General features: G+C 52.1%; 1 protein-coding gene across 4 annotated transcripts; it reads left to right on the top strand.

Moving 5' to 3' along the window:
* Positions 1–13,844: 13,844 nt before the first annotated feature.
* On the top strand, positions 13,845–67,159 carry araf (A-Raf proto-oncogene, serine/threonine kinase). 4 transcript variants are annotated; one of them, XM_063035034.1, is made up of 18 exons: positions 13,845–13,899; positions 22,439–22,521; positions 35,930–36,169; positions 36,586–36,689; positions 39,586–39,688; positions 41,754–41,899; positions 42,373–42,459; positions 43,782–43,920; positions 51,283–51,310; positions 51,510–51,676; positions 53,479–53,596; positions 54,061–54,145; positions 60,094–60,270; positions 60,801–60,847; positions 62,008–62,126; positions 63,995–64,126; positions 65,656–65,790; positions 66,352–67,159. In XM_063035034.1, the coding sequence occupies exons 3-18, from the start codon at positions 35,984–35,986 to the stop codon at positions 66,490–66,492; spliced, it is 1,914 nt and encodes a 637-aa protein (XP_062891104.1). In that variant the 5' UTR covers positions 13,845–13,899; positions 22,439–22,521; positions 35,930–35,983; the 3' UTR covers positions 66,493–67,159. The 4 variants fall into 4 exon arrangements, with proteins under 4 accessions (XP_062891104.1, XP_062891105.1, XP_062891106.1 ...); XM_063035035.1 differs by having other exon boundaries at positions 13,850–13,899; positions 35,933–36,169; XM_063035036.1 differs by having other exon boundaries at positions 13,852–13,899; positions 35,906–36,169.
* The last annotated feature ends 4,244 nt before the right edge of the window (positions 67,160–71,403 follow it).

Here is a 71,403-nt window from a genome sequence, read left to right as displayed (position 1 = left end):
CCTGAAATGTTGACTGTCACCGACTTCATTAAAACCTGTGTGGATGAGGGTGTGCCTACAAAGACTTACTGTACATTCCCAAACCAAAAGCCTTGGATGAACTGAGAGGTACGTCGTCTGGTGAAGGCTAGATCTGTGGCATTCAAGTCTGGTGACCCAGGCCTGTACCAGAAAACCAGGTATGACTTGCGGATGGCTAATTCAAGACCAAAGAGACAATTCCGAGTGAGGTTGAAGGCCACATCGGACGCACGACAACTCTGGCGTGGTTTGCAAGACATTACTTCCTACAAATCGAAACCCAATAGCATGAATGGCAGCGATGCTTCACTACCAGATGAACTCAATGCCTTCTATGCACGCTTTGAAAGGGAGAACACATCTACAGCTGTGAAGATCCCTGCTGCTCCTGGTGACCCTGTGATCTCCGTTTCAGAGGCCGATGTTAGACTGTCTTTAAAAAGGTTGAACCCTTGCAAGGCAGAAGGCCCCAATGGAGTACCTGGTAAGGCTCTGAAAACTTGTGCCAGCCAACTGGCAGGAGATTTCAAGGACATTTTCAACCCCTCACTGCTATGGGTGGAAGTCCCCACTTGCTTCAAAAAGGCATCAATTATACCAATGCTTAAGAAGAATAATGTGGGCTGCCTTAATGACTATCACCCGGTAGCACTCACATCGACAGTGATGAAATGCTTTGAGAGGTTGGTCATGACTAGACTAAACTCCTGCCTCAGTAAGGACCTGGACCCACTGCAACTTGTCGATCACCACAATAGGTCAACAGCAGACGCAATCTCAATGGCTCTTCACAAGGCTTTAGACCACCTGGACAATACAAACACCTATGTCAGGATGCTGTTCATCGATTACAGCTCAGCATTTAAAACTATCATTCCTACAATCCTGATTGAGAAGTTGCAGAACCTGGGCCTCTGCAATTGGATCCTCAACTTCCTAACCAGAAGACCACAATCTCTGTGGATTGGTGATAACATCTCCTCCTTGCTGACAATCAACACTGGTTCACCTCAGAGGTGTGTACTTAGCCCATTGCTCTACTCCCTCTGGACCTGTGACTGTGGTTATGTATAGCTCAATTACCATCTATAAATTTGCTGATGATACAATCATTGTTAGTAGAATCTCAGTTGGTTACGAGAGGGCGTACAGGAGCAACTAGTGGAGTGGTGTCGCAGCAACAACCTGGCACTCAATATCGGTAAGACGAAAGAGTTGATTGTGGACTTCAGGAAGGGTGAGATGAAGGAACACATACCAATCCTCGTAGAGGGATCAGAAGTGGGGAGAGTGAGCAGCTTCAAGTTCCTGGGTGTCAAGATCTCTGAGGATCTAACCTGGTCTCAACATATCGATGCAGTTATAAAGAAGGCAAGACAGCAGCTATACTTCATGAGGAGTTTGAAGAGATTTGGTATGTCAACAAAAGCACTCGTAAACTCCTATAGATGTACCATGGAGAGTGTTCTGACATGCTGCATCACTGTCTGGTATGGGGCGGGGGGGTGTGGAGGCTACTGCACAGGATCGAAAGAAACTGCAGAAGGTTGTAAATCTAGTCAGCTCCATCTTGGGTACTAGCCTACAAAGTACCCAGGACATCTTTAAGAAGCGGTGTCCTAGAAAGACAGCATCCAGTATTAAGGACCCCAGCACCCTTTTGTCACTGTTACCATCAGGCAGGAGGTACAGAAGCCTGAAGACACACACTCAGCGATTCAGGAACAGCTTCTTCCCCTTTGCCGTCCCATTCCTAAATAGACATTGCACCCATGAACACTACCTCGCTTTTTTAATATATATTATTTCTGTTTTTGCACAATTTTTAATCTATTCAATATAGGTATACTGTAATTGATTTATTTATTTATTTATCTATATTATGTATTGCATTGAACTGCTGCTGCTAAGTTAACAAATTTCTCAACACATGCCGGTGATAATAAACCTGATTCTCATTTCTATAGATGCTGCCTGACCCGTTGAGTTCCTCCAACATTTTGTGTGTTTTGCTATGGTGACATACGGTGACATACTTTGATAGTAAATTTACTCTGATTTTAATTTGGTTTCTAAACCTTTCCTATTCGTGCAGATGACTCCAAGATTGGGGGGCATAATGGACAGCGAGGAAGGGTATAAAAGTTGACAGCCGGAACTGGACCTGCTGGAAAAATGGGCTGAAAAACGGCAGATGGAATTTAATGGAGCCAAGTGTGAGGTGTTGCAATTTGGGAGAACAAACCAGGGTAGGTCTTACACACACAAGGATATGGGAATTCAGATCCATAATTCCTTGAAAGTGGTGTTGTGAAGAGAGCTTTTGGAACATTGGCCTTCATAAATCAACATGTTGAGTGCAGGAAATGGGATGTTATGTTAAAGTTGTGTAAGACATTAGTGAGGCCTAATTTGGATTATTGTGTGTTGTTTTGGTCATCTACATACAGGAAAGATGCAAATAACATTGAAAAAGTATAGAGAAATTTTACAAGAATGTGACCAGGACTTGAGTTATAAGGAAAGATTGAATAGTTTATTTATTCCCTGGAGCGAAAATGAATGAGGGGAGATTTGATGGAGGTATAGATGGCGGAAGATGGCAGCGCGACGCAGCTCACAGCGGCCACTCCGGTGGTGATGTCTGTTATTTGTCAAGTAGGGTGCCGTGCACAATCCTGATTTGATGGAGACGGACGTGAGAGCACGGAGGAACATCTGGTGAAATTTCTGAAATGCCTGCTTCACTGTTGCTGCTACTGTGTGGTCTAGGATCTCCGGAGGGGAAGGCCCCGAGTCCTCGGCTTTGCTTGTTGCTCGGCGGCCAGGGCGGGGTCGAAGCGCTCGGCAGAGGATGGTGCTCGGAGGGGCTGTGTCGGAGGGGCTGGTCGGAGGCTCGAAGTTTTTGGACGGACTCAGAGTCCACTGCGGTCGGGTGCTTCCAATCGTGCTGCATCGGCAAGTTGGCGGCGCTTGGAGGTTCATGGCAAGGAGAGTTCCTCCCTTTTACCATCTGCATGAGATGATGGGGCTATGGGAACTTTGAGACTTTTTTTTTACCGTGCCCATGGTCTGCTCTTTATCAAATTATGGTATTTCTTTTGCACTGTTGTAACTATATGTTATAATTATGTGGTTTTGTCAGTTTTAGTCTTGGTTTGTCCTGTGTTTTTCTTGTGATATCATTCTGGAGGAACATTGTATCATTTTTAATGCATGCATTTCTAAATGACAATAAACAGAAACTGAACTGAACTGAAAATTATGAGGGGTATAGATAGGATAAATGCAAGCAGCCTCTTTTTTTCCACCGAGGTTGGGGGAGACTGGAGCTTGAGGTCATGGGTTAAGGGTGAAAGGTGAAATGTCTAATCTCCATCATGGGCACCAGCCTCCGTAGTATCTAGGACATCTTCAAGGAGCGATGCCATCATGGGCACACGGCTGATCCGTCGTTAAGGACACCCATCACCCAGGCCATGCTACCATCAGAAGCCTGAAGGCAGACACTCAGCAATTCAGGAACAGCTTCTTCCCCTCTGATATCCAATTTCCAAATGGACTTTGAACCCACGAACAGTATCTCACTCATTTTTTATTTCTGCTTTTGCACTACTTAGTTAATTTAACCTTTAAAAATATAAATATACCCTTACTGTAATCCACATTTTTCTCTATTATTGTGATATTACACTGTACTGCAGTCGCAAAGACAACAAATTTCACAACGTATGTCAGTGATATCAAACCTGATTCTGATCAGGAGGGGCATGAAAGGGAACTTCTTCACTCAAAGGGTGGTGAGAATGTGAATCAAACTGCAAGCAAAAGTGGTGGATCCTGGTTTGATTTTAATTTTTGGATCGGTACATGGACGGGAGGGGTATGGAGAGCCGTGGTCTGGGGTCAGGTTGAAGGGACTAGGTGGGGTAATAATTTGGCATGGACTACATGGTCTGTGTGCTCCAGTTCACTACGACTCAACGACTCTACTTTCTCCAACTCAATGCCTCTTAAATATTGTTATTTAACCACCTCTACCACTTCCTCTGGCAACTCGTTCCACACGCGCGCCACCCTCTCGTAACATAAAACTTTCCCTTTTAAATCCCTCCCCTGTGCCCTTCAATTTTAGACTCCCCAACCTGGAGACGACCTCCAAGCGGACCACAACCTTGTCGCCGGGTTTGGAGGCTTGCTTGCTTCAATGACCTGGGGAGCTAGGTTGGCTGGAGTCAGGGCCTTGTGCTTTACTCTTGGTATGGTCACCCATGCCAAACAGGTCAAAGGGCTAGAAGGCCAGACTAAGAGTGGTCCGCTGGTCCTCCAGGTTCGGGGATCAGCTCAGGGCCAATAACCCTAACTGGTCAAAACAGAATTGTTATGGAAGCAGCAATTTAATATCTGTATGCAATGGTATTCCCAAGACTCCACCTGGGGTTTGCATTACTAAAAGCCAAGATGAAGTACAATAGAGAAGATGGCCAAGAAAGAGATGGAGGACCTTCGTTGCTGCCCTAATAATTAATTTAGTAAGTAGTTAGTAAAAGGGGTTAGTAAATTTGCTGATGGACACAAAGGTTGGGGGTGTTGTGGATAGTGTGGAAGGCTGTCGGAGGTTACAGCGGGACATCGATAGGGTGCAAAACTGGGCTGAGAAGTGGCAGATGGAGTTCAACCCAGATAAGTGTGAGCTGGTTCATTTTGGTAGGTCAAATATGATGGCAGAATCTAGTTTTATGGTAAGACTCTTGGCAGTGTAAAGGATCAGAGGGATCTTGGGGTGAGTCCATAGGACACTCAAAGCTGCTGTGCAGGTTGACTGTGTGGTTAAGAAGGCATACGGTGCACTGGCCTTCATTAACCATGGGATTGAGTTTAAGAGCCGAGAGGTAATAATAAGATTCTGGTCAGGCCCCATTTAGAGTACTGTGTTCAGTTCTGGTCACCTCAATACAGGAAGAATGTGGAAACTATAGAAAGGGTGCAGAGGAGACTTACAAGGAAGTTGCCGAGATTTTCTCCTTGGAGCGGTGGAGCATGAGAGGTGACCTGACAGAGATGTATAAGATGATGAAAGGCATTGATCGTGTGGATAGTCAGAGGCTTTTTCCCAGGGCTGAAATGGCATAGTTTTAAGGTGCTTGGAAGTAGGTGCAGAGGAGATGTCAGGGGTAAGTTTTTTACGCAGAGAGTGGTGAGTGCGTGGAATGGGCTGCCGGTGACTGTAGTGGAGGCAGATACAATAGGGTCTTTTAAGAGATTCCTCGATAGATACATGGAAAGCTTAGAAAAATGGAGGGCTATGGGTAACCCTAGGTAATTTCTAAAGTAAGTACATGTTCAGCACAGCATTGTGGGCTGTATTGTGCTGTAGGTTTTCTATGTTTCTATGGGGAAGAGGACTGTGCAAGTGGTTAGTACTCACCTTGACCCCGAGACGCCTGCCAAATACTTAACATAACTCAACAACGTCACTTCTCGTCCATCTAAAAATAGAAGTCCACCCTCCTAGAACTTTCCTTAAATGACTGAACTGGCAATGCCAGAACCAGTACAGCAAGTGCACCTGATTTCCTGGTACTGCTGGGTGTGGACCCGTCAGGGACCTTGCCTTAGTGTTGGAGACTCCCTGCTCTCAAACCCCCTTTGGATCAGAATCAGGTTTAATATCACCAGCACACCTTGTGAGATTTGTTAACTTTCTGCTGCAGTACAGTGTAGTTAGGTGGTGATCATGGGTTCAATGTCAGAGATCTGATGGCAGGGGGGAAGAAGCTGTTCCTGAATCATTGAGTGTGTGCCTTCAGGCTCCTGTATCTCCTTCCAGATGATAAGAGGGCACGTCTTTGGTGATGGGGGTCCTTGATGACGGACGCTGCCTTTATGAGGCATCGCTCCTTGAAGGTGTCCTGGATACTATGGAGAATAATGTCCATGATGGACCCAACTGAGCTTAAACTCTCTGCAGCCTGCTTCGATCCTGTACAGTAGTTCCCCCCTCTCCCATACCAGACGGTGATGCAGCCAGTTCAAACGCTTTCCACCGTACATCTGTAGAAATTTGCGAGTGTTTTCGGTGACAAACCAAGTTTCCTCAAACTCCGAATCTCTTTGTATCTGCATCGATGTGCATGGCAATGTGCACTCAGTGTCCATTTTATTAGTGTAGGAGCCTTACATCTGTTCTCCACCTGCAATGTCTTCTGCACTACGTGTACCATGGTAACAAATCACATGAGTGGGGGCTGTGGTAAAAAAGAAAGGTATAAGTTACGTCTTAAATCGGTTTCAACTACTACTACTACTACGTCGACTCAGGTCTCGGGGGCCAGCGTCAGGCATGATGACGGACTCTCCACTTCTCCCTCTCCCTCATCAGTGTGTTCAGTTCATCTACATTAGCTGCGCCGCTGTCTTCTAGGAGCGTGTTGACCATAGTCTTGGGAGGGTGCCCAGGGTTCATTCTCCCGTGCTTGGGCTCCCATATGATGACTAGGCTGGCAGGTAGCTCGGGGCGGCGTAGACAGTGCCCCGCTAGTTGCAGTCTTCTCGCCTCGATTTTAGTGGTGAGCATCGGTAGGTTGTTATAGAGCTCGACGTTCGTCATGTGCTGTTGCCAACACACGTCAAGAGCCATCCGGAGCACTCGTGTATAGCAACCATCCAGAGACTTTCGCATCGTGTTGATGAGTCTCCACGTCTCGCATCCATAAGTGAGAATAGACAGAATACATGGCGTTTAACTGCGATGAAGGTACTCTCAAGACCGTACAGAATGATACCATTAAGAAAGTCTTTGACTACAAGTACCTAGGATCAAGAATGATGAGTTCGGAGAAGGACATAAAGATACGGAAGACGCTGGTGTGGAGGGCTATGGGCGACATGAAGGAAATCTGGAAGTCGAATCTGACCAGAGGGCTTAAAAAGAGGATTTTCAGAACAGTCATAGACTCCACTGTCACGTACGGATGCGAGACGTGGACACTCACCAAGACGATGCGAAAGTCTCTAGATGGTTGCTATAGGTTTCAAAGATACATTTAATGGCAGAGAAATGTATGCAATATACATCCTGAAATTCCTTTTCTTCGCAAACATCCACGAAAACAGTGGAGTGCCCCAAAGAATGGACAACAGTTAAATGTTAGAACAAAGCACCCCCCAGCTCCCCCCTCCCACGCATAAGCAGCAGCAAAAACAACGACCCCCACCCTAGCATCAAAAAAGCATCAGCGTCCTCCGCCAAGCACTCAAGCATGCAGCAAAGCATCATTAAAGACATAGGCTTGCAGTACCCCAATGACTACTGGTTCACCTGGTAATTCGACTTACAACAGGCTCTTTCTCTCCCTAATAAGGGAAAAAGAGGTGTCCCCATTTCACATCAAGAGGGGAGACGTAACAAAACAACTCATTGTTTTATAGTGTTAAAGGTCTGTTGCGTCGCTTTTTCCGAGCTCTGTGCCCAGACAGCAACCAGCTCGCTGCTTTTGATCTTCCGTGTACTCCCACAGCACATCGGGCAGCAGCACCGGCCTCGAATCAGCCCGTCTCCAGATCCACAAAAATCCGGCACCCTGAAGGCGCGCTAGGCTTCCAGGCCGTGTCCTCGGCATATCGAAAAGCGGCCGGTCGTGAGGCCCTGAGAGCGGGTCCCATTTCCACAAAGAACCAAAGTCAGCATGTAACTCCACATTGGGGTCTTCAAAGTTTCTTCATGGAAGTTTGCAGCTGGGGGCCAATGGATGTCATATTTTTGTTGAACATTCAATTATGCTTAACATGTTTAAGTTTCATCACTTCAAGTTTGTATGCTTGCTAATTGCTAATAAAGGATCGAATACATATCCTCAACTTTGGAACAATCATTACTGGACTGAGGGCGCATGATACAGGTATAAAAAATCTGTGGGGGATTGCCAGCAGCGACAATTTGGTTTGGCTCAAAATGGCCCCTACAATTAGGTACACCTACTCATTAGCGCATATATCTAATCAGCCAATCATGTGGCAGCGACTCTACAGCGCTAAGCAGTATTGCATCCGTATTGTACTGTCTCAGTACTTTTATATTTGTGTGCTGTAGCACTTGTTTTATTCGCAGTTATTTTGTAAATAACACTATTCTTTGCATTTCTGGTCAGATGCTAAATGCATTTCATTGGCTTTGTTTCTGTACTCGGCGCAATGACAATAAAGTTGAATCTAATCTAATCTAATAAGAGCATGCAGACATGGTCAAGAGGTTCAGTTGTTGTTCAGACCAAACATCAGAATGGGGAAGAAATGTGATCTAAGTGACTTTGACCCTGGAATGATAGGTAGTGCCCGGTGGAGTAATTAGAGTATCTCAGAAACTCAAAATAAATTTATTATCAAAGTACATATATGTCACCATACATAACTCGGAGATTTATTTTCTTGTGGGAATACTTAATGAATCCATAATTGAATAATAACCTTTATAGAATCAATGAAAGATCGTGCCAACATGGGCATTCAACCATTGTGCAAAAGACAACAAACTGTAAATGTAGAAAAATAAATGAGCAATCAATATTGACAACAGGAAATGAAGAGACTTTGAAAGTGAGTCCATAGGTTGTGGGAACAGTTCAGTGACAGGGCAAGTAAAGTTGAGTGAGTCTCTTACCATCTCTTCTTTCAGTTAGTCCTGATGAAGGGTCTCGGCCCAAAACATCGACTGTACCTCTTCCTAGAGACGCTGCCTGGCCTGCTGCTTTCACCAGCAACTTTTATGTGTGTAGCTTGAAATTCCAGCATCTGCAGATTTCTTCATGTTGAAGTTACCCCCTCTAGTTCAAGAGCCTGATGGTTTAGGGGCAATAACTGTTCCTAAACCTCCTGGTGTGGGTCCTAAGGCTCCTGCACCTACTTTCTAATGGCAGAACATCTTTTGTCGTGGGATTTTCACACAGTACAGTCTCCAGAGCAGGGCTTGCGACTTTGAGGGTTGAGGCCTGCGTTGATCAAAGTTGGCCTTGGATACTGCATCCCAGCTGTCTAGATACGCAAGCCGGGGCAGTACGATATGGAGAGCAAGCTGTTGCTCATGTAGCAAGCTCCCCCTCTCCACGCAGCTGATGAACCCAAAGGAATGGCAGACACCAATACAGTTTGGTACCAGAGCGTTACTGGAGTTGCCAGTCAGCATTGAACCAAATGCATGACTGCTTTTTCCCTCAGGGTTTACTCCCGAAGCCTTTTCCATGAGTGGGTATGGACGCAAGGCTGCGGAGGTTTGAGATCAGAGTTTTCCTTCTCCTAGATGAGCTGCCAACCACAGCTGATGAGCCCCATCTGCACCAAGCGACTGGTTTTAAGGTACTAGTAGCCTACCTTTGCCCTTTCTCCTGTCCATTCCACCAGGCTTAGTAGCTAAGCCAAACATGAAGACGAGGAGCTGGACTGTGGTAAACCATGTATATAGGTTGTAACCGGGTTACTTGTCTGGACACGCCCCTCTGCTGACTGCTCCTGTGGCTCCTCCCACAGACCCCTGAATAGAGGTGATGTGTCACTGCTCCTCTCTTAGTCCAGCACAGATACTCAGCATGGATGTTGGTCCATTTACTGTTCATAAAAGCCCTTCAGTATTTACTTTACTTCCAGTCTTTTCGAGTAATTGATCATGGACATGGTTGTCAGAGATGCACACCATTGACAGCATTTAACAGGTAGTGGGAGAATGTTGCCATTACCACCCCGCCCCCGGCTATAAAACCCTCAAGGAATGCCCTTCCCACTCGAGATCAATAAATTATTATTATTAACTGAGAGGCCCATGGACCCCAGGCTGGAAACCACTGTTCTAAAGTTTACAGAGAATAAAAAAGGAGAGGTGCATTGCATCCGGAGTTTCTCCGGTTAGCGGACGATTTCCCTCCACGCCTCTCTGACGTAGTGGGGAACCGCGTACGAGGCAAGTTACAGCAGTGGTTTGCCATTGCCTTCTGCCGGGTGAGTTTCCAAAGAGATCACCCACTCGTAACCCAGCACGGGTTGAAAGCGTGCAGGGGAGCCGGCTGGATTCGAACTCGGGACCTTTCGTCCCGAAGTCCCGCACTGATGCCACTACGCCACCAGCTGGGTCTTACAGAGAATAGGATGAGAAAATAAATTCCAGTGAGCGGCAGTTCTGTGGGTGAAAACTCCTAGTTAATGAGGTCGGGCAGAGAATGGCCAGACTGGTTCAAGCTGACTGGAAGGGCGACGGTAACTCAAACGACGACGCGTTAGAACGGTGGCATGCAGGAGAGCGTCTCCGAATGTACAACGCATCGAAGCTTGTCGTGGGCGGGCTACTGCATCAGAAGACCACGACCGTACGCCCGGTGGCCACTTTATTAGGTGCAGGGCATACCTAATATACCCTGCACTCACTGGCCACGGAGTGTGCGTTGGTTTGCTGACTGCTCCAGAGTGCAAGGTCACCCAGTCCCCTTTTAACGTGGCGCTTCACGGCGCCAGCAACGGGGGTTCCTTCCCAGCCTCAGTCTGTGAGGGGTTTGCACGCTCTCCCCGGGTCCATATGGATTTTCCTCCAGGTGCTCCGGTTTCCTCCCACATTCCAAAGACGTACCGGTTGGGTTTAGTGAGTTGCAGGCGTGCCCCGGAAGCTGGGTGGCACTGGCAGGCTACCCGCGCCCCTCCACCCCTGCAACACGTCACGTCCTCAGATCATCCCGGTTGGTGAAGCATACGGCACATTTCACCCTATGCTTCCTCCCTCCTGATACTTACCCCTGCAAGCACCTGCCCATTCACCTGCGTCCAGGGCCTTCAAAGTCCTTCCAGCGGGTGCGGCACCTCACCCGCGAATCTGCTGGGGCCGCCCGTTACAGTGCTCCCAATGCGGCCTCCCCCACACCGGTGAGACCCATTGTAAGCTCCCCCAGCATCCTTGGTCCATCTGCCACAAGAAGCCGAACTTCCTGATGGCCAAACGTTTTAATTCCCATTCCCATTCCGTCATGTCAGTCCTCAGGGTGGAGCAGCAACACCTCATATTCCATCCTCATGACATAAATATCGATTTCTCCTTCAGGTGAAAATAATTTTCCTTCCCCCCCACCTCCCTGTTCTTCTATTCCCCACTCTGGATTCATACCTCTTCTCACCTGCCTATCACCTCTCCCTTTCTCCTCTGGTCCACTCTCCTCTCCCATCAGATTCCTTCCTCTCCAGCCCTTTACCTTTCCCACCCACCTGGCTTCACCTCTCACCTTCTAGGTTGTCCCCCTTCCCCTCAACCCCCAGCCCACCCCCACCTTTCTATTCTGGCAATGTCCTATCCAGCCCTGAAGAGGGGTCGCGGCCGAAACGTCCACTGTTGACCCATTTCCCTGGATGCTGCCTGACCTGCTGAGTTCCTTCAACTTTGTGTGTGCGTTGCTCTGGATTTTCAGCATCTGCAGACTTCTTTCGCATTTATAATTTAGTTTACCTATATATGCCAGGATGAGGGGGGTGAACAGGGTCTGGGCTGGGCTGGATGGGGTCCAGGGCGGCGTGATTAGTTTCCTTATACAGTATATTAATATTACTTACATATTTACTTAGGGTTCTCCGGGCCTGTGCAAGCGAGCTAGTTGGAGTGTTTGCTGACATCTTCAACTGCTCCTTGCTTCAGTCTCAGATCCCCTCGTGTTTTAAGAAGGCAACGATAATCCCAGTGCCGAAGAAGAGCAAGGTGGCATGCCTGAATGACAATCGACCTGTGGCTCTGACATCAATTGCAATGAAGTGCTTCGAGAGATTGGTTATGGCATGCATCAACCACAGCCTACCGGTCAACCTTGACACTTTTCAATTCGCCTACCGGAGCAACAGGTCAACGGCAGATGCCATCTCTCTGGCCCTACATCCCTCCTTAGAACACCCGGAGAATAAAGACACATACGTAAGGCTCCCTTTCATTGACTACAGCTCTGCCTTTAATACCATCATTCCAAATAAACTGATTCCTGAGCTCCAGAACCTGGGCCTTAGCACTCAGATCTGCAGCTGGATCTTCAACTTCCTTACAGACAGGACCCGGGCTGTAAAAATAGGGGACAAGCTCTCCTCTACAATCACTCTGAGCACCGGTGCCCCACAAGGCTGCGTACTCAGCCCCCTGCTGTACTCACTGTACACCCATGATTGTGTAGCCAAGTTTCCATCAAACTCAATATATAAGTTTGCTGATGACGCAACAATTGTAGGCCGTATCTCGGGTAATGATGAGTTTGAGTACAGAGAGGAAATTAAGAACCTGGTGGCATGGTGCGAAGACAATAACCTATCCCTCAAAGTCAGCAAGACGAAGGAATTGGTTGTTGACTTCAGAAGGAGTAGCGGACTGCACAACCCAAATTTACATCAGTGGTGCGCAAGTGGAACAGGTCAAAAGCTTAAAGTTCCTCGGGGTCAATATCACAAATGACCTGACTTGGTCCAACCAAGCAGAGTTGGCTGCCAAGAAGGCCGACCAGCACCTTCCTGAGAAAACTAAAGAAATTTGGCCTGTCCCCTAAAACCCTCACTAATTTTTATATATGCACCGTAGAAAGCATTCTTCTAGGGTGCATCACAACCTGGTATGGAAGTTGTCCTGTCCAAGCCAAAAGAAGCTGCAGAAGATCGTGAACACAAACCAATCTTCCGTCCGTGGACTCACTTTACACCGCATGCTGTCGGAGCAGTGCTGCCAGGATAATCAAGGACACGACCCACCCAGCCAACACACTTTTCATCCCTCTTCCCTCCGGGAGAAGGTTCAGGAGCTTGAAGACTCATACCGCCAGATTTGGGAACAGCTTCTTTCCAACTGTGATAAGACTGCTGAACGGATCCTGACCCGGATCTGGGCCGTACCCTCCAAATATCCGGACCTACCTCTCAGTTTTTTTGCACTATCTTACTTTCCATTATTCCATTTTCTATTTATGATTTATAATTTAAATTTTTAATATTTACTAATTTTAAATATTTTTAATATTTAATATTTGTAATCCAGGGAGTGTGAAGCGCAGAATCAAATATCGCTCTGATGATTGTACGTTCTAGTACCAATTGTTTGGTGACAATAAAGTATAAAGTATAAATATATAATTAATCATTGTAACTTGCAGTAATTTCTTATGTCTTGCTCTGCATCGCTTACTCAAAACAACAAATTTCACGACATACGTCAAACCTCATAAGAGGTTCTGCAGACGCTGGAAATCCAGACCAACACACGCACACAAAATGCTGGAGGATTTCACCAGGTCACCTCATTTTGTGTGTGTTGCTCGGTAATAACAAACCAGATTCTGGCTGATACATTGGCCACGGCCGTCTTTCTTTGCAAAGGTATTTTGGGGCCGGTTTGAACCCGCGAGCTGCAGGAGGAATGCACCCCCGTGGGGAGAGGACGGTCTCAGTGCTGCACAGAAGTTGACCTCCAGCACCTGGAGTGGAGGCAGCGGCCTCTCCGCTGAGAGTTGCGTGCACGGCGCTGCAAATGTCAGCCTGAGGTTCCCATTCAAGCCTGGGCAGTTGCCCTCAACCCAAGGCACATCCGCGTCCATTGCGAGGTGAAAGGGGCTTCTGCCCGGGTGATTGACAGGTTCGTCCACCCCCGACTTTCCCTGGAAGTGCGCAGGCGCATTGGCTGAAGCGACACAGCTGCTCCCCGATATCGGGGCGGAAGGGCGAACGTCACCGCCCTCCCGGAGTGACGGCGGCACTGACCAATGGTGATGGAGAATACCGACCGGTGGAGGAGGGGCCGAGGGGGCACTTTGGCCGGCAGCCAATGGGCGGGCGCGGGGGGCGGGAATCTAAGGCAGCCGACAGGAGAGCAAGATGGCGCCAGAGGAGTAGGTGAGCGAAGAGGGAGTGGGGGGAAGAGGAGTTCCAGGCCGGGGAGGGGTTGATGGGGTTGAACGGGGTCCGGGGCGGGGTGAACAAGGTATGGGCCGTGCTGGAGGGAGGCAAATAAGGCTCGGGCCGGAGTGATGGGGGTGAACAAGATCTGGGTCGGGTTGTCGGGGATGACCAGGGTTCGGACTGAGGTGAACAATCTTCGGGCCGTGTTGAAGGGGGTGAACAGGGTCCGGGCCGGGGTGAACTGGGACTGGGCCAGGGTGAATAGGGTTTCGGCCGTGTTGAAGGGGGTGAACAGGGTCCGGGCCGGGGTGAACTGGGACTGGGCCAGGGTGAATAGGGTTTCGGCCGGGTTGAAGGGGGTGAACAGGGTCCCTGTGGGATTGAAAGGAGAGAGCAGTATCTGGGCCAGGATGAAGAAGGTGAACAGCGTCCGGGCCAGGGTGCTGGGGGTGTATAGGGTCCTTTGTGGGGTTGAACAGGGGTCTGGATGGCGGTGAACAGGATCCGTCCAGGTGAAGGGGGTGAACAGGGTCTGGGCCAGGGTAAAGGGAGTGAATGGGGTCTAGGCAGAGGTGAAATTGGGTGAACATGGTCCAGGCCAAGGTGAAAGGGGTGAATCAGGTCTGGGCCGAGGTAAAGGGGGTGAACAGGGTCCGGGGAAAAGAGAAAACTTGGGGATGGGAGTGGGTAGATGGAACAAGGCCTGGAAAGTGAAGAAGGGGAGAGGAGTGGTTAGGACACAAGGCCCTGAAGGGGAAGGGAGCAGGGAGAAGTCTGTGGATAGGGCCCGGGGAGATGGCAGATGATGACGGGGGTGGTGGGGAGGAGAAAGGGCCCAGGAAGACAGGAGACAATGGGAACATGTCCCAGGGAGACAGGAGATGACAAGGGACAAGGCTCGGTGTTGGGGTTGGGAGAAGACAGGATAGGATCCTGGAGAGGGAGGTGGGGGTGGAGAGGACAAGTCCCGAGGAGTGGGAGAGGACAGGGTGTGGGGGTGGATGGGTGGGAGAGACAGGACCGTTGGACAATGGATGGGGTGTAGCTGGGGAACAGGACCCAGAGGGGAGGAAGATCAGAGGAATGGAAGAGAGTTTGGGGAAGGAGGGAGGAAAGAGCAGGGGGGACGGGGTAGGTAACTGATAGAGAGGAAAGGAGCAGGATAGTCAGTCAGCCACTGAGTCTGTCACTGTATAACACTTGGGTACAGTGCATGTCGGGATAGGTCTGTCATCACCTAATACGATCATATCTTATTTGTGGGGATGGATCTATTGCTGTATAACACTGGGGTACAGTACAGATGGGGATGGGTCTGTCACGGTATAACACTGGGGTACGGTACTGGTGGGGACGGACTATCACTGTATAACACTGGGGTAAGGTACAAGTGGAGATGGACTGTCAGTGTATAACACCGGGGTACGGTACTGGTGGGGACGGGTCTGTCACTGTGTAACACTGGGGTATGGTACCGGTGGGGACGGGTCTGTCACTGTATAACACCGGGATACGGTACCAGTGGGGACGATCTGTCACTGTGTAACACCAGGGTACAGTACCGGTGGGAATGGGTCTGTCACTGTATCACACTGGGATACGATACCGGTGGGGACGGGTCTGTCACTGTGTAACACCGGGGTACGGTACCGGTGGGGACGGGTCTGTCACTGTATCACACCGGGATACGGTACCGGTGGGGACGGGTCTGTCACTGTATAACACCGGGATACGGTACCAGTGGGGACGATCTGTCACTGTGTAACACCAGGGTACGGTACCGGTGGGGACGGGTCTGTCACTGTATCACACTGGGATACGATACCGGTGGGGACGGGTCTGTCACTGTGTAACACCGGGGTACGGTACCGGTGGGGACGGGTCTGTCACTGTATAACACCGGGATACGATACCGGTGGGGACGGGTCTGTCACTGTGTAACACCGGGGTACGGTACCGGTGGGGACGGGTCTGTCACTGTATAACACCGGGGTACGGTACCGGTGGGGACGGGTCTGTCACTGTGTAACACCGGGGTACGGTACCGGTGGGGACGGGTCTGTCACTGTGTAACACTGGGATACGGTACCGGTGGGGACGGGTCTGTCACTGTGTAACACCGGGGTACGGTACCGGTGGGGACGAGTCTGTCACTGTATAACACCGGGATACGGTACCGGTGGGGACGAGTCTGTCACTGTATAACACCGGGGTACGGTACCGGTGGGGACGGGTCTGTCACTGTATAACACCGGGATACGATACCGGTGGGGACGGGTCTGTCACTGTGTAACACCGGGGTACGGTACCGGTGGGGATGGGTCTGTCACTGTATAACACCGGGATACATTACCAGTGGGGACAGGTCTGTCACTGTGTAACACTGGGATACGGTACCAGTGGGGATAGGCTTGAGATACAGTGCCGTTGTGGATGGAACTGTTACTGTGTAACACAGTGTTCTGTATGTGGACGGCTTCAAGTTCCTTGGTGTCATTGCCTTTGCTGACCAAGGTAATCGGCTGGTTTCAAGTGTCACAGCAAAAATCTTGCCGAGGAGTTGACTGTGGAAGTCGGGAGAACACACACCAGTCCACGTCGCGTGCTCAGCGGTGGAAAAGGCGAGCAGCGTCAAGTTCTCGACGTCTCAGAAGATCAACCCTGAACTCAGTGTATTGGTGCAGTCAGGAAGGAAAACCGCCAGCGTCATTCAGAGCTTGAGGAGACGCGGTGTTCGGCGGAGCGCCCTCTGGTTGCATCACCGCCTGCTCCAGAGACTCCAATACACTGCATCACAAGAGGCCGCAGAGGGTCGTAGACTCAACCAGGCCTATCACAGGCACAAGCCTTCCCACAATCAAGGGCATCTTCAGCGGATGGTGCCTCGAGAAAGTGGCATCCGTCACCCTGGACCCAGAGCACGCTGTCTTCACATTACCTCCATCGGGGAGCAGATACAGGAGCCTGAAGATCCACACTCAGCGATCCCAGGGGCATGAAAACCTTGTTTGTTTTTGCGCTGCTCATTAATTTTTACAATTTGTAAAACGTTTTGTCTTTGCAAGCCAACAACTTTCACGTCATCATTCAGCGATAATGAACCTAATTCTGATCCAGGCCTCTCTTGACTGACACACACAGATGTGACCATTAAGAAGTCAACGTCAGCACTCTGCTTCGTCAGGCGGAGGTTCAGCAGGAAGCAGGAGGAATCTGATAAACTTGGACAGATGGACGGCGCAGAGCATTCTGTCTAGTTGTGGCACTGCTTGGTCTGGGAACTCCAAAGCAATGGATCAAAAGAGGCTCAGAACAATGATGGGCCTCAGTCAGCTCTCCGCACCATCCAGAGACACCTACTGGAGGCGATTTCTCCAGAGGACAACATTCATCATCAGGGACAACCCCACCAACTCTATTCTCATTGCTGCCGTGGGACTGGAAGGCAGGAAGGGTGTGAATCTGCTGGGGTCATCTGTTGCTGGGATTCCCAACCTTCTTTAAGCCATGGACCAATAATATTAAGCAAGGTGCCCATGGACTCCAGGTTGGGAGCTCCTGGTCTATTGTGTCCAGTGCTTCTGACACGGGTTCCTGTATATCCGTGAGATCCATCGTAAATTGGCGGACTGCTTCGCAAGAGTGGAACTTTCCCAATGGCCAAACATTTTAACTTCAATTCCCACACCCATTCTGACATGTTGGTCCATGGCCTCCTTGTGCCCAGAGGAAGTCACCCTCATGATGAAGGAGTAAACCTTATATTCTATCTGGGTAGCCTCCAACCTGATGGCACGAATGTCAATCTCTCCTTCCAGTTAAAGTATATTTTCCCTTCCCCTCTTCTATTCCCCACTCTGGCCTCTTACCTCTAAGCACCTGCCTAGGACCTTCCCCGGATCCACTCCTCCTTCCCTTTCTCCTAAGATCCACTCTCCTCTCCAATCAGATTCCTTCCTCTCCAGCCCTTCACCTTTCCTACTGATCTGGCACCTTCGAGCTATCCTTCTTCCCCTCTCCCTCACCTTTTTTATCCTGGTGTCTTCACCACTTCCTTTCCAGTCCTGAAGAAGGGTCTCGGCGTGAAATGTCAACTGTTTGTGTATTTCCATGGATGCTGCCAGGCCCGCTGAGTTTTGTGCTGTATAGGAGGTACAGGAGCCTGAAGACCCACACCTCAACGTTCTTCCTCACCAGCCTGAGGTTCCTTATCCCAACGGAAGCACCCTAACACCAGCTGGGGCCACATTTTCCTCATGTTGAACTGAAGTTATGTTCATGTTGTCTATGTTACGTACAGTTGATGTTTGTTTGTATCTGTCATATTTGTATTGCAGCTGTAAAAGCAAATTTTCATGCCATTTATACCCTAGGGGTATATACACCCATGACAACAAACTTGAAGTTGTACTTGAAGCACGGTGCAGGTGGGAGCAGGTTTGTGATCTCATAAAACTGGACTACTATCCTAGAAGTGACGGGTCTCTAACTGTATAATGCTGACGTACGTACCGGTGGGGACAGGTCTGTCACTGTATTACACCAAGGTGCAGTATGTAGCTGTCACTGTGTAGCTTCGTAGTACAGTACCAGTATGGACGGGTCTATCGCTGAAGAACACCGGGGTTACGACATTGATGGGGACGTGTCTGTCACTATGTAACACTGGGGTACCGAAGAAGTGGGGTGAGACTGTCACCGTATAACACCGGGGGACAGTAGAAGTGCAGGCAGGCCTGTCACTGTACAGCACTGTGGTACGGTACTGCTGGGGATGGTCTGTAACTGTTTAACACTGGGCTACACTACTGGTGGGGATGGGGCTGTCGCTCTATAACTGGGGTGCTTAACAGTCTGGATGGGTCTGTCAGTATATAACACCAAAGTCAGTACCAGTGGGAACGGGTATGTCACTGTATAGCACCAGGGTACAGTACGGTGGACGTGTCTGTGACTGTATAACACTGGAGTACAGTACCAGTGCAGATGGGAATGTCACTGTATCACACCAGGGTACAGTACCTGAGGGGATGGGTTTGTCAGTGTGTAAGACTGGGGTACACACAGATCTGTTACTGTATTCAGCTGTGGTACGGTACAGGTGGAAACGGCTCGGTCACTGTATAATACCAGGGTAAGATACCAAGGGGAATGAGTCTGCCACAGTCTAGCACCGGGGTACAGTACCTGTTGGGGTAGCTCTGTCGGTGTATAACATTGTGGTACGGTTCCGGTGGGAATCGGTACATCACTGTATAATGCCGGGTTATGCTACCTGGTGGAACCGGTCTGTCACAGGATAATATTGAGGTGTGTTACCACTGGGGATTTGTCTGTCGCTGTAAAACACCAAGGTACAGTGCCAGTGGGACAGGTCTGCAACTGCCTAACGCTGGGTTATGGTGCTGGTGGGGATGTGTCTATCACTGTATGACACCAGGGTACAGCACTGATGGGAAGGATCTGTGGCAGTATAACACTGGGGACCATACTGATGGGGACAGGTCTGTAATTGTGTAACATTGTGGTACAGTCCCTTTGGCGAAGCATCTATCACTGTATAATACTGGGGTACAGTATAGCTGGGGGCAGGCCTGTCACTGTATAACGCTGGGGTATGATACCAGTGGGTACAGGTCTGTTACAGTATAATACCGGGGTACAGTATAGCTGGGGGCAGGTCTGTCACTGTATAATACCGGGGTACAGTATCTGAGGATAGGTCTATCATCTGTATAACATTGGCGTACATTGGGACGAATCTGTCACTGTATCACACCACTTTTATGGTGCCACACACTAAATGCTGGAGGAGTTCAGGCCTTTCCTCTGCTAATTGACAACTGCATCAGTGCTGCTCCCTGCAACCATGCTGAGCTTGTAAACTTCATCAAAATTGCCTCCAAATTTCACCCTGCCCTCACCAGCATCTCTTCCATTTCGCGTACATCTGACCTCACCCCGTCCTCCCGCCACCCCACCGGGGATAGGCTTCCTCTTGTCCTCACCTACCACCCCATTAGCCTCCGCATCCAGCACATAATTCTCCGTTAGCTTCCGCCATCTCCAACGGGATCCCACCGCAAAGCTCATCTTCCTCTCCCTGCCACTTCCTGCTTTCAGCAGGGATCCCTTGTCCCTGTGGATGTATAACACTGGGTACAGTATCAGTGGGGACAGGTCTGTCACTCTGTGACACCGGGGTGGGGACGGGTCTGTCACTGCATAACTCTGGGGTTCACTCCCAATGGGGACAGGACTGTTGCTCTGTATAACATCGGGGTGCAGTACTATCATTCTGTAATGCCAGGGTACAGTACTGTTAAGGGCGAGTCTGTCACTGTCTTGCACCAGGCTACAAGTACAGTGGAGACTGGTCTGCTCTGCTGTTGTTTTGATATTGTTAACCATCACTTAAGCGTGTTAATCTTTAGAGAGATCTGTTGTGTTTGCTCTCTGGAATGACATTGGCCTGGGGATCTCTGGTTCTCAATCACGTTTGGCTATTACAACTGAACAGTCACCTTCTCCCGGCCGGACTCCTGCTAAGGGAGTTTTGTAAACACAGTCTGCACTCCATTACCACGGAGGAATGCCGTCCAACCAATCCCATCTCATCTAGCTTCTCTGGAGGTTGACCTGCCCCTGATCTCACCTTGGCTCTCGGTTACATTTACCTGGCTGCGTTCAGGAATAAATTGGAGCTATATTTCGTCAGTGCTCTCCAAGGCAGAGTGTGACTGACATGTTTTAATTCATGTCTGAACTCCTGTAGTTGCTGAGTGTTACAGAGGTGACAAGAAACTGTTCACACCTCTGTGCTTTGGGTGAGTGTTCAGTCGCTTAGTTCACACATCCTTTTGGGATATTAATAAAGTATTTTAGACTTTTTGTAACTTTTATTTTGTTTTATTTTAGATTCAGGATTCTCCTCTTTGTCCTTTGCTTAACAGTTATGTCACTTAAACATTAAAAATCCTTAATTTAAAGAGCTGTGTTTGTTCTGGGAGAGTTGACAGAGAAAGAGAAAAAAAGAGAGAGAGAGAGAGAGTATGTGTGTGTGTGTCTGTCTTTCTTTGTAAATAACCTATTTCCTAGAAGTGTGTGATAGGACAATATTGAGACATCTTCACTCTGTGTCTGACCCCGGGAGTCTGTGATAGGACAATATTGAGACATCTTCACTCTGTGTCTGACCCCAGGAGTCTGTGATAGGACAATATTGAGACGTCTTCACTCTGTGTCTGACCCCGGGAGTCTGTGATGGGACGGTGCGGAGGGAGTGTCACTCAGTGTCTGACCCTGGGAGTGTGTGATGGGACAGTGTGGAGGGAGTGTCACTCTGTGTCTGACCCCGGAAGTGTGTGATGGGACGATGTGGAGGGAGTTTCACTCTGTGTCTGACCCCAGGAGTGTGTGATGGGACGATGTGGAGGGAGTTTCACTCTGTGTCTGACCCCGGGAGTGTGTGATGGGATGGTGTGGAAGGAGCTTCACACTGTGTCTGACCCTGGGAGTGTGTGATGGGACGGTGTGGAGGGAGCTTCACACTGTGTCTGACCCTGGGAGTGTGTGATGGGACGGTGTGGAGGGAGCTTCACTCTGTGTCTGACCCCGGGAGTGTGTGATGGGATGGTGTGGAAGGAGCTTCACACTGTGTCTGACCCTGGGAGTGTGTGATGGGACGGTGTGGAGGGAGCTTCACACTGTGTCTGACCCCGGGAGTGTGTGATGGGACGGTGTGGAGGGAGCTTCACTCTGTGTCTGACCCCGGGAGTGTGTGATGGGACGGTGTGGAGGGAGCTTCACACTGTGTCTGACCCCGGGAGTGTGTGATGGGACAGTGTGGAGGGAGCTTCACTCTGTGTCTGACCCCGGAAGTGTGTGATGGGATGGTGTAGAAGGAGCTTCACTCTGTGTCTGACCCCAGGACTCCCTTTCAAGGACTCTTCATCTCACATTCTTGATATATCTTAGTTATTTATTAGCATTATTATTTCTTTTTGTATTTGCACAGTTTGTTGCCTTTTGCACACCGTTGTGGTCTTTCGTTGATTCTATTATGGTTATTGGATTCATTGAGTATACCCAAAAGAGAACGTTGCATATGGTGATATATGTCGATACTGAATTTACTTTAAACTTTGATGGGACGGTGTAGAGAGATCCTAAGTCTCTTTCCAACCCACCCTGTTTTATTGGTGACAGATGACCTACATAGTACCAAAGTTACTCAGCACCCACACACCTCCCTCCCCAGCACCCTCTTCTATGGTTGGGACCTGGTCTATTGCAGTTTTGGTGTCCCTGAGGCTCTGTTGATCGCGGAGTTGTGCTGGTTTCTGAGGCTAAGCCTTGAAGCCTGTGTCTTTTCCTCCACCATAAACTGTCTCAAAACTCATCAGTGGAACACTTCACCTCCTGCTTTGACCCCCTTCGTGGAGCAGAGTAGGAAACCACCTACATTTTACTGCAGGTAAAATGTTGGGAGAGCCAATAACTGACTTAATCATTTTTCTGTTTGCCCTTCTAGTCGAAACATCTGCCTCTGATGTGGTTGTCCTGAACACGTCAAAATGCCCAGGTTTCTGGAGTCAACAATTACAAGCCTCTGAGGTAAGTCATGATGGCCTTGAAACCCTGAATTGGTCCCAAGCTATACCATTATGTGTGTGTCTCTCTCTCCCCCCCCTCCCCCTCCCTTCTCTCCCCCCCCTTCTCTCCCCCCCTCCCTTCTCTCCCCCCCTCCCTTCTCCCTTCTCTCCCCCTCCCTTCTCTCCCCCTCCCTTCTCTCCCCCTCCCTTCTCTCCCCCTCTCCCCCCTCCCTTCTCTCCCCCCTCCTTTCTCTCCCCCCTCCCTTCTCTCCCCCTCTCTCCCCCCTCCCTTCTCTCCCCCTCTCTCCTCCCTCTCTCTCCCTTCCACCTCTTCCCCCCACCCCACTTCCCCTCCTTGTACTTAAGCCTGTCATAGACTACGACAAAATAGAAATGTCATCAGAGACATTTTTAAAATTGTTTTTGGGAGGGGTGCAGGTGTGTAGAGTAAAGGTGAGGCGAGAGGCAAATGTAGCAGAGAGTGGTAGGTTCCCGGAATGGGTGACCGGGGTGGAGACAGGCATTTGAGCAGGCTTTTAAATCAACTCATGAATATGAAGCTGTGGTGCACAGGAGGAAGATATTTAGTACTTTATACTTTATTGTCGCCAAGCAATTGGTACTAGAACATACAATCATCACAGCGATATTTGATTCTGCGCTTCACACTCCCTGGATTACAAATATTAAATATTTAAAATATTAAAACTAGTTAAAATTAGTAAATATTAAAAATTTAAATTATAAATAATAAATAGAAAAATGGGAAGTAAGGTAGTGCAAAAAAACCGGAGAGGCAGGTAGTAGATATTGTCGCCAGGATTGACACAATACCATGCACGCCGGTCCTCCAAGAGGGCCTCAACCTTGTCGTGGTTTGGAGGCTCGTGTGTCTCAATTACCGGAGGCCTATGTCGGCTGGAGTCAGAGCGTTGGAACACCCATTCTAAGTAGGTCAAAGGGTAGAGTCCAGACTAAGAGTGGTCCACTGGTCCTCTAAGTTCGGGAGTTCAGCTCAGGGCTAACAACCCTGACAGATCAAAACAAAATTGTTATGGAAGCAGCAGTGAATAATCCTTCTACATCTGTGTGGTGAAGGACAGACAAGATATGGAGGATCTTCATTGCCGCCCTAAACACCAGCGGCATAACGGGCAGTAAGTAATTAACCTACTAACCAGTACGGTTTTTGGACTGTGGGAGGAAACTGGAGCACCCGGAGGAAACCTGCACGTTCACGGGAAAAACATACAGGCGGCATCAGAATCGAAGTCCGAACGCCAACTCCCCGTGGATCAGTACTTGGTTCTATGATGTGGTGGCCATTACAGAGACTTGGATGGCCCAGGGACAGGAATGGTTACTTCAGATGTTTGGTTTTAGATGTTTCAGAAAGGACAGGGAGGGAAGCAAAAGAGATGGGGGCGTGGCACTGTTGATCAGAGATAGTGTCACAGCTGCAGAAAAGATGGACGTCATGGAGGGATTGTCTGCGGAGTCTCTGTGGGTGGGGGTTAGGAACAGGAAGGGGTCAATAACTTTACTGGATGTTTTTTTAAAGGCCACCCAATAGTAACAGGGATATCGAGGAGCAGATAGGGAAACAGATCCTAGAAAGGTAATAATAACAGAGTTGTTGTGATGGGAGATTTTAATTTCCCAAATATTGATTGGCATCTCCATAGAGCAAGGGGTTTAGATGGGTTGGAGTTTGTTAGGTGTGTTCAGGAAGGTTTCTTGACACAATATGTAGATAAGTCTACAAGAGGAGAGACTATGCTTGATTTGGTATTGGGAAATGAACCTGGTCAGGTGTCAGATCTCTCAGTGGGAGAGCATTTTGGAGATAGTGATCATAATTCTATCTCCTTTACAATAGCATTGGAGAGAGATAGAAACAGACAAGTTAGAAAAGCATTTAATTGGAGTAAGGGGAATTATGAGGCTATCAGGCAGGAAATTGGATGCTTAAACTGGGAACAGATTTCTCAGGGAAAAGTACGGAAGAAATGTGGGAAATGTTCAGGGGATATTTGTGTGGAGTTCTGCATAGGTACATTCCAATGAGACAGGGAAGTTATGGTAGGACACAGGAACCATGATGTACAAAGGCTGTAATAAATCTAGTCAAGAGGAAACGAAAAGCTTACAAAAGGTTCAGAGAGCTAAGTAATGTTAGAGATCTGGAAGATTATAAGGAAGGAGCTTAAGGAGGAAATTAGGAGAGACAGGAGGGGCCATGAGAAGGCCTTGGCAGGCAGGATTAAGGAAAACTCCAAGGCATTCTACAAGTATGTGAAGAGCAAGAGGATAAGACGTGAAAGAATAGGACCTATCAAGTGTGACAGTGGGAAAGAGTGTATAGAACCTGAGGAAATAGCAGAGGTACTTAATAAATACTTCACTTCAGTATTCACTATGGAAAAGGATCTTGGTGATTGTAGTGATGCCTTGCAGCAGACTGAAAAGCTTGAGCATGTAGATATTAAGAAAGAGGATGTGCTGGAGCTTTTGGAAAGCATCAAGTTGGATAAGTCACCAGGACCGGATGAGATGTACCCCAGTCTACTGTGGGAGGTGAGGGAGGAGATTGCTGAGCCTCTAGCGATGATCTTTGCATCGTCAATGGAGACGGGAGAGGTTCCGGGGGATTGGAGGGTTGCGAATGTTGTTCCTTTATTCAAGAAAGGGAGTAGAGATAGCCCAGGAAATTATAGACCAGTGAGTCTTTCTTCAGTAGTTGGTAAGTTGATGGAGAAGATCCTGAGATGCCGGAGTTATGAACATTTGGAGAGGTATAATATGATTAGGAATAGTCAGCATGGCTTTGTCAAGGGCAGGTCGTGCCTTACAAGCCTAATTGAATTTTTGAGGATGTGACTAAACACATTGATGAAGGAAGAGCAGTAGATGTAGTGTATATGGATTTCAGCGAGGCATTTGATAAGGTACCCAATGCAAGGCTTATTGAAAAAGTAAGGAGGCATGGGATCCAAGGGGACATTGCTTTGTGGATCCAGAACTGGCTTGCCCACGGAAGGCAAAGAGTGGTTGTAGATAGGTCATATTCTGTCTGGAGGTTAGTGACCAGTGGTGTGCCTCAGGGACCCTTACTCTTCGTGACTTTTTAAAATTACCTGGATGAGGAAGTGGAGGGATGGGTTAGTAAGTTTGCTGATAACACAAAGGTTGGAGGTGTTGTGGATAGTGTGGAGGGCTGTCAGAGGTTACAGCGGGACATTGATAGGATGCAAAACTGAGCTGAGAAGTGGCAGATGAAGTTCAACCCAGATAAGTGTGAAGTTGTTCATTTTGGTAGGTAAAATATGATGGTAGAATATAGTATTAATGGTAAGACTCTTGGCAGTGTGGAGTATCAGAGAGATCTTGGGGTCTGAGTCCATAGGACGCTCAAAGCAGCTGCGCAGGTTGACTCTGTGGTTAAGAAGGCATATGGTGTATTGACCTTCATTAATCGTGGAATTGAATTTAGGAGCCGAGAGGTAATATTGCAGCTATAGGACCCTGGTCAGACCCAGCTTGGAGTACTGTGCTCAGTTCTGGTTGCCTCAGGAAGAATGTGGAATCCACAGAAAGAGTGCAGAGGAGATTTACAAAGATGTTGCCTGGATTGGGGAGCATGCCTTGTGAAGACAGGTTGAGTGAACTCGGCCTTTTTTCCTTGGAGCGACGGAGGAGGAGAGGTGACCTGATAGAGGTGTATGAGACAATGAGAGGCATTGATCGTGTGGATAGTCAGAGGCTTTTCCCAGGGCTGAAATGGTTGCCACAAGAGGACACAGGTTTAAGGTGCTGGGGAGTAGGTACAGAGGAGATGTCAGGGGCAAGTTTTTTACACAGAGAGTGGTGAGTGCGTGGAATGGGCTGCCGGCAATAGTGATGGAGGTGAATACAGTACAGTCTTTTAAGAGACTTTTGGATAGGTATATGGAGCTTAGAAAAATAGGGGGCTTTGGGTAAGCCTAGTAATTTCTACGGTCGGGACATGATTGGCAGAACTTTGTGGACCGAAGGGCCTGTATTGTGCTGTAGGTTTTCTACGTTACCCCGAGCTATAATAGGGTCATGGTAACCACTACCTTGACACCCCCCCCCAATGAAAATCTGATACGGTACATCCCCTGTACAACCAACTATCTCCGTGCTTTATCCGAATCAGGTTTACGGTCACAGACATAAGTTGTGATTTCTTCTTTCATTTTGTGGCAGCAGTACAGTGCAGGTTCAGCAAATTACTGCAAGTGACAGTAAATAAAATATGACTGGATAACAGCTTTTTTCAGAAGTGTTGCTTCCCCAGAATTTGTTAAATTTATGATAGACCACTTGAAGCTGAACACAAATATAATTTCTGACTACTTACATCATGTAGGAATTTTAAGAAACAATAAATTAACTTTTATGAATATAATGCGTTTAATTGCACAACGGTGCTAACCCTTTGCAATAGTTCAACTAAGTTAAAAGTGTCCTGTTGGTGATTTTCATTTGGACTCAGTGACTGAGCCTCCTTACTTAAGTGTCCAGCAATAATCAGGCAGCATTGATGGATTCCGGTTGCCCTGATACTCCACGACCGCAATGACGTGGTGAAACCTTTCACCATGCTCATCACCGACAGCACCAAGATTGGCAGGGAAGAAGTCTGAATAGGAATGCGGGAAATGAATCTTTAGTGACATGTTGCACTTGATGGTTTTGTATGCTTGAAGCATGTTGTCAATCAGCTGCACATAGTTTGGTGCTCTGTCGTTGCCAAGAAAATTTTCAACAGCATCCTTGAAAGTCTTCCATGCTATTTTCTTCAGTCCTACTAGTTATTCTTCGAATTGCCTGTCATTGATGAACTATTTGATTCGTAGACCAACAAAAATGCCTTCCTTAATCTTGGCATCAGTTATTCTGACTTGAATTTATCAATTGGAGTAACAAATATAAGTGACTTTTAAACCATGACGCTTGATGGGGAAATTTCATGGTGATTTTCATGATCGGCAGCCCAAAGTCCATAAGGTACACACAGAAGTTTTCAGGAAGCAAAATCTTTGTTGTCCAAGTGCATTAAGTAAGTAATTGAAAAGTGGAAAGGGAAGGTAGTGTTCGTGAGTTCATGGACCATTTAGAGATCTGATGAGGGAGGGCCAGAAGCTGTTCCTAATACAGTGTATGGGTCCTCGGGCTACTCTACCTCCTCCCGGGTAGTGGTTATAAAAAGGGGGCATGCCCTGGAGGTGCAGACCCCTCGTAGAAGATGTGGCATCGAGGCACCGTCATTTGAATATGTCATCAGTGTCGGGAAGAGGACCACGACCTTGCCATGGTTTGGAGGTTTGCATGCTTTGCTGGCTGGAGTCGGGGCTTTGTGGGTCACCCATGCCAAACAGGTCGAAGCATAGAGGACAGACTAAGAGTAACCCGCCTGTTGTCCGGATCTGGGCGTTCAGCCGAGGGCTAACAACCCAGACTGGTCAAATGGAACTGTCGCAGAAACAGCAATGGAAACTCTGAATGCGACGGTATTGCTGCGTCTCCGTGTGGGACAGTAGTGAAAACTGAAAGAAAGCCGGCACGATGCGAGAAGCCGTGAACACCGCCGGACAGAGATGGAGGACCTTTACTGCAGCTCTACAACACCAGCGGCATAACAGGCAGTTAAACATAGGACCCACTCCAGTGCCATACTGCCCTGTGTAGGGGTTGAGAAGGAAAGACGGGGCAGGTGACGTGTTGCAACTGCAGTGTGTGGTAGTTGGTGACAATCAGGGGTGGGAGAGGGCGTTGTCAGCTGCAAGTCTACTCCTGGAAGCGGGGTGGGGGCATCACTTCCTGTGGATGGATGGTCTCGTCCAGCAAATCATGGGAGGCCGTTCGGCCTATCGAGTTTCTGGTAGCTCACACCCCCCACTAATTTTCATCCATAATCTTACTATTTCCCCACTGTGAGATAATGCTGCAGTGTAGGTACTCTGTGTATGTTCTACATCATGGGAACAGGCCCTTCGGCCCATCCTGTCTGTGCTGAACACAATGCCGCATTAAAGACCTGCGTGCTTCATTATAAGACATAGGAGCAGAATTAGGCTTTTTGGCCCATTGATTCAGTTCTGCCATTCCTTCAAGGCTGATTTATTATCTCCCACAACTCCATTTTCCTGCCTTCTCCCAGAAACTTCTGACGGGGCAGGTGACATGTGGTAACTGCAGTGCTTGAAAGCCAGTGACAGTCGGGGGGATTGCCAGCTGCCAGTCTGTCCCAGGTCGTGGATCGGGGCAGTGATTCCAGCAGATGAGACTGCTGTGTCCAGTAAGTTACGGGAGGCCATTTGCCCCTTTGAGTATCTGCTAGCTCACATCCCTCACTAACTGTCATCTAGAACCTTACTCTCTCCCCACAAGTTTGTACATTCTCCTCACATAGGTTTCCTCCAGGTGCTCTGGTTTCCTCCCACATTCCACAAACGTGCGGTTAGGGTGAGAGAGTTGTGGATGTACCATGTTGGCACTGGAAGCAAGACGACACTTGTGGACTGCCCAGCCCAATCCTTAATGATTTGATTCAATGCAGACGATACACTGGACTATATACTCTGGTGTATATCTAACAAATAAAGCAAATCTTCAATATTCCAACTGCGGAGCCACTGAAGTTTTATATATCTGCTATGCAGCTTCCTGAATTTGTGCATTGACATACGATGGGATCGCTGTGTTCTGCACTATGCTGCATACAGACCACAGGCATAACTATGTATTGTGTGTGCACATACAGGGCTCACTGTAATTGTGCTGGGTGTACAGACAGGGCTCACAGTAACTGCACTGTGTGTATAGACAGGGCTCACTGTAACTGCACTGTGTACAGACAGGGCTCACTGTAACTGCACTGTGTACAGACAGGGCTCACAGTAACTCAACTGTGTACAGACAGCTCACTGTAACTGCATTGTGCGTATAGACAGGGCTCACTGTAACTGCACTGTGTACAGACAAAGCTCACTGTAACTGCACTGTGTACAGACAGGGCTCACTGTAACTGCACTGTGTGTACAGACAGGGCTCACTGTAACTGCATTGTGTGTATAGACAGGGCTCACTGTAATTGCACTGTGTGTATAGACAGGGCTCACTGTAACTGCACTGTGTACAGACAGGGCTCACTGTAACTGCACTGTGCGTATAGACAGGGCTCACTGTAACTGCACTGTGTACAGACAAAGCTCACTGTAACTGCACTGTGTACAGACAGGGCTCACTGTAACTGCACTGTGTGTACAGACAGGGCTCCCTGTAACTGCTTTGTGTGTATAGACAGGGCTCACTGTAATTGCACTGTGTGTATAGACAGGGCTCACTGTAACTGCACTGTGTACAGACAGGGCTCACTGTAACTGCACTGTGTGTATAGACAGGGCTCACTGTAACTGCACTGTGTACAGACAGGGCTCACTGTAACTGCATTGTGTGTACAGACAGGGCTCACAGTAACTGCACTGTGTACAGACGGCTCACTGTAACTGCACTGTGTACAGACAGGGCTCACTGTAACTGCACTGTGTACAGACAAAGCTCACTGTAACTGCACTGTGCGTATAGACAGGGCTCACTGTAACTGCACTGTGTGTATAGACAGGCCTCACTGTAACTGCACTGTGTGTATAGACAGGGCTCACTGTAACTGCACTGTGTACAGACAGGGCTCACTGTAACTGCACTGTGTGTATAGACAGGGCTCACTGTAACTGCACTGTGTGTATAGACAGGGCTCACAGTAACTGCACTGTGTGTATAGACAGGGCTCACTGTAACTGCACTGTGTGTATAGACAGGGCTCACTGTAACTGCACTGTGTGTACAGACAGGGCTCACAGTAACTGCATTGTGTGTATAGACAGGGCTCACAGTAACTGCACTGTGTGTATAGACAGGGCTCTCAGTAACTGCATTGTGTGTATAGACAGGGCTCACAGTAACTGCACTGTGTGTATAGACAGGGCTCACAGTAACTGCATTGTGTGTATAGACAGGGCTCACAGTAACTGCACTGTGTGTATAGACAGGGCTCACTGTAACTGCACTGTGTACAGACGGCTCACTGTAACTGCACTGTGTACAGACAAAGCTCACTGTAACTGCACTGTGTGTATAGACAGGGCTCACTGTAACTGCACTGTGTACAGACAAAGCTCACTGTAACTGCATTGTGCGTATAGACAGGGCTCACTGTAACTGCACTGTGTGTGTAGACAGGGCTCACTGTAACTGCACTGTGTGTATAGACAGGCCTCACTGTAACTGCACTGTGTACAGACAGGGCTCACTGTAACTGCACAGTGTGTATAGACAGGGCTCACTGTAACTGCACTGTGTGTATAGACAGGGCTCACTGTAACTGCACTGTGTACAGACAAAGCTTACTGTAACTGCACTGTGTACAGACAGGGCTCACTGTAACTGCATTGTGTGTATAGACAGGGCTCACTGTAACTGCACTGTGTACAGACAGGGCTCACTGTAACTGCACTGTGTGTATAGACGGGCTCACTGTAACTGCACTGTGTACAGACGGCTCACTGTAATTGCACTGTGTGTATAGACAGGGCTCACTGTAACTGCACTGTGTACAGACAGGGCTCACTGTAACTGCACTGTGTGTATAGACAGGGCTCACTGTAACTGCATTGTGTGTATAGACAGGGCTCACTGTAATTGCATTGTGTGTATAGACAGGGCTCACTGTAACTGCACTGTGTACAGACAGGGCTCACTGTAACTGCACTGTGTGTATAGACAGGGCTCACTGTAACTGCACTGTGTGTATAGACAGGGCTCACTGTAACTGCACTGTGTACAGACAGGGCTCACTGTAACTGCACTGTGTACAGACAAAGCTCACTGTAACTGCACTGTGTGTATAGACAGGACTCACTGTAACTGCACTGTGTACAGACAAAGCTCACTGTAACTGCATTGTGCATATAGACAGGGCTCACTGTAACTGCACTGTGTGTGTAGACAGGGCTCACTGTAACTGCACTGTGTGTATAGACAGGCCTCACTGTAACTGCACTGTGTACAGACAGGGCTCACTGTAACTGCACAGTGTGTATAGACAGGGCTCACTGTAACTGCACTGTGTGTATAGACAGGGCTCACTGTAACTGCACTGTGTACAGACAAAGCTTACTGTAACTGCACTGTGTACAGACAGGGCTCACTGTAACTGCATTGTGTGTATAGACAGGGCTCACTGTAACTGCACTGTGTACAGACAGGGCTCACTGTAACTGCACTGTGTACAGACAGGGCTCACTGTAACTGCACTGTGTGTATAGACAGGGCTCACTGTAACTGCACTGTGTACAGACAGGGCTCACTGTAATTGCACTGTGTGTATAGACAGGGCTCACTGTAACTGCACTGTGTACAGACAGGGCTCACTGTAACTGCACTGTGTGTATAGACAGGGCTCACTGTAACTGCATTGTGTGTATAGACAGGGCTCACTGTAATTGCATTGTGTGTATAGACAGGGCTCACTGTAACTGCACTGTGTACAGACAGGTCTCACTGTAACTGCACTGTGTGTATAGACAGGGCTCACTGTAACTGCACTGTGTACAGACAGGGCTCACTGTAACTGCACTGTGTGTATAGACAGGGCTCACTGTAACTGCACTGTGTACAGACAAGGCTCACTGTAACTGCACTGTGTATAGACAGGCCTCACTGTAACTGCATTGTGTGTATAGACAGGGCTCACTGTAACTGCACTGTGTGTATAGACAGGGCTCACTGTAACTGCACTGTGTGTACAGACAGGGCTCACTGTAACTGCACTGTGTACAGACAGGGCTCACTGTAACTGCACTGTGTACAGACAGGGCTCACTGTAACTGCACTGTGTGTATAGACAGGGCTCACTGTAACTGCACTGTGTGTATAGACAGGGCTCACTGTAACTGCACTGTGTACAGACAGGGCTCACTGTAACTGCACTGTGTGTATAGACAGGGCTCACTGTAACTGCACTGTGTACAGATAAGGCTCACTGTAACTGCATTGTGTGTATAGACAGGGCTCACTAGCTGCACTGTGTACAGACAAGGCTCACTGTAACTGCACTGTGTGTATAGACAGGGCTCACTGTAGCTGCACTGTGTACAGACAAGGCTCACTGTAACTGCACTGTGTACAGACAAGGCTCACTGTAACTGCATTGTGTGTATAGACAGGGCTCACTGTAACTGCACTGTGTGTTAACTGCATTGTGTGTGCAGATGGGTCACTGTAACAACACTGTGTGTACAGACAATAGTCGCTGTAACCGCACTGTGTGCAGATAGGGGTCGTTGTAATACCACTATATGCAGACAGGTCACTGTGACTGCACTGTGTACAGTCTGGTCACTGTAACTGCACTGTGTGTGCAGGCAGGGATCACAGTAGCTGCACTGTCTCTGCAGATGGGGCAATCGCTGTAGCAGCACTGTGTGTACAGATGAGTCACTGACGGCACTGTGTGCAAACAGGGTGCCCTGTAACTGCACTGTGTGTGCAGGCAGGGCTCACTGAAACTGCATTCTGTTGTGTGCAAACAGGTCAGTGTGCAGACAGTGGTCGCTGTAACCGCACTGTGTGTGTGCAGACAGGGGTCACTGTACTGACACTGTATGTACAGACGGGTCACTGTAACCACACTGTGTGTACAGATAGGTGTCAGTGTAGCTGCACAGCATTAACAGATGGGACAGAGGTCACTGTAACAGCACTGTGTGTACAGACAGGGCTCACTGTAACCACACTGTGTGTACAGACAAGGGTTACTGTAACTGCACTGTGTGCAGACAGGGATCCTGACAACTGCACTGGCTGTGCAGATGGAGGTGTTCACTGTAGCTGCACAGCATGCACAAACGAGACAGGGGTCACTGTAACTGCACTGTCTGCAGACAGCTCACTGTAATGACACTGTATGTACACGGGTCACTAACTGCAATGTATGTGCAGACAAAGGTCACTGTAATGACACCATATGTACAGTCAGGGGTCACTGATCATGTCACTGTTGTGTGCAGACAGGGGTCAGTATATGCTATACCGTGCCGTGCTCTGTGTAAACACAGTTCATTAGCCCCGCCTGTTCGTATTTGGTTATCCAGTACAGAGAGGTGATGCGAGCAGACAGGACGATATCAGAATCAGATGTCGCCAGCATGTGACGTGAAATTTGTTCCCTCAGCCTGTACGCCTGCACTTGAGGCTGACCAAGGCACTCATACCCACCCATGTCCTGGAAGCAGGTAGTGCAGAGCTCTATCCGGCCGACTGTCTGGTTATGTTCTGGTGTTATGTCCATGCCAGGGTAACCATGGAGAGGGAACACGCGGTATCCATACGTACCATGGAGGTTTTCCGGAACCTTTGGGCAACACAGGGCACAGTCATCCAAGATCATGATGGGAACGTTTTAATTTAGTCTTGTGTTCTTGGGTCTGTTTTTTTTGTAGTATTGTAAAGTTGCAATAAATGTATTTTTGTAAAGAAAAGGGATAGGTTAGCCACTGCAGAGATGTGTGTAGCGACAGCGGCCCTAATACACAGCTCTGTGTTCTGCTGGCCAGGGTCGTTTTCAGTAAGCCAGGAGCCATAAAGGTCAAGAGATCTCACCTTCCCCAACATGCTTGGAATCACCAACGGTGATCATCCCCTGACCTCGCTGTGCCTGAATTTCTCAGGTGCTCTGAGCTCCTGGCCCGCCCCACGGAGCTGTTACAGCCCCAGCCAGTGTCCTCAGCACTGTCCAGCACTTCCTGCATTCAGCAAGGTCACACGCAGACACTTCCTGTGGGTGGATTGGCTGGGAGGGGCACGTGACGGCTGGAGGGTGATTGCCCGTGTTTGCTCAGCCTGTTCTGACCTTAGCTCCCCGAGCCCTGAGAACAGGGAACACAGAACAGGGCCTGCTTTACCTGTGCTGATCACGACGTGAAACCGCTTCTCCTGGCACGCGTTCCAGCTCTCTCCATTCCCTGGACATTCATGAGTCTGTCTAATGGCCTCTTAAACACCTTTATTGTATCTGCACCCATCACCATCTCTGGCAGGACATTCCAGGCACTCGGCTCTGTGTAAAAAAATAAATAAATTCTCCCCCAACGCATTTTCTTTGAACTACATCCTCTCACCTTAAACCCATATTATCTGGTATTTGACCTGACCATACAGGGGGAAAAAAAGACAGTCTACTTTATCTACAAACGTTTGTACATCTCACATGGTATTATGACTCCCCTCAGTCTCTGCCGCTCCAGAGAAAGCAACTCAAGTTTGTCCAACCTCTCCTTATAGCTCACACCCTCTGATCCAGGCAGTATCCTGGTGACCCTCTCCAAAACCTCCAGAACACTCCACACTCCCTCACCCTTCCCTCCGATCCCGGCCTAACCCTCTGTGGTCTTCCCCGTCCTTCCCTACTCATCTCCTCTCCCCCCCAACACTTCCCTTCCCATCACCCTACCACCCCTCTTCTCGCCCCCCCGCCCTTCCCCACCCCTCTCCTTCCCCTTGCCCTTCCCTACCCCTCCTCTCACCCCCCCCGCCCTTCCCTACCCCTCTTCTCACCTCCACCCTTCTCCACCTATTTTTCCCCTCAGGGGTTTAGCAGTATATGGTACAGGTGAGACTGGTTAGGTGACCAGCCTGGCAAGAAGTAGATGTGCTGACTGGTGTGTTTCTGTGCCGTTGTGCTCTATAGTGGGGGGAAACGAGATTGGTGTAGGTTAGTACAGAGGTGCTAGGCCCAAAGAGGTAGTCTCTCTGCCTTAGGACTCTATGTCTCTTTAATAGGGGTAATGGAGAGTATGGGTCAGTATTGAAAAGATGGATCAAAGGCCTGCTTCTGTACTGTAGTTCTTGATGACTATATGGAAACGGGACAGAAGTGGGTCAGTATGGATTAGACAGATCAAAGGGTCTGCTTCTGTGCTTTATTGCTCTATGACATAATAGAAAGAGGATTGGTGTGGGTAGCATGGACTAGATGGGCCAAAGGGCCTTTCTCTATATCGTCGTGCTCCAGGATTCTCTGGTGGAAAGAGTGTTGGTGTGGGCCAGTGGACTAGATGGGCCAAAGGGCCTGTTTCTATGCTGTACAATGGAAATGGGATTGCTGTGGGTCAGCATGGACTTAACTGGTCAAAAGGTCTGTTTCTTTGCTGTATTGCTCTATGACGGGCCAAATGGGATTAGTGTGGGTCGCTTTCAAAAGGATGGACCAAACTGCCTATTTCTATGCTATAATTCTCTGGAATGTGGGCAAAAGTTTGGGTCCGTAATGACTTGATGGACTGAAGAGACTATTTACATGTTGTATATCTCTCTGACAGTGGACATCTCCCTCCCACCCACAGCAGGTGCCTCTCGGGTGAGCGGACCTCCTCCACCCCCACCGACACCGCCCCGGGATGAAGCGGGTCTCGGCCTCCTCGCCCGCGCTCAGCAATGGCTTTGGACTGACGACGGGGAGCGGGCCAGGCCCCAGCCCCGGGGCCGAGCAGACCCACGACCACTGCCACCAGGGCTCCCCACGCGAGATGCACAGGGCCTCCGCCACCGTCCGCGTCTACCTGCCCAATAAGCAGCGCACTGTGGTGAGTAGTCCACGGGGAATGGTGGTTTGGTGTTTGGATATTACAGGCAACCACGAGAGAGGAGGAAAAACGGTTTCAACCTTGGGCCTAATGCTGCTCAGCCACAGCTCACTGTAGAGACAGACACTCATTCCAAACGTGTGTGGTGGCAGTCTGTCTCACATCACGATCCCAGGGTCAGACACAGGGTGAAGCTCCCTCCACACTGTCCCATCACACACTCCCAGGGTCAGACACAGAGTGAAGCTCCCTCCACACCGTCCCATCACACACTCCCGGGGTCAGACACAGAGTGAAACTCCCTCCACACTGTCCCATCACACACTCCCGGGGTCAGACAAAGAGTGAAACTCCATCTACACCATCCTGCCATGTAGAAGTATTCGTCAAGCTTTGCTCGTATTACGATTTGACAGGTGAACGTGCGTGCAGGGATGACGGTGTACGACAGCCTGGACAAGGCACTCAAAGTGCGCGGACTGTCACAGAAGTGTTGCGCAGTCTACAGATTTATTGATGGGTAAGTCAGTCGTGGGTTCCCCCCTCCCTATCAAGGGATTGGGAGAAGTGTGTTAGACACATGGTGCAGTGTGAGAGGCCTGTGGTGAACGAATGGCTGTGGGTGTGTGTGGGGGGGGGAAGGAGGGAAGGGCACACACAGTATAGTGTGTTTTGTGCTTAAATACACAAATTTACAGCTGATCTATTAGACTGTAGGATTTGTGGATAATTAAGAAGGTTGTCAAAACGATAAAGGTTGATGAAGGAAAAGTGATGGATGTTGTCTACATGGACTTTAGCAAGGCCTTTGACAAGGATCCACATGGGAGGCTAGTCAAGGAGGTTCAGTCACTCACTGTTCAGTAGAGGTTCGTGATGGAAGATCTTGATTCCTTGGAATGTAGGAGAATGATTGATAAGATTGAAAGGTTTGTCATATGAAGTCAGTTTGATGGCTCTGGGCCTCAACTCACTGGAATTCAGAAGAATGAGGGGTGACCTCATTGAAACCTATCGAACGTTGAAAAGCCTCAATAGAGTGGATGTGGAGAGGATGTTTCCTATGCTGGGAGAGTCTCAGACCAGAGGACGCAGCCTCAGAATAGAGGGGTGTCCTTTTGGAACAAGATTGGGAGGAATTTCTTTAGCCGGAGGGTGGCGAATCTGTGGAATTCATTGCCACAGGCAGCTGTGGAGGCCAAGTCATTGGGTATACTAAGGCAGAGATTGACAGATTCCTGATTAGTCAAGGCATGAAGGGGTACGGGGAGAAGGCAGGAGATTTGGGGCTGAGAGGAAAATTGGATCAGCCATGATGAAATGGTAGAGCAGACTCGATGGGCCAAATGGCCCAGTTCTACTCCTATATCTTACAGTCTTATGATCAGTGAATTTAGAGAGATACTTAAAAATGTAAGAGGCGTTGAAAAGGGGATGGTAACAGTCTTTTCCCTGAGGTAGGAGAATCCATAACTGGGGCCGATAGATTTACAGCAGCAGTCCCCAACCACTGGGCCCGGACCGGTACTGGGCCGCAGAGCATGTGCTACCGGGCCGCGAGGAAACGCCATGAGTCAGCTGCACCTTTCCTCATTCCCTGTCACGCACTGTTGAGCCATTACGTGTGCGTCGTCCATGTCAGCGCGGGAAGGAGATCAACTCCTCGAGCTTGTAAATGACGGTGGGCTGAAAAGTATGTGTGACGTAACATCTCTGCCGGCATTCTGGATCAAAGTCAAGGCTCAATATCCTGAGATAGCCACGAAAGCACTGAAAACGTTGCTTCCATTTCCAAAATATCTCTGCGAAGCGGGCTTTTCTGCGATGAATATAACAAAAACTAAATTGCGGAATAGACTGGACATAAGGAACCCATTCGAGTATCGCTGTCTCCCATCACCCCTCGATAGGACCGTCTTGTTGCAGGGAAACAAGCCCAGGGCTCCCACTGATTCAGCGATATTGGAGTGTTACAATGATTTTATATGTTCATACGGGGAAAATATGCGCTGTGTGTTTAATATCCAAACGTTACTTAAACTGTTATGATGCTATTGACTTATATAACCACATAACAATTACAGCACAGAAACAGGCCATCTCTCCCCTTCTAGTCCGTGCCGAACGCTACTCTCACCTCGTCCCACCGACCTGCACTCAGCCCATAACCCCCCCATTCCTTTCCTGTCCATATACCTATCCAGTTTAACTTTAAATGATAATATCGAACCTGCTTCTGCCACTTCTACTGGAAGTTCATTCAACACTTACTTCAAGCTCCCTTGACTTCCCCTGATAATTGACTTATCGATATATTCATGCGAGGAAAATATGCTCTGTGTGTTTAATATTAAATTCGTTAGATAAACCCTGTTAGAAACGAAATTGAGTGTATTAGCCACTTATCACCGATATTCCGGTCGTCATTAACATCTCCCCCCCACCCCCGGGGAGAATCGCCAAAAACGATTTGTAGAAAAATAATCAGCACGTGCACGCATGCGCAAGTCACACATGCACACAGGTGCCCGCGCAAGGCTTCATGGTCATTGTAGTCTTTCTCTGGTAAACACAACGTATCTGACTGCTACTCTTGTCCGTTGGCAACCATCCTCCCCGCCCCTGCCCCCCGGCCAGGTTGGCCGGTCCGGAAGAATATTGTCAATATGAAACCGGTCCGCAGTGCAAAAAAGGGTTGGGGACCCCTGGCTTACAGAGAGGGTGGCAAAAGAAGGCATACGGTGTGCTTGTTCATGCTCGGTCAGGGCGCTGAGTACAAGAGACGGGAAGCCAGGCAGCAGCTGTAGAAAACTTCGGCCAGTCCGCACGTGGAATATTGTTTGCAGTTGTGGTTGCCCCATTCCAGGAAGGATTTGGAAGCTTTGGAGAGGGTGCTGAAGAGGTTCACCAGGATTCGGCAGTTTGAGCTTTAAGGAGCGGTCGGACAAACTTGGGCTGTTTTCTATGGATGGTAGAGGCTGAGGGGAGACTTGATGAGCATTGATAAAATTATGAGAGGCAGAGATAGAGTGGACGGTCATAATTTTTTTTTTCCCAGAGTAGAAATATCTAATACCAGAGGGCATGAATAGAAGGTGAGAGGGGGAATGTTGAAAGGAGAGGTGTGGGCAAAGCTTTACACACAGTGGCTACCTGTAACCTGACGCCAGGGATGGTAATAGAGGCAGAGATGATCAGAGTCTTGTAGATAGATATATGAACGTGCAGGGATTGTTGTACGAGGTTGAGTTTTATTTGGCATAGTGTTTGGCACAGATCTGATGGGCCGAAAGGCCTTACCCTCCCGGCACAGATCTGATGGGCCGAAAGGCCTTACCCTCCCATGCTTTGTGACACGCAGGCTGTGCTCTCTGGTCACTGACCTCTGTCTCTCTACTCTCTCACCCGTATCCCAGCCACAAGAAGCTGACGGACTGGTCAACGGACATCACGCCCCTGGTGGGTGAAGAGCTGATGGTAGAGGTGCTGGACGAGGTGCCACTGTCAATGCACAACTTCGTAAGTCCCGACCTGAGACTGGTCCTGTGGGGGTTTCAGTAAGGCCAAGGGTTAAAGACAATGTCCAGGCAAGGACAAGTGTGGGCAGTGTGTAATCACCCCAGACGAGTCGGGTGTCTGAAGTGAGAGCTTTCTCTAAAAGCTTTTTGAAGAACGTAGAGTTGTCTACAGTATCCGGTGCTCCGGATGTGGCCTCCTCTACATTGGTGAAACCCGGAGTACATTGGGGGAATGCTTGTCAAACACCTTCACCGAGAGCAGAACTTCCCACTGAGCAGCCCTTTTATATTCCTAGCTCCTTCCCCATTCTGACATCGTCTTTTGACACAATGAGTCCACTCTCAGGGTGGAGGAGTGAACTCCTCATATTCCGTCAGAGCAGCCTCCAACCTGATAGCATGAACATTGATTTCCCTTGGTTAAAAAAAATCCTTCCCCCTTCCCTCTTTTTCTATTCCCCACTCTGGCCTCTTACGTCTTCTCGCCTACCTATCACCTTCCCCATGATACCCCTCCTTCTTCCCTTTCTTCTATGGTCTACTCTCCTCTCCTCTCAGATTCCTCGATTCCCAGCCACCTAGTTTCACCTATCACCTTGCAGCTGGTCTGCACCTTTTTCATTCTGGCATCTTCCCTCTTCCAGTGCTGATGAAGGGTCTCAGCCGGGAATGTCAGCTGTTTATTCATTTCCATAGTTGCTGCCTGACTTGCTGAGTTCCTCCAGCATTTTCTCTGTGTGTGTGTGTGTGTGTGTGTGTGTGTGTGTGGCTCTTGACAAACATAGTTTACCTTTACACTGTGGGGGTGCCGGAGACAGATGAGATAGGAATAATGGAAGGATGTGAAATACACCCAACTGAGGGACAATCGCTTTACAAATTTCAGAGTATCATCGGTTGTCAACCTGTAGTTTCTGTGGACTTTTAACACCTGTATTGTGAATGCTGACTGATTCTGTAAGGAATTCAAACGTGCACAGACATAGAGTCATAGAAAAGTACAGCACAGAAACAGGCCACTCAGCCCATCTAGTCTGTGCCAAACCATTTAAACTCCCTACTCCCATCGATCTGCACTGGGACTGTAGCCCTCCATACTTCATACCCCTACCATCCATGTACATATCCAAGCTTCTCTTAAACATTGAAATTGAGCTCGCATGCACCTCTAGTGCTGTCAGCTCAGTCCACACTCTCATGACCTTCTGAGTGAAGAATTTTTCCCTCATGTTCTGCTTAAACTTTTCACCTTTCACTGTTAACCCATGACCTCTGGTTGTAGTCCCACCCAAACTCAGTGGAAAAAGCCTGCTTGCATTTACCCTATCTATAACCTTCATATTTTGTATACTCCTATCATGGTCTGAGTCAACGTTCCCCTCCCCACTATCAAATCTCCTCTCAGTCTTCTAAGTTTCAAGGAATAAAGTTCTAACCTATTTAATCTTTCCTTATAACTCAGGTCCTCCAGACCCTGCAACGTTCTTATAAATTTTCTCTTCACTCTTTCAACCTTGTTTACATCTCTCCTGTATGTAGGTGACCAAAGCTGGCATAATACTTTAAATTAGGCTTCACCAATGTCTGAAAGAATTTCAGTATAACACCCCATCTCCTGTACTCAGTACTTTGATTTATGATTGCCAATGTGCCAAAAGCTATCTAGCTATTTAACCCTATCTAACGGTGATGCCAATTATGGACCTGTATTCCCAGAGTCCTACCACACTCCTCAGTGCCCTACCCTTCACTGTGTAAGACCTACCTGGCTGGTCCTACCAAAACGCAACACCTTATCACTGTCCCACTGTCCCCCTCTCCCTACCCTTAATACACTTTCTCCTACCCTCCCCACTCCTAATCACCCCTCTTCATCCCCACTCCCCCTCATCCCCACTCCCCCTCATCCCCACTCCCCCTCATCCCCACTCCCCCTCACCCCCACTCCCCCCATCCCCTCATCCCCCCCATCCCCCCATCCCCTCTCCCCTCACCCCCTTCCCTCTCTCCTCCTGCTCCCTGATGGGTGACAGTGGTGCTAATCTCTCTCCCTCACTCTCTCACAGGTTCGGAAGACCTTCTTTAACCTGGCCTTCTGTGACTTCTGCCTGAAGTTCCTGTTCCAGGGTTTCCGGTGCCAGACGTGTGGGCACAAATTCCACGAGCACTGCAGCAGCAAGGTGCCCACCGTCTGCCTCGACCTCGGCAAATAGTGAGTCACAGGGCAGAGCGGGGGGGGGCGGGGAGAGAAGGGGAAAGAGTGAGTGGGTGTGGGGAAGCAGGAGGGTGAGGGAGGAATGGAGGAGAGGATGTTAAGGGGTATGAGTGAACAGAGAGGACATGGAGGTGGAAGTGAAAGGGTAGAGGCAGGAATGGGGAGGGGAGATGAAAGGGAAGAGGACAAAAGTGGGAGTGTGAGGGAGGGGAGGGAATAGGAATGGATAATGATGGGGAAGTGGGAGGGAGACGCGGGAGGGGTGTAAAGACAAGATGAGGGTTGGTGAGGTCGGACCTGGGAAGGTGATTTCAGGGTGTGCTGTGAGTTTGGGCTGAAAGGGGTGGTTCATGCAATAAGGGGCTATGGGGTGGGGTCTGATGAACAGTGTTCGGGGCACGTGTGGGTGCAGGCACTTACAGGACTGATCCACACCATCATTGCACTGTCTCTTCCCGCTCCGGATCCAGCCCTGCCTCACCGGAACTGTGTGATGAGCCGTCTCTGTCTCCGCTGCCTGCTGATGCGATCCACGGAGCCCTCACCCCTCAGCCCAGGTGAGGAATGCATGTGGGGTCCATCGTCTCCATATGGCCCCTCCCGACTGCTACATCTCCGCCCCTGCCCCTCCCGCCGGCTCCGTCTCTGCCTGACCCTTCCCACCCACTCTGTCTCCATCCGGCCCCTCCCCACCCACTCCGTCTTCGCCCACACCCCTCTCACCGGCTCCATCTCTGCCTGACCCTTCCCGCCCACTGTCTCCATCCGGCCCCTCCCCACCCACTCCGTCTTCGCCCACGCCCCTCTCACCGGCTCCGTCTCTGCCTGACCCTTCCCGCCCACTCTGTCTCCATCCGGCCCCCCCCACCCGCTCTGTCTCCGCCCGGCCCCTTCCTGCCTCCCCCCCAGTCTCTGTCCAGTCCCTCTTGCCATGCCTCAACCATCTCACTCCCTTGCACCATGGGCTACTGTGGTTTGTGGGGTGTGGTATTTATTGGGCACGGATTGTGTGGGAGGCGGCTAAAGGGTACAGATTTAAAGGGGTGAATTCAGATGGACGCCGACACCAGCAATGGGGGGTTGGTGCACAGACCGTCCCAGGTGACGAATGGATTCTGTGTTTGCAGATATCCTGTCGTCCTGTGTCCACAAAGTACACCAGATCCACAGCGTACCTCCACAGTGTGGTAACAAACATCGTCTAAGGGTAAACGGTCCCTTAAAGCAGAGGCAGAAAAGGATGGGGGGGGGGCGGGAACCAGATCCACCATTAGTGTGCACGTCCATCAGACTTCCGAATGTTTCAGGAGCCCCTTTGTGCATCCCTAAGTCAGGATGGGATCAGATTTATAATCGCTGGTTTAGTGACACGAGAGATGCTCTTTTGCAGCAGCAGTGCTTTACAAAGACATAAATTACTAAAAGTTACAAAAATATATAATGCAGAAAAATGAATAATGCAATAGTGTTCATGGGTTCATTGTCCATTCAGAAATCTGATGGAAGGGGGGAAGAACCTTGAGTGTGTGTCTTCACACTTCTGTACCTCCTCCTTGATGATAGCAAAGAGTAGAGGGCATGTCATGGTGGTGAGGGTCCCAAATGATAGGTGCTGCCTTCTTGAGGCACCAACTTTTGAAGATGTCCTGGACGGTCGGGAGTGTGTGCCTTTGATGGAGGTCGCTGAGTCTAGAACCCTCTCTCGGGATTGTGTTTCCTGAGGACGGACTGTGTTCTGTGTGTGTATGTCTGTGATTTTGGGCTGTGGTTGCGGTGAGAGCGGAGGAAGGGTGGGGTTGAGGGACCCTTTCGGGGCGGACGAGAGGGACGTTCGGCAGCACTGGGCACTGACCCACCCCATTTTCTGTTTGCATCTCAGCAGGCTGGCCGCGCCCACCTTCACCTTCCCGCCGCCCTGCCAGCCCGCTGATGGACAGCTGCAGCGACAGCGCTCCACCTCCACGCCCAACGTCCACATGTCGAGCACCGTCGCGCCGGTCAACGCAGCACTCATAGAGGTGAGGAGCATGCCGAGCTGCCGCCATCTCGGGGTGATGGATTCCATTCTGAACTTCGTCACTGTGTGTGTGTGTGTGTGTGTGTGTGTGTGTCTCTCTATCTGTCCATCCCTCTGTGTGTGTGGAGTCTGCAAGCTCTGTGACCCCTGTGACCTCTTTTTCCGGCGAACATGCACAGTTATGGATTAATCAGCTCTACGGTGAGTGCATGTGGGGGTGAGCAGGAGTACCTGGGGGCAGTAGGTGGGACTGTGCTGAGAACAGAGTGACAGGAAAATTAGTGTGGGGCATGAGCTAGCAGAAAATAAATGGGCCGAATCATTGGTTCACAGAACCATCGAGCAGGAGGGCACCTGGTCACAATTCACCCATACTAATCATGACGATTGTCTGTGCTAATCCCATTTAGAACATAGAACAGTACAGCACAGGGCAGACCATTGGGTCCACAATGTTGTGCCAAAACAGCTAAAAAGCAAATGAAAACTACCCAAACACTAATTCCTCCTACCTGCACCATATCTCTCCATCTTCCTTATCTCCATGTCCCTATCCAAGCTTCTCTTAAAACCCTTGAATGTATTTGCTGCTCCCACCATACCAGGTAGCGCATTCCTGGCATTCATGATTTTCTGAGTAAAGAGCTTATGAATATGATTATGAAGACACGTAGTCCTCTTTTATTGTCATTTAGTAATGCATGCATTAAGAAATGATACAATATTTCCTCCGGTGTGATATCACAAAACACAGGACAAACCAAGACTGAAAAAACTGACAAAACCACATCATTATAACATATAGTTACAAACAGTGTAACAATACCATAACTTGATGAAGAAGTCCGTGAGCACAGTAAAGTTCAAAGTTTCTCAAATGTCCCACATCTCACGCAGACGGGAGAAGGAAGATAAACTCTTGCTGCCATGCCAACCACAGTCCGACTCTGAGTCATCCGAAAACTTCGAGCTCTGATCAGCTCTCTGACACCAAGTACTGAGCGCCATCTCTGTCCGAGCTATTCGACGTCCTTCCCGGTCACCAAAAGCAGGCAAGGCCGGGGATTTTGAGGCCTACCCTCTGAAAGATTCACGACCACACAGTAACGACAGCAGCAAACGGGCGTTTCAGAAATTTCTCCAGATGTTCCTCTGTGCTTTCATGTCCATTCTCCATCAAATCAGAGTTGTCCACGGCCCCTATTTAACGAATACGATATCATTTTCACCGGAGAGCTGCGCACGCGCGCTGCCATCTTCTCCTCCCGCCCGAATACCCCTCACTTACCCCTCACATCACCCTTTGAACCTACCCCCTCATAAATGCATGCCCTCTGGTTTAGTCATTTCAACCGTGGGAAACAGATGCTCTCAGTGCTCTCCATCTGTGCCTCTCAAAATCTTGTAAACTCTATCAGATCTCCCCTCAGCCTCCAGCACTCCAGAGAAAGCAACCCAGGTTTATCCAGCCTCTCATGATAGCACATTCCCTCTAAACCAGGCAGCATCCTGGTAAACCTCTTCTGCACCCTCTCCAAAGCCTCAACTATAGCCTCCTTCCTCTCGTGGGGCGACCAGAACCGTATGTAGTACTCCAGTTGTGGCCTAACCGGAGTTTTATTAAGTTGCAACATCACCTCTTGAACTCAAGCTCTCGACTGATAAGCATTCCATAAGCCTTCTTAACCACCTTATCGACTTGTTAGCCACTTTCAGGGAGGTATGAACTTTGCTGCCTAGATCTCTCTGCTCAGCAACACTGTGTAGGATCTTCCCTTTAACAGTCTGCGTGCTTTTGCCCTACTGAGGTGCAACACCTCATATTTATCTGGGTTAAACGCCATCTGCTATTTCTCTGTCAATATCTGCAACTGATCTATACCATGTTGTATTCTTTACCTGTCTTCTACGCTATCCACAACTCCACCAGTCTTGGTATCATCCATAAATTTACTAACCCACCCATCTACATTTACATCCATGTCGTAGATATATATCACAAACAGCAGAGGTCCCTACAGAACACCACTAATTACAGACCTCCAGCTCGAATAAGACCCATCAACCACTACCCTCCGTCTTCTATGCAAACAAGTTCTGAAACCAAACAGCCAATTCAGTGTGGATCCCAAGTGTCTTAATCTTTTGGAATAGGCCCCTATCAGGGACTTTGTCAAACACCTTACTAAAATCCATGTCAGCAATATCCACTGCCCACTGTTATCAATCTGTCTCGTCACTTTATCAAAACACTCAGTCGTCGTTAAGACACAACCTGCCCCGCACAAAGCCATGCTGGCTCTCCATAATTTGGCCACGGGTTTTCAGATGGTCATATATCCTATCCCTGAAAATTTTCTCCAGCAATTTCCCTACAAATGATGGAGACTCGGCTATCTATAGTTCCCTTGTTCCCTACCTAAATAGAGGTATAACATTAGCCACTCGCCAGTCTTCCAGGACCTCGCCTGTGGCTACAGAGGAGATGAAGATACTGGTCAAGGATCCGGAATCTCATCTCTTGCCTCCGTCAATAACCTGAAGTAAATCCTATCAGGCCTTGGGGACTTACCCACCTTAATACTCATTAGGAGGCCCAACACTTCTTCCTCCTTGACCTCTAAACATCCTAATATATTTATGCACTCAGCACTGATCTCCTGGTCCTCCATATCCTCTTCATTGATAAATACTGAAGCAAAGTGCTCATTAAGTACCTCACTCACATTCTCACATTCTCCTCATCCAAGCAGGTGCCTCCCCCTTTATTCTTGAGTGGTCCCTCCTCTCCCTAATTATCCTCTTGTTCTTGATGTATAGAATGCGTTGGGATTCACCTTCATCCAACTCAACAAGGGCCCCTCCTTGGCTTTCCTAATTAGCTTCTTTAGATCTTTCTTGGTTTCTTTATGCTCCTCATGTGCTTCGTTTGATCGTAACTTCTGAAGCTTTACAGACTTTTCCTTTTGACCACATTTGGTCCGTACCCCACTAAATCTTTCCTATCCGTGTAACTGTCCAAGTGTCTTTTAAAAGTGGTTCATGTACCTACCTCAACTACTTCCTCTGGCAGCTCGTTCTGCATACGGATCACCCTTTGGGTGACAAAGTTGCTCCTCATGTACCCATTAAATCTTTCTCCTGTTCTGTATTCAGTAGTATATTTTATTCCGAGATGTAATGCAGAACAGGCCCTTCTGGCCCAACGAGTCACGCCGCTCAGCAACCCAGCTTAGCCTAATCACAGGACAATTTACAGTGACCAATTAACCTACTAACTGGTACTTCTCTGGACCGTGGGAGGAAACCGGAGCACCCAGAGGAAACCCACACAGTCGCGGGTGGAGAATGTGCAAGCTTTTTACAGAGGACACTGGAACTGAGCTCCAGACTCTGACGCCCCGCACTGTAGCAGCGTCACAGTGATCGCTTCGCTCCCGCGTCTCCCGGTTGAGGGTATAAGGGTCTGGTAGGCAGCTGCAGAGGCAAGCAGAGCTAGATGTGGACGTTCCCCAACAGGAACTGTCGGCGAAATGGGCAGAACATCCCTGAGAAACGCAGGCAGACAAGCGTTCACCAAATCTTGCAGTCATACAGTGCAGACACAGCCCAACCCGTCCGTGCATGCCTGAGCTTACTTCGTTTGGCCCATATCCCTCAAACCTTTCCTATGCAAATACCCTTCCACTTAAATGTCGTCGTTGTACCCACCTCTTCCACTTCCTCTGGTAGCTCATCCCACCACCCTCCGTGTGAGGACGTTTAAATCTCTCCCCCCTCACCTTAAACCTGTGCCCTCTAGTCTAAGACCCCTCTGCCCTGGGGAAAACAACCCTTAACTGTCTATCCTTAAACATTTGTACTGTCACCCTCAGCCTCCAATGTGCCAGTGATGGAGAGAGAACAGAAGAGACTCCCCTGGATGTTATTAACCCTCAACCGTCAGGCTCTTGAGCCAAAGGGGATAACTTCAGTCACCCCATAACTGTTCCCATAGCTTATGGGTTCTTTTTATCTCATTTCCTCGAGACTTTATACTTTATTGTCGCCAAACAATTGATACTAGAACGTACAATCATCATAGTGATATTTGATTCTGCGCTTCCCGCTCCCTGGATTACAAATCGATAGTAAATATTAAAATTTTAAATTAGAAATCATAAATAGAAAAATTAGAAAAATGGAAAATAAGGTAGTAAAAAACCGAGATGCAGGTTCAGGTATTTGGAGGGTACGGCCCACATCCAGGCCGTACCTCTTGTTTGTTTATTCATTTATTTTTTTACTTCACAGATTGCTGTGTCTTGGACATTGGCTGTTTGTCCATCCTGTTGGATGTTGTTTTTCAGTGCTTCTATTGTGGTTTTTTTGTATTGACTGTGAATACCTGCAAGAAAATTAATCTCAGCATTGTACAGTACTGTGCAAAATATATATATATATATATATAGCTAGGTTCCTGAGGCTTTTGTAGTGTACTGTACTTTGTCAACGTGGAGCAGAGAGCGAGTTTGCAAGTCTGGCGGGAGCACAGGCTGTTGCGAATGGCGAGGGTGGAGCGCCGCGGGAGGGGTGTGGGACGGGCGGCAGACAGTGAGTGCCAGGGGTGCGGGTGCAAACACACCCAGCCCTGAGACACCAGGCAAGGTCATTTGATTCCGAACAACCGGTTTATTGGTTCATTGCAGAATGTCCCTCTGGTGCTTCCTGCTCCCTCCCCTCTCCCTTCCCCTTCTCACAACCCTGGTTCCCCTTCTCCCTGCCCCCCCTTCCCACTCTCAGTCCACAATGGAGAACCATACCAGAATCAGGTTTATCATCACTCACACGTGTCATGAAGTGAGAGTAAACACAGCCTATCCAGTCTGTCCTTATAAAGACAGCTCTCCACTCCAGACAACATCCTGACAAGTCTCTTCTCCCTCTCTCTGTCACCACCACACCAACAGTAGATTCAGCAGCCACTAAATTGACCCCCCACCTCCCTCCAACCCACCCACTGTGAGTCGGTGAGGTGTAGAATCTGAGGCAAAAGAATGTTGGGCTGGGGGGTAGAATTAGTGGCAAGAAATGGGTCAACTTCTGTGAGCCAGTATGGCTACAACAGGCCAAATGGCCTCATTAAGAAATCCAATCTGATTGTAATCTCACCTCCACATTCTTACTCACTTCCTGGTCACCTCTCACCCCCCCCCCTCGCTGATTGAGTCTCTCCCTCTCCCTCCCTTCCCCCTCACCCTCTGCCTCCCTCCCACCCCTTCCCCTCTCCTCCCTCCTTTCCTCCTTCCCTCTGCCTCCCTCACATCCTCTCCCCTCTCCCTCTCCTCCCTCCTTTCCTCCTTCCCTCTCCCTCCCTTCCTCCTTCCCTCTCCCTCCCTTCCTCCTTCCCTCTCCCTCCCTTCCTCCTTCCCTCTCCCTCCCTTCCTCCTTCCCTCTCCCTCCCTTCCTCTTTCCATCCCCCTCTCCCCCTCCCTCTCTTCCCACCAGAGCCTCAGAATAGAGGAATGTCCCCTTAGAATAGAGCTGAGGAGGAATGTCTTTAACCAGAGGGTGGTGAATCTGTGGAATTCATTGCCAGACAGCTGTGGAGGCAGTCACTGCAAATATTTAAAGCAGAGGTTGTTATGTTCTTGATTAGTCAGTGTGTTAAAGGTTACGTGGAGAAGGCAGGAGAAAGGATTTGAGAGGGATAATAAATCAGCCATGATGGAATAGTAGAGTAGACTCAATGGGCCAAATGGCCTGATTACGCTCCTCTATCTTATTGACAACCCACCCATCGGTTCAGTGAACTTCCATTCTGCCCCCAACGTCTTCCCATAAATAAGAAGACATTAATTTCTCATTAACTTCTGGCTACTACCCCCTTCCCTTCCACTCCTGAAGCAGGATCTCTGCCCGAAACCTACTGAATTCCTCCAGCGTTTTGTGTCTTGCTGTGGAATTCCAGCATCTGCGAATCACTTGGGTTTATTAACTTCTCCAGGGTGTAAGGAGCCCCAAGAATGACAGAAGCAGAAGTATTTCCAAAGGACAGCAAGTATGGGTCTAGTTAGACCCTGAACTGTCCCCAACGCTTTAATAAGGCTTTAATCACAACTGGTCCAGATGAGGGCACAAAAAAACAGCTGCAGACACACATCTGTAATAAAACCAGAAGATGCCTCGAGGTGTTTTCCTGATCGTGCAGCATGTGCTACACCTCCTCCCTCACCACCACTCAGGGCCCCAAACACTCCTTCCAGGTGAGGCGACACTTCGCACTCTCGAGCCTGTCAGAGTGGTCCACTGTATCCGGTGCTGCCAGTATAGTCTCCTCTACGTTTGGGGACCGCCCTCCTCAAGCACCTTCGCTCCGTCCGCCACAGAAGGCGGGATTTCCCGCTGGCCAACCATGTCAGTTCAACTCCTCAGTCCCATTCTGACACATTGGTCCACAGCCTCCTCTACCACCACATTGAGGCCAAACTCAGGCTGGGGGAGCAACGCCTCATACACCCTCTGGGTGGCCTCCAATGAGACTGCATGAACATCGATTTCTCAAACTTAGAGTACTTCCTCACCCTCTTCCACCTATCACCTCCCAGTTTCTCACTTCAACCCCCACCTCTGCCAACCCACCTTACCCCTCACCTGGTCTCACCTATCACCTGCCAGTGTGTACTCCACCACCACTCCCCCCCACCCCCCCGCACCTTCTTATTCTGGCTTCTACCCCGTTCCTTTCCAGTCCTGATGACTTTTCTCAGCCTGAAATGTCAACTGCCTGACCTGCTGAGTTCCTTCAGCACTTTGTGGGTGTTGCTCTGGATTTCCTGCGTCTGCAAAGTCTCTTGTGTTCGTGCAATTTCCGGAGGGTCAGGCAGCTTTAGAGGAGGGAGAGGAACAGTGGTGATGTTAGGAAGGCCGGAACAGAGTCAGGCAGGTGGCATGTCAGCCCTCACTGGGGATGGAGCGGAGAGGAGGGGACTTGCTCCAATTCACTGATCCCCGGGAAGAGCGTACCTCGAGCATTGCAGGCCCCCGTGCTCCGGGAAGGATGGCGGGAGCAGGTTTATTGGATCGACTCCTGAGAGGGAGGGAAGTCCCCCTCCAGCTGGGGAGTCTGCAGAGCAAGTTGACCATTCGGGACAGAGGTGGAGGGGAGATGCCTTCAGTCCGAGGGCAGGAAGTGATTCAGTTATTTCGAGATACGGAGGGGGTGGGAGAGGTTTGATGCAGAGGGAGGGGACAGTAGGTTTGGGTCTGTATCAGGGTTCAGGGTGGGAGCGGGGGTCACTATTGGGGTCAAGGGAGGGGAGGGATGTCCACGTGTGTCTGGGTTATTTCCTGTTCTAACAAGCTTAATCCCCTTCCTTTGCAGGATGTATTAAAATCCCAGGCCAGTCCGGGTGAGTTTAACCTTCCTGCCCCCTTCTCACTTCCAGCCACCCCCACCCTCTCTTCCCCCCCCCACCCCCCGATCGGGTGTTGTGGAGGGAGGGTGGCAGATCAGCACATTGGGGAGGGAGGGAGGGGTGGTTGCTTGAGATGATTCTGCAGACCGGGCAGTGTGGAGCTGACTGACTGAGTCTCCTCACCACCCCACAGGACATTCACCCAGCCCTCCGCACTCAGCCTGCCCCCAGGGGATGTCGACAACGACAGGACGGGAGAGGAAGTCCTCTGCCCCTGAGGACAGGAGGAGAGTGGTCAGCGGTCTGGGCGCGGCGACGGCTCCTCGGATAACCGGACCCCGGGAGTACCAGCCTCTGCAGGTAAAGACGCGGAGCAGATGCCTCTCTCACCCCTTCTCCTTGTTCAGTCAGTCAGGGGGTGCCGTCCCGAATCCGCGGTTGGCGGCTATGCACCTCCATCTTCTTCCATCTTGCGACAGAACCGAGTACAGCCTCTCCTCCAGCTTGTTCTTGCTGGCTGCCTTGGCACCACCCGCCGCTTGTTAACAAGGGTCTATTCACTCCTTCATCTCCCTCCTCCCCTTTCTCCTCCTTCCTACCTCTCCCTCCCTCCTACCCACTCTCTCCCTCCTACCCACTCTCTCCCTCCCTCCTACCCACTCCCTCCCTCCTACCCACTCTCTTCCTCCGTCCTACCCCTCCCCCCACCCCCTCCTTCCCACCCCCTCCTTCCCTTCCTCCTACCCCCTCCCTCCCTCCTTCCTTCCTCCTCCCTCCCTCCCTCCCTCCCTCCTACCCCCACCACTCCTACCCTCACGTCACTGCTACCCCTTCTACCTCCTTCCCCTTCCTCCCTCTCTCTCCTCCCCTCCTCCCTCTCTCTCCTCCCCTCCTCCCTCTCTCTCCTCCCCTCCTCCCTCTCTCTCCTCCCCTCCTCCTCCTCCCTCCCCTCCTCCTCCTCCCTCCCCTCCTCCTCCTCCTCCTCCCTCCCCTCCTCCCTCTCTCTCCTCCCCTCCTCCTCCTCCCTCCCCTCCTCCTCCTCCTCCTCCCTCCCCCCTCCCTTCCCCCTTTCCTCCTTCCCTCCCCCCTCCCTTCCCCCTTTCCTCCTTCCCTCCTTCCCCAGAGTACCAGCCTCTGCAGGTAAAGATATGGAGCAGCTGTCTCTCTCACCCCTTCTCCTTGTTAACAAAGATCTATTCATTCCTTCACTCCCCCTCCCTCCCTCCCTCTTCCCTCCTACCCCCACCTCACTCCTCCCTCCTCCCCTTCCGCCTCTACCCCCTACCCCCTCCTTCCCTCCTCCCTCCTCTCCCCTTCCTCCTCCCTCCTCCCCTTCCTCCTCCCTCCTCTCCCCTTCCTCCTCCCTCCTCCACCTCGCCACAACCCCTTACCCCCTCCTACCCACCTCCTCCCATCTCTCTCCGTCTCCCCCCTCCCCCTCTCTCCCCCTCCCCCCTCCCCCTCTCTCCCCCCCTCCCCCTCTCTCCCCCTCCCCCCTCTCTCCCCCTCTCCCCTTTCCCCCTCTCCCCCTTCCCTCTCTCCCCCTTTCCCTCTCTCCCCCTTTCCCTCTCTCCCCCTTTCCCTCTCTCCCCCTTTCCCTCTCTCCCCCTTTCCCTCTCTCCCCCTTTCCCTCTCTCCCCTTTCCCTCTCTCCCCTTTCCCTCTCTCCCCTTTCCCTCTCTCCCCCTTTCCCTCTCTCCCTTCCCTCTCTCCCCCTTTCCCTCTCTCCCCCTTTCCCTCTCTCCCCCTTTCCCTCTCTCCCCCTTTCCCTCTCTCCCCCTTTCCCTCTCTCCCCTTCCCCTCTCTCCCCTTCCCTCTCTCCCCTTTCCCTCTCTCTCCCCTCTCTCTCTCCCTCTCCCCTCCTCCCCTCCCTCTCTCCCCTCCCCCCTCTCCCCTCCCACCTCTCTCCCCTCCCCCCTCTCTCCCCTCCCCCCTCTCTCCTCTCTCCCCTCCCCCTCTCTCCCCTCCCCCCTCCCCCTCTCTCCCCTCCCCCCTCTCTCCCCTCCCCCTCACTCTCTCCCCCTCTCTCTCACTCTCACTCTCTCAGAAGGGCCGGGCTAATGAGGTCCGATGGGGTCTGTTGGGGTTGACGGGGTCGGACCGTGTCTGATGGGTTGTGATGAGGGGTGACCAGGTCTGACGTGGTGTCTCTCTCGGTTCCAGAGGGTCCGGGCCCACCGGGATTCCAGCTTTTACTGGGAGATTCCCAACAGTGAAATTAACATCCAGAAACGAATTGGCTCCGGCTCCTTCGGGACAGTCTTCAAGGCCAAATGGCACGGTATGGACCCCCCCATCCGTAACTCCTTCCCCATCACCCATAATTCCCACTCCTCCCAATTCCCCCCCTTCCACCCACTGGTAATACCATCCCCCCCCCACCAGTAATTCCTCCCCATCCATAACTCCCTCCCCGACTGTAACCCCCTCCCCATCGGTAACCCCCTCCCTGTCCGTAACCCCCTCCCTGTCCGTAACCCCCTCCCCGTCCGTAACCCCCTCCCCATCCGTTAACCCCCTCCCCATCCGTAACCGCTAACCATCCATAGCCTATCCCCACTCTTAACCCCCTCCACAGTCTGTAACCACCTGTTCATCCATTAGTAAGCCCTTCCCTCACAACACTGCGACCCTGCATCCGGTTGTTCCCACAAAACCTCCCCCATCGTCCCCGAAAACACCCGCCGTGTCCCCCAGACCCCTGCCATTCCTCCGTCTGATGTTGCTCCTGTGCCCCTGCCCCAGGTGACGTGGCCATCAAGATCCTGAAAGTGACATGTGCTACCCCCGAGCAGTTTCACGCCTTTAAGAATGAGGTACAGGTGTTGAGGTACGTCCAAGGGGCGTGTTTTCGGTCTGTTGGTATCACAGTCCTATCGTGGTAGAGTCTCTCCTTGGGCAGCCTGTGTCCATCTGTGTGAGGAGCTTCCCTGGGAAGGGAGCATGGGTGCGCAGGACGCAGTGAGGGTTGTGTTGGTCCCAGGACACTGGGAGTTTGTTCATTCCCAGTAGGAGTTTCTTTGATCCCAGGACACAGTGAGAGTTTATTGATTCTGGAACACAGTGAGAGTCCGGTTCAGAGCTGGGACCTGGTGGGTGTCTGGTTCGGACCTGGGACCCGGTGGGAGTCTGGTTCGGACCCGGGACCCGGTGGGAGTCTGGTTCAGACCTGGGACCCGGTGGGCGTCTGGTTCAGAGCTGGGACCCGGTGGGTGTCTGGTTCAGAGCTGGGACCCGGTGGGAGTCTGGTTCGGACCTGGGACCCGGTGGGAGTCTGGTTCGGACCTGGGACCCGGTGGGAGTCTCTGGTTCGGACCTGGGACCCGGTGGGAGTCTCTGGTTCGGACCTGGGACCCGGTGGGAGTCTCTGGTTCGGACCTGGGACCCGGTGGGAGTCTCTGGTTCGGACCTGGGACCCGGTGGGAGTCTCTGATTCGGACCTGGGACCCGGTGGGAGTCTGTTTCGGACCTGGGACCCGGTGGGAGTCTGGTTCGGACCTGGAACCCGGTGGGAGTCTGGTTCGGAGCTGGGACCCAGTGGGAGTCTGGTTCGGACCTGGGACCCGGTGGGAGTCTCTGGTTCAGAGCCGGGACCCGGTGGGAGTCTGGTTCAGACCCGGGACCCGGTGGGCGTCTGGTTCAGACCCGGGACCCGGTGGGTGTCTGGTTCGGACCCGGGACCCGGTGGGAGTCTGGTTCAGACCTGGGACCCGGTGGGAGTCTGTTTCGGAGCTGGGACCCGGTGGGAGTCTGGTTCGGACCCGGGACCCGGTGGGTGTCTGGTTCAGAGCTGGGACCCGGTGGGTGTCTGGTTCGGAGCTGGGACCCGGTGGGAGTCTGGTTCAGACCTGGGACCCGTTGGGAGTCTCTGGTTCAGAGCTGGGACCCGGTGGGCGTCTGGTTCGGAGCTGGGACCCGGTGGGAGTCTGTTTTGGAGCTGGGACCCGGTGGGAGTCTCTGGTTCGGACCTGGGACCTGGTGGGAGTCTCTGGTTCGGACATAGGACCCGGTGGGAGTCTCTGATTCGGACCTGGGACCCGGTGGGAGTCTGTTTTGGACCTGGGACCCGGTGGGAGTCTGTCTCGGAGCTGGGACCTGGTGGGAGTCTGGTTTGGAGCTGGGACCCGGTGGGAGTCTGGTTCGGACCTGGAACCCGGTGGGAGTCTGGTTCCGAGCTGGGACCCGGTGGGAGTCTGTTTCGGACCTGGGACCCGGTGGGAGTCTGGTTCGGACCTGGAACCCGGTGGGAGTCTGGTTCGGACCCGGGACCTTGTGGGAGTCTGGTTCAGAGCTGGGACCCGGTGGGCGTCTGGTTCAGAGCTGGGACCCGGTGGGTGTCTGGTTCAGAGCTGGGACCCGGTGGGAGTCTGGTTCGGACCTGGGACCCGGTGGGAGTCTCTGGTTCGGACCTGGGACCCGGTGGGAGTCTCTGGTTCGGACCTGGGACCCGGTGGGAGTCTCTGGTTCGGACCTGGGACCCGGTGGGAGTCTCTGGTTCGGACCTGGGACCCGGTGGGAGTCTGGTTCGGACCTGGGACCCGGTGGGAGTCTGGTTCGGACCTGGGACCCGGTGGGAGTCTGGTTCGGACCTGGGACCCGGTGGGAGTCTCTGGTTCGGACCTGGGACCCGGTGGGAGTCTGGTTCGGACCTGGGACCCGGTGGGAGTCTGGTTCGGACCTGGGACCCGGTGGGAGTCTGGTTCGGACCTGGGACCCGGTGGGAGTCTCTGGTTCGGACCTGGGACCCGGTGGGAGTCTCTGGTTCGGACCTGGGACCCGGTGGGAGTCTCTGGTTCGGACCTGGGACCCGGTGGGAGTCTCTGATTCGGACCTGGGACCCGGTGGGAGTCTGTTTCGGACCTGGGACCCGGTGGGAGTCTGTTTCGGACCTGGGACCCGGTGGGAGTCTGTTTCGGACCTGGGACCCGGTGGGAGTCTGGTTCGGACCTGGAACCCGGTGGGAGTCTGGTTCGGACCTGGAACCCGGTGGGAGTCTGGTTCGGACCTGGAACCCGGTGGGAGTCTGGTTCGGAGCTGGGACCCAGTGGGAGTCTGGTTCAGACCTAGGACCCGGTGGGAGTCTGGTTCAGACCCGGGACCCGGTGGGCGTCTGGTTCAGACCCGGGACCCGGTGGGTGTCTGGTTCGGACCCGGGACCCGGTGGGAGTCTGGTTCAGACCTGGGACCCGGTGGGAGTCTGTTTCGGAGCTGGGACCCGGTGGGAGTCTGGTTCGGACCCGGGACCCGGTGGGTGTCTGGTTCAGAGCTGGGACCCGGTGGGTGTCTGGTTCGGAGCTGGGACCCGGTGGGAGTCTGGTTCGGACCTGGGACCCGTTGGGAGTCTCTGGTTCAGAGCTGGGACCCGGTGGGCGTCTGGTTCGGAGCTGGGACCCGGTGGGAGTCTCTGGTTCGGACCTGGGACCCGGTGGGAGTCTCTGGTTCGGACCTGGGACCCGGTGGGAGTCTCTGGTTCGGACCTGGGACCCGGTGGGAGTCTCTGATTCGGACCTGGGACCCGGTGGGAGTCTGTTTTGGACCTGGGACCCGGTGGGAGTCTGTCTCGGAGCTGGGACCTGGTGGGAGTCTGGTTTGGAGCTGGGACCCGGTGGGAGTCTGGTTCGGACCTGGAACCCGGTGGGAGTCTGGTTCCGAGCTGGGACCCAGTGGGAGTCTGTTTCGGACCTGGGACCCGGTGGGAGTCTGGTTCGGACCTGGAACCCGGTGGGAGTCTGGTTCGGACCCGGGACCTTGTGGGAGTCTGGTTCAGAGCTGGGACCCGGTGGGCGTCTGGTTCAGAGCTGGGACCCGGTGGGTGTCTGGTTCAGAGCTGGGACCCGGTGGGAGTCTAGTTCGGACCTGGGACCCGGTGGGAGTCTGGTTCGGACCTGGGACCCGGTGGGAGTCTCTGGTTCGGACCTGGGACCCGGTGGGAGTCTCTGGTTCGGACCTGGGACCCGGTGGGAGTCTCTGGTTCGGACCTGGGACCCGGTGGGAGTCTCTGATTCGGACCTGGGACCCGGTGGGAGTCTGTTTCGGACCTGGGACCCGGTGGGAGTCTGTTTCGGAACTGGGACCCGGTGGGAGTCTGGTTCGGACCTGGGACCCGGTGGGAGTCTGTTTCGGAGCTGGGACCCGGTGGGAGTCTGGTTCGGACCTGGGACCCGGTGGGAGTCTGGTTCGGACCTGGAACCCGGTGGGAGTCTGGTTCGGACCTGGGATCCGGTGGGAGTCTCTGGTTCGGACCTGGGACCCGGTGGGAGTCTCTGGTTCGGACCTAGGACCTGGTGGGAGTCTCTGATTCGGACCTGGGACCCGGTGGGAGTCTGTTTCAGACCTGGGACCCGGTGGGAGTCTGGTTCGGACCTGGAACCCGGTGGGAGTCTGGTTTGGAGCTGGGACCCAGTGGGAGTCTGGTTCGGACCTGGGACCCGGTGGGAGTCTCTGGTTCAGAGCCGGGACCCGGTGGGAGTCTGGTTCAGACCCGGGACCCGGTGGGCGTCTGGTTCAGACCCGGGACCCGGTGGGTGTCTGGTTCGGACCCGGGACCCGGTGGGAGTCTGGTTCAGACCTGGGACCCGGTGGGAGTCTGTTTCGGAGCTGGGACCCGGTGGGAGTCTGGTTCGGACCCGGGACCCGGTGGGCGTCTGGTTCAGAGCTGGGACCCGGTGGGTGTCTGGTTCGGAGCTGGGACCCGGTGGGAGTCTGGTTCGGACCTGGGACCCGTTGGGAGTCTCTGGTTCAGAGCTGGGACCCGGTGGGCGTCTGGTTCAGAGCTGGGACCCGGTGGGAGTCTCTGGTTCGGACCTGGGACCTGGTGGGAGTCTCTGGTTCGGACATAGGACCCGGTGGGAGTCTCTGATTCGGACCTGGGACCCGGTGGGAGTCTGTCTCGGAGCTGGGACCTGGTGGGAGTCTGGTTTGGAGCTGGGACCCGGTGGGAGTCTGGTTCGGACCTGGAACCCGGTGGGAGTCTGGTTCCGAGCTGGGACCCAGTGGGAGTCTGTTTCGGACCTGGGACCCGGTGGGAGTCTGGTTCGGACCTGGAACCCGGTGGGAGTCTGGTTCGGACCCTGGACCTTGTGGGAGTCTGGTTCAGAGCTGGGACCCGGTGGGCGTCTGGTTCAGAGCTGGGACCCGGTGGGTGTCTGGTTCGGAGCTGGGACCCGGTGGGAGTCTAGTTCGGACCTGGGACCCGGTGGGAGTCTGGTTCGGACCTGGGACCCGGTGGGAGTCTCTGGTTCGGACCTGGGACCCGGTGGGAGTCTCTGGTTCGGACCTAGGACCCGGTGGGAGTCTCTGATTCGGACCTGGGACCCGGTGGGAGTCTGTTTCGGACCTGGGACCCGGTGGGAGTCTGTTTCGGAGCTGGGACCCGGTGGGAGTCTGGTTCGGACCTGGGACCCGGTGGGAGTCTGTTTTGGGCCTGGGACCCGGTGGGAGTCTGTTTCGGACCTGGAACCCGGTGGGAGTCTGTCTCGGACCTGGAACCCGGTGGGAGTCTGGTTCGGAGCTGGGACCCGGTGGGAGTCTGGTTCGGACCTGGGATCCGGTGGGAGTCTCTGGTTCGGACCTGGGACCCGGTGGGAGTCTCTGGTTCGGACCTAGGACCTGGTGGGAGTCTCTGATTCGGACCTGGGACCCGGTGGGAGTCTGTTTCAGACCTGGGACCCGGTGGGAGTCTGTTTCGGAGCTGGGACCCGGTGGGAGTCTGGTTCGGACCTGGAACCCGGTGGGAGTCTGGTTCGGAGCTGGGACCCAGTGGAGTCTGGTTCGGACCCGGGACCCAGTGGGCGTCTGGTGCAGAGCTGGGACCCGGTGGGCGTCTGGTTCGGACCCGGGACCCGGTGGGAGTCTGGTTCAGACCTGGGACCCGGTGGGAGTCTGTTTCAGAGCTGGGACCCGGTGGGAGTCTGGTTCGGAGCTGGAACCCGGTGGGAGTCTGGTTCGGAGCTGGGACCCGGTGGGAGTCTGGTTCGGACCTGGGACTCGTTGGGAGTCTGTGGTTCAGAGCTGGGACCCGGTGGGCGTCTGGTTCCGGTGGGAGTCTGTTTTGGAGCTGGGACCCGGTGGGAGTCTCTGGTTCGGACCTGGGACCCGGTGGGAGTCTCTGGTTCGGACCTGGGACCCGGTGGGAGTCTCTGATTCGGACCTGGGACCCAGTGGGAGTCTGTTTCGGACCTGGGACCCGGTGGGAGTCTGGTTTCGGACCTGGAACCCGGTGGGAGTCTGGGTCGGATCTGGGACCCAGTGGGAGTCTGGTTCGGACCTGGGACCCGGTGGGAGTCTCTGGTTCGGAGCCGGGACCCGGTGGGAGTCTGGTTCAGACCCGGGACCCGGTGGGCGTCTGGTTCAGAGCTGGGACCCGGTGGGTGTCTGGTTCGGACCTGGGACCCGGTGGGAGTCTGTTTCGGAGCTGGGACCCGTTGGGAGTCTGGTTCGGACCTGGAACCCGGTGGGAGTCTGGTTCGGAGCTGGGACCCGGTGGGAGTCTGTTTTGGAACTGGGACCCGGTGGGAGTCTGGTTCGGACCTGGGACCCGTTGGGAGTCTCTGGTTCAGACCTGGGACCCGGTGGGCGTCTGGTTCAGACCTGGGACCCGATGGGAGTCTCTGGTTCAGACCTGGGACCCGGTAGGAGTTTTGTTCCCGGCGGGGTGTTCAATTTGATTCCGACGAGGGGTGTTCTGTTTGTTCCAGTGGGGGTTTGATCCCGGGAGGTGGCACTAAGGGATTGGAACGTGCTGCCCACACTAACTGCCCCCTCCCATCGCCCCCACAGGAAGACGAGGCACGTGAACATCCTGCTCTTCATGGGGTTCATGTCGAAGCCGCGGATGGCAATCGTCACGCAGTGGTGCGAGGGCAGCAGCCTGTACAGGCACATCCACGTCCTGGAGACCCGCTTCGACACGCTGCAGCTTATCGACGTCGCCCGACAGACCGCACAGGGCATGGAGTACGCACCGCGGACGCGCCTGGCGGGGAAACTGGTTGGGGAGGGAGGGGCTGGTCAGCCTGACTGGGTAGAGGAGGGACCAAATGCAGTGAGAGGGTGTGTGGTTACCGGTCACTGAGGGAGGGGATGGTAGGGGCTGGTCAGCATGTTGAGGGAGGTGGATAACAGCGGGGGGGAGGGGGGAAATTCTGGGATGGGATAGGGCTGGTTGGTGACTCTGTGTGGGGACTTCTGTGGGTGCAGAGGTGGAACAGGTAAGAATGGGTGGGGATGGTTATTCAGGGGTGGGGTTGAGTGTCTCTGAATGTGAGAGGGTTGTGGGGAGGGCAGTGCGATTGGACCAGTAGGGGAGTTGGGGCTTGGCTTTGGATGGAGGCTTCACGCTCCCACCTCTACCCTCTGGTTTCCATGGTGATGGTGAGTGGGTAATGGGATGTTTCAGACTCGTCTCCCATCTCCCACGCTCTCAGCCCGACTTCAGCCTCTTCCCCCTCGTTCCCACCCTCTAACCTTCTCTCCATCTCTTGCAGTTACCTCCACGCGAAGAACATCATCCACCGTGACCTAAAGTCCAACAGTATCCTGTCTGCTCGTCTCCCCCAACTTCTTCCCTTCCCTTGGACCAGTACACTGCCACTGACCGGGCACCCCAGCTTCCCATCCACAAACTTGCTCCCCTCAAACCCCTGTCCCTCCTTCTCTCCTCCTCCCCTCTCCCTCCCCTTCACCCCCCACCCCTCTCCCTCCTCCTCTCCTCCTCCCCTCCTCCCCTCCCCTTCACCCCTCACCCCTTGACCTCCACCCTCTCCACTCCCCTCACCACTCTCCCACCTCAACCTCCCCCTCAACTTCCCCCACTCCCCTGTCCCACTACCCACCCTCTCCTCCTCCCCTTCCCCTCCCTCACACCACTCTCTCCCTCCCCTCTCACCTCTTCCCACTATCCCACCTCTCCCAACCCTCTCTCCTCCACTCCTTCTCGCCTCCTCCCTCGCCCCCTCCTCACTGCTTCTCCCTCTCTCTTCCTTTCCCTCTACCCCCTCTCTCCCTCACCCTCTCCATCCTCCATTCCCTCTCCCTCCCTCCCCCATCGCCTGGTGGATGAGTTGGTTTCTCCTGCAGTGCAGATGATGGGGAGGGAGAGCCAAGAGATGGGAACCCAGTGTGACAGGATGGGGTAGATCTGCTCCCTCAGGGACCCCTGAGACCAGGGTTGTGTGTGTCTGCGTTAGCGTGTGTGGAGTTTGCACATTCTCCCTGCGACCACGTGATCTCCCCCCCGCCCGCCTCCACCGCCCCCGATCGATCCAGTTCCCTCCCACGTCCCGATGAACGTGCGGGATCGGTGGGTTAGTGGTTGCTCCAGTGTGTGTGGGTGTGGGGGAGAATCTGGGAGGAGTTGATTGGAACATCCCTCCAGATTCAGTCCATCACCTGCACACACGGGGGGACAGTTAACCCCCACCCACCCCACACGCTCGGTGTACGCGCATTCTCGAGGACAGCCACAGGCTCAGTGAGCTGAACTCCCTGTCTCAGTGCTTGAGAATGAGAGAGCGAGGTGGGGAGTGACTCGAAGGCCAGGAGCGGCAGGTCCAAGGAGGAGGGGCAAGCACCCATGGGTGGGAGAGGGTGCCGGAGGGACGGGGAGCAGGTCAGTGCTGGAGTGGGCAAGGGTGGCTGGGCTCTTCCCTCTCTGGTGCATTTTCCTTCACGGCCCCCTCCCCCTGCACTCAGACATCTTCCTGCACGAGGGCCTGACGGTGAAGATCGGCGATTTCGGCCTGGCGACGGTGAAATCGCGGTGGAGCGGTTCCCAGCAGGTGGAGCAGCCCAGTGGCTCGATCCTCTGGATGGTGAGTCGGTGGGAACGCGATCCTCTGCCTCTCCTGGCCACAGCACGTCCTCCCCCAAGTAAGAGCGTGTTTCCAATAGTGGAGAGAGTCTAGGACCTAAGGGCACAGCCTCAGATTAGGAGGACATCCTTTAAGAACAAAATGAACTCTCTGAGCACCATTGTGCACAGCTTTTGGGCCCTGTTTTTCACTGAGGATACGCTGCATCAGCGAGCGTCCAAAAGGCGGTTTACGGGATGACCCTGGGAGTGAAAGGGTCAGCCTCAGCGCACTGTGTAATGACCTCACTGCAGAGGGTCCCGGGAGTTTCACAAGAATGATCCCGGGAGTGAAAGGGTTAACGTACGAGAAGCTTGTGATGGCTCTGAGCCGTACTGGCCAGAGTTTAGAGGAATCGGGGATTTCATCGAAACCTATCAAATGTTGAGAGGCATGGATAGAGTGGATGTAGAGAGGAGGTTGCCTGTCGTGGGGGAGTCTCAGACCAGAAGGCACAGCCTCAGGTTAGAAGGACGTCCATTTAGAACAGCGATGAGTCTTTAGCCAGAGGGTGATGAATCTGTGGACGCCAAGTCGTTGGGTATGTTTGAAATGGAGGTCAATAGGCCCTTGATTACTAGGGTTACAGGGAGAATGGGGTTGAGAGAGATAATCAGTCAGCCATGAGGGAATGGTGGAGCAGACTCAATGGGCCGAATAGCCTCATTTTGTGCCTATGTCACAGTTTATTGCCCCGTGTGCTCATCACAGGCATGTAGATACGGACAGCAGGCCGATTACAAATTGTTACAAAGCAGCGAAGCAGACATCTTCACGCTGGCAATCAGCCCAGGCGTACCTCTGTGATGCGTGCCTAGCCCACACGGGGACCTGTAAACGGGGTCCCAGTGAGTTCAAAGGGAGCGGGAAACGGGGTCCCAGTGAGTTCAAAGGGAGCGGGAAACGGGGCCCCGCTGGGTGTAAAGGGAGCGGAAGATGGGGTCCCAGTGGGTTTAAAAGGGAGCGGGATACGGTGTCCCAGTGGGTTTAAAGGGAGCGGGATACGGGGTCCCAGTGGGTGTAAAGGGAGCAGAAGACGGGGTCCCAGTGGGTTTAAAAGGGAGCGGGATACGGTGTCCCAGTGGGTTTAAAGGGAGTGGGATATGGGGTCCCAGTGGGTTTAAAGGGAGTGGGATACGGGGTCCCAGTGGGTTTAAAAGGAGTGGGATACGGGGTCCCAGTGGGTTTAAAAGGAGTGGGATACGGGGTCCCAGTGGGTTTAAAAGGGAGCGGGATACGGGGTCCCAGTGGGTTTAAAAGGAGTGGGATACGGGGTCCCAGTGGGTTTAAAGGGAGCGGGATACGGGGTCCCAGTGAGTTTAAAGTAAGTGGGATACGGGGTCCCAGTGGGTTTAAAAGGAGTGGGATACGGGGTCCCAGTGGGTTTAAAAGGAGTGGGATACGGGGTCCCAGTGGGTTTAAAAGGAGTGGGATACGGGGTCCCAGTGGATTTAAAGGGAGCGAGATACGGGGTCCCGGTGGGTTTAAAGTAAGTGGGACACGGGATCGCAGTGGGTTTAAAGGGAGTGGGAAATGGAGTTCCTGTAGCTTTGGAGGGAGCAGTAAACAGGGTCCTGGTGGGTTTAAAGGGATTGGGATATGGAGTTCCAAAGGGAGTGGGGAATAGGGTTCCTGTAGGTTGGAGGGAGTGGTGCGTTTAACAGGAGTGGAAAATAGGGTCCTGGTGGGTGCCAAGCCATCAGAACCCCAGGATACTCGGAGCAGATTTTAAGAGTTTCCTGTCTGTTCAGCACCACGTGCTCAGTGCACGCCTGTCGGCTCATCTCCACTCTGGTCCCCCACATTCCCCGTTTTCCATTACTTTCCAGGCTCCAGAGGTGATCAGGATGCAGGACAACAACCCCTACAGCTTCCAGTCGGATGTCTATGCCTACGGGATTGTGCTGTACGAGATCATGAGTGGGACCCTCCCCTACTCCCACATCAGCAACCGTGACCAGGTACCAGGAGTGGGGAGGGTCAGACTAAGGAGGGGGAACAGGGTGGGAGTACCCCAGGGACAGGCGTACTGAGACGGTGTACAGAGGAGGAACAGGGTGGGGACAGACTGAGTAAGGCTGTACTGGGACAGACTGCAAGGGGTACTGGCCAGGGACAGGTGTGCTGGGGTAGTCTCAGGAGGGGAAACGGGGTGGGGACTGACCGAGGAAGGGTGTAGTCAGACTGGAGAAAGGTGTACTGAAACAGACTAGGGAGTCAGACAGGGTGGGGACAGACTGGGGAAGGGTGTACTGGGACGGGTGAGGGAGGAGGAACAGGGTGGGGACAGACTGAGTAAGGCTGTACTGGGACGGACTGCAAGGGGTACTGGGCAGGGACAGGTGTACTGGGGTGGTCTCGGGAGGGGGAGCAGGGTGGGAACTGACGAGGGAAAGGTATACTGAATCAGACCAGGGTGGGGACTGACCGGAGAAGGGTGTACTGAGACGGATGAGGGAGTCGGACAGGGTGGGGACAGACTGGGGAAGGGTGCACTGAGTCAGACCGGGGGGGAAAACAGGGTGGACACAGACCGGAGAAGGGTGTACTGGGACGGATGAGAGAGGAGGAACAGGGTGGGGGCAGACTGGGTAAGGCTGTACTGGGATGGACTGCAAGCGGTACTGGGCAGGGACAGGTATACTGGGGTGGTCTCGGGAGGGGGAACAGGGTGAGGACTGACCAGGGAAGGGTATACTGAGTCAGACCAGGGTGGGAACTGACCGGAGAAGGGTGTCCTGAGACGAATGAGGGAGTCGGACAGGGTGGGGACAGACTGGGGAAGGGTGTACTGGGACGGATGAGGGAGGAGGAACAGGGTGGGGGAGGACCAGAGAAGGGTGTACTGGGACGGACAGCAAGGGGTATTGAATGGGGCACGTGTACTGCGCAGACTAAGGGGGAACAGGGTAGGGACTGACCGAGAAAGGGTATTTGGGGATGGACTACAAAGGGGGAATGGGGTAAGGGCACGCCGAGGGAGGGAGTACTGGGGTGAACTAGGGAGGCAAAACATGGTGGGCCTGCTATGCTCCCTCAGTGTGGACCCCCGCTCAGCCCCTCACCCGGTTTGTTGAGCGTTGGGCTGGAGTCTGACTCTGTCTGAGGTATATGCCTACTGAGCCCTCTTACTCAGTGCTGCCTCATGGCGGTCTCCTCTGTCTCATTCCCCCTTTGCTGCCCCACTCTCTTTCCCCCCCTTGCCTTCCCCCTTCACTCTCCTACCCCATAACCATGCTGCCCATCACCCTCACAGCTTCCCTCCCTCACCTGAACCTTGGGGGTCTTTGATTTACTCACCGAACCTGCACGTTCGTGGGACGCGGGAGGATGGATCAGCGGAGGGAGTGGTGTACAGGTTGGGTGAGTGGGGAAGAAGGGGATTGTACGGGGAGGATAAGGTGGGCTGTGGAGGAGACAAGGAGAGCTGTGGGAAGAGCAGGAGCTGACCAGTATCCCATCACCTCGCTCCCCCCACCCCCCAACACAGATTATCTTCATGGTGGGCCGTGGGTACCTGAGTCCTGACCTCAGCAAGGTCCACAGCAACTGCCCCAAGGCCATGAGGAGGCTCATCGTCGACTGCACCAAGTTCAAACGTGAGGAGCGGCCCCTCTTCATCCAGGTATGGAGATCCCACCCCCACCATCCTCCCTCCCAGAGCTTAGGGAGGGAGGGGTCACGGAGACAGGGTGGGGTGTTGGGGAGAGAGGGGCTCAGAGACAGGGAGGTGTGGGAGATTGAGGGGGTCACAAAGACTGGGAAAAGATCGGGGAGGGGGAGGGGGTCATGGGAATGGGGAAGGATGTAGGGAAGGGATAGAGTCACAAAGACTGGGAGAGGGGGAGGGAGGGGGTCATGGGAATGGAGAATGGTGCAGAGGAGGGACAGGGTCCCAAAGACTGGAAGGATGAGGGAGGAGGAACAGGGTGGGGGAGGACCAGAGAAGGGTGTACTGGGACGGACAGCAAGGGGTATTGAATGGGGCACGTGTACTGCGCAGACTAAGGGGGAACAGGGTAGGGACTGACCGAGAAAGGGTATTTGGGGATGGACTACAAAGGGGGTATCACAGAAATGACAAAGGGGTTTGGAGAGGGAGGAACTCTCAGTATCGGGGTGAGGTGGAGAGAGTGGGAGGACAGGAGTGGGCATGTGATATGTGACCCCTGTATATGCTCCTCAGATCCTGGCCTCCATCGAGATGCTGCAGCGTTCTCTGCCCAAGATCGAGCGCAGTGCCTCTGAGCCATCCCTCCACCGCGTGGTCCAGGCCGAGGACTTCAACCCCTTCCTGCTCACCACCTCTCGCCTGGTGCCGGCTTAGAGCCCTTCCCTGGTTTCCTGATCATTTCTGCCAGAGGGCGACCCTGCCCTCCCCGAAGGGAGACTCTTCCCCCTCCCACACCCTGTTTCCACTCCCCCCCTCCAAATATGTGTCCAGAGTGGCAGTGATTGCCAGAGTCTTCATAGTATCTCACGTAACTTCCCCAGGGCCTTCGTCTCTGGCCCCTCACCTCCTGGTACCTTTTGTCCATGGCTCCTTGTCTTCTGGACTCTCAAACTCGGCCTCCTCAATTTCCAAAGATTCAAATCTCTGCCCCCCCGCCTTGTCCTCCTCCCAGATCCTTCCACTCTGAGCCCTCATCCTCAGGTGCTTTGTACCCTACCCCTCCTCCTCTGAGGGGTTCCAACAGTGGCCTTACATACTAGTTTCAAGCTGCCTGGTGGGGTGTGGAGTCTGGTCCATCCCCCTCTCCTGTCGGGAAGGTCCCACTGTACTGATTGCTGCGGACATTCCGTGGAGCAGGATGGACCCATGTGCCAGGAGCTGGTGTCCCGGTAACCCTCTGCCCAGGGTCAGCGGAGAAGCCCTTCTGTGGCTCACGGTGACCACTGGCACGGCCCACCCAGGCAGTTTAGTCCTGCCTCGATATCGGATGCAATGTTTCACATTCCTAATCTTCTGGGATTAAAATCGATTTTACACTGAACTCTGGTCTGTGACTCAGCTATCCTCTATAACAGGGGTCCCCAACCTTTTTTGCATTGCGGACCGGCCAACCAGAGGGGGAGGGTGTGTTAGGGTTGCCAACGGACAAGAGTCCCGAGAAAGACTAGCATGACCATGAAGCCTTGCGCGGGCACCTGTGTGCGCATGCGTGTACGTGCCAATTTTTTTCTACAAATCGTTTTTGGCGATTCTGTTCGCAGGGGGAGGGGCTGTTAATCACGACCGGAATATAGGTGATAAGTGGCTAATACACTCAATTTCGTTTCTAAAAGGGTTTATCTAATGAATTTAATATTAAACACAGCGCATATTTTCCTCGCATGAATATAGTGATAAGTCACTTATCAGGGGAGGACAGGGGAGCTTGAAGTAAGTGTTCAACGAACTTCCAGTAGAAGTGGTAGAGGCAGGTTCGATATTATCATTTAAAGAAAAATTGGATAGGTATATGGACAGAAAAGGAACGGAGGATTATGGGCTGAGTGCAGGTCAGTGGGACTAGGTGAGAGTAGCGTTCGACACGGACTAGAAGGGCCGAGATTGCCTGTTTCCGTGCTGTAATTTTTATATGGTTATATAAGTCACTTATAAGTCAATAGCATCATAACATTTTAAGTAACATTTGGATATTAAACACACCGCATATTTTCCCCGTATGAACATATAGAATCATTGAAACACACCAATATCGCTGAATCAGTGGAAGCCCTGGGCTTGTTTAGAAACATAGAAACATAGAAAATAGGTGCAGGAGTAGGCCATTCGGCCCTTCGAGCCTGCACCGCCATTTATTATGATCATGGCTGATCATCCAACTCAGAACCCAGCCTTCCCTCCATACCCCCTGACCCCTGTAGCCACAAGGGCCATATCTAACTTCCTTTTAAACATAGCTAATGAACTGGCCTCAACAGTTTGCTGTGGCAGAGAATTCCACAGATTCACCACTCTCTGTGTGAAGAAGTTTTTCCTAACCTCAGTCCTAAAAGGCTTCCCCTCTATCCTCAAACTGTGACCCCTCGTTCTAGACCTCCCCAACATCGGGAACAATCTTCCCGCATCTAGCCTGTCCAATCCCTTTAGGATCTTATACGTTTCAATCAGATCCCCCCTCAATCTTCTAAATTCCAACGAGTACAAGCCCAGTTCATCCAGTCTTTCTTCATATGAAAGACCTGCCATCCCAGGAATCAATCTGGTGAACCTTCTTTGTACTCCCTCTATGGCAAAGATGTCTTTCCTCAGATTAGGGGACCAAAACTGCACACAATACTCCAGGTGTGGTCTCACCAAGGCCTTGTACAACTGCAGTAGTACCTCCCTGCTCCTGTACTCGAATCCTCTCGCTATAAATGCCAGCATACCGTTCGCCTTTTTCACCGCCTGCTGTACCTGCATGCCCACTTTCAATGACTGGTGTATAATGACACCCAGGTCTCGTTGCACCTCCCCTTTTCCTAATCGGCCACCATTCAGATAATAATCTGTTTTCCTATTTTTGCCACCAAAGTGGATAACTTCACATTTATCCACATTAAATTGCATCTGCCATGAGTTTGCCCACTCACCCAACCTATCCAAGTCACCCTGCATCCTCTTAGCATCCTCCTCACTGCTAACACTGCCACCCAGCTTTGTGTCATCCGCAAACTTGGAGATGCTGCATTTAATTCCCTCATCCAAGTCATGCAACGAGACGGTCCTATCGAGGGGTGATGGGAGACAGCGATACTCGAAGGGGGTTCCTTGTGTCCAGTCGATTCCGAACATACTTTTCAGCCCGCCATCATTTGCAAGCTCAAGGAGTTGATCTCCTTCCCGCGCTGACATAGATGACACGCGGGTAATGACCTCGTGCGTTTATCCACATTAAATTGCATCTGCCATGAGTTTGCCCACTCACCCAACCTATCCAAGTCACCCTGCATCCTCTTAGCATCCTCCTCACTGCTAACACTGCCACCCAGCTTTGTGTCATCCGCAAACTTGGAGATGCTGCATTTAATTCCCTCATCCAAGTCATGCAACGAGACGGTCCTATCGAGGGGTGATGGGAGACAGCGATACTCGAAGGGGGTTCCTTGTGTCCAGTCGATTCCGCAATTTAGTTTTAGTTGCATTCATTGCAGAGATATGTTGGAAATGGAAGCAACGTTTTCAGTGCTTTCGTGGCTATCTCAGGATATTCAGCCTTGACTTTGATCCAGAATGCCGGCAGAGATGTTATATCAAACATACTTTTCAGCCCGCCATCATTTGCAAGCTCAAGGAGTTGATCTCCTTCCCGCGCTGACATAGATGACACGCGGGTAATGACCTCGTGCGTTCAAGCTCAACAGTGCGTGACAGGGAATGAGGAAAGGTGCAGCTGACTCATATCGTTTCCTCACGGCCCGGTAGCACATGCTTTGCGGCCCAGTACTGGTCCGCAGTCTGGTGGTTGGGGACCGCTGCCCTGTAAGTACGGCTCCCTGCATAATGTCCCATCACACACTCCTAGAGTCAGGTACAGAGTAAAACTTCCTCTAGACCATACCATCACACACTCCCGGGGTCAGACACAGTGAAGCTCCCTCCACACCGTCCCATCACACACTCCCGGGGTCAGACACTGAGTGAAGCTCCCTCCACACCGTCCCATCACACACTCCCGGGGTCAGACACAGAGTGAAGCTCCCTCCACACCGTCCCATCACACACTCCCGGGGTCAGACACAGAGTGAAACTCCCTCCACACCGTCCCATCACACACTCCCGGGGTCAGACACAGAGTGAAGCTCCCTCCACACCGTCCCATCACACACTCCCGGGGTCAGACACAGAGTGAAGTTCCCTCCACACCGTCCCATCACACACTCCCGGGGTCAGACACAGAGTGAAGCTCCCTCCACACCGTCCCATCACACACTCCCGGGGTCAGACACAGAGTGAAGTTCCCTCCACACCGTCCCATCACACACTCCCGGGGTCAGACGCAGAGTGAAGCTCCCTCCACACCGTCCCATCACACACTCCCGGGGTCAGACACAGAGTGAAGCTCCCTCCACACCGTCCCATCACACACTCCCGGGGTCAGATACAGAGTGAAGTTCCCTCCACACCGTCCCATCACACACTCCCGGGGTCAGACACAGAGTGAAGCTCCCTCCACACCATACCATCACACACTCCCGGGGTCAGACACAGTGAAGTTCCCTCCACACCGTCCCATCACACACTCCTGGGGTCAGACACAGAGTGAAGCTCCCTCCACACCGTCCCATCACACACTCCCGGGGTCAGATACAGAGTGAAGTTCCCTCCACACCGTCCCATCACACACTCCCGGGGTCAGATACAGAGTGAAGTTCCCTCCACACCGTCCCATCACACACTCCCGGGGTCAGACACAGAGTGAAGCTCCCTCCACACCGTCCCATCACACACTCCCGGGATCAGACACAGAGTGAAACTCCCTCAACACCGTCCCATCACACACTCCCGGGGTCAGACACAGAGTGAAGCTCCCTCCACACCGTCCCATCACACACTCCCGGGGTCAGATACAGAGTGAAGTTCCCTCCACACCGTCCCATCACACACTTCCGGGGTCACACACAGAGTGAAGCTCCCTCCACGCATCCCAACACACAGTCCCAGAGTCAGACACAGAGTGACACTCCCTCCATACTGTTGCAGGGGTCAGATTGAAGCTCCCTCCGCACCGTCCCATCATACTGTTGCAGGGGTCAGACAGAGTGAAGCTCCCTCCGCACTGTCACAGGGGTCAGACACAGAGTGAAGATCCCTCTACCCACCCCGTCAGACACGGAGTGAAGCTCTCTCACATCACACACTGCTGTACATATGCAGGTGACCCTGCAGTCTCATGGTGCCAATGTATCTCACTCGATGCCACCCTTGAACCAGGCAATTACCAGTTGCCATGTCTGTACGATGGGGGGGGGGGCACGAGGAGGTGCCTTCACAGACAAAGCCATCACCTCAGTGATCTGTAGCCACACGTTCGATCCCCACCACCGACACTGTGTGTGGGGTTGGCGGGGTGGGGGAGTGTCTGCACATTTTTGCCGTGACCCCATGGGTTACCAGCCACATCCCATTGATCCCATGATCCCATTGATCATGCAGGGTCTGTGTATCAATCAGCCGTGTTGTTTAACTCAGGTTACTCTTGTTTGTCACTGGGAAATGGTTGGAAGCCTCGGATGACAGATAAACTCC

The sequence above is a fragment of the Mobula hypostoma genome, chromosome 28 (assembly GCF_963921235.1).
Source record: "Mobula hypostoma chromosome 28, sMobHyp1.1, whole genome shotgun sequence".
NCBI lineage: Eukaryota > Metazoa > Chordata > Chondrichthyes > Myliobatiformes > Myliobatidae > Mobula > Mobula hypostoma.
Note: the sequence above shows the minus strand (reverse complement) of the source record. Positions and strands in the feature narration are given on the sequence as shown.

Coding starts and splice junctions, on each gene's coding strand:
- araf (XM_063035034.1), top strand. CDS start 35,984: ATGAAGCGGGTCTCGGCCTCCTCGCCCGCGCTCAGCAATGGCTTTGGA. Junction 36,170..36,585: donor CCAATAAGCAGCGCACTGTG/GTGAGTAGTCCA, acceptor ACGATTTGACAG/GTGAACGTGCGTGCAGGGAT. Junction 51,311..51,509: donor AAAATCCCAGGCCAGTCCGG/GTGAGTTTAACC, acceptor ACCACCCCACAG/GACATTCACCCAGCCCTCCG.